At 37.7% G+C, this 72,089-nt stretch overlaps 2 protein-coding genes and 1 long non-coding RNA gene across 4 annotated transcripts; 2 read left to right on the top strand and 1 right to left on the bottom strand.

The window, feature by feature from the left end:
* The first annotated feature begins 5,582 nt into the window (after positions 1-5,582).
* On the top strand, positions 5,583-7,816 carry LOC147549956 (protein VAPYRIN-LIKE-like). Its single transcript, XM_086670030.1, has 2 exons — positions 5,583-6,965; positions 7,271-7,816. Exons 1-2 carry the CDS (start codon positions 6,066-6,068, stop codon positions 7,727-7,729), a joined length of 1,359 nt encoding a protein of 452 aa, XP_086526156.1. The 5' UTR covers positions 5,583-6,065; the 3' UTR covers positions 7,730-7,816.
* Positions 7,817-7,833: 17 nt separating this feature from the next.
* On the bottom strand, positions 7,834-8,955 carry LOC147549955 (uncharacterized). Its single transcript, XR_015237907.1, has 2 exons — positions 8,747-8,955; positions 7,834-8,610 (listed from the first exon to the last, which is right to left on the bottom strand). It is a non-coding gene; the product is annotated as an uncharacterized LOC147549955 (long non-coding RNA).
* A 22,369-nt stretch (positions 8,956-31,324) lies between these two features.
* Positions 31,325-47,602, top strand: LOC147549954 (Rab3 GTPase-activating protein catalytic protein). Of its 2 annotated transcripts, none has more exons than XM_086670028.1 (22): positions 31,325-31,565; positions 32,694-32,737; positions 32,854-32,917; positions 33,310-33,424; positions 34,111-34,178; positions 39,356-39,453; positions 39,724-39,895; positions 40,622-40,841; positions 40,965-41,091; positions 41,746-41,846; positions 41,947-42,039; positions 42,250-42,378; positions 42,519-42,652; positions 42,848-42,931; positions 43,084-43,157; positions 44,725-44,896; positions 45,006-45,077; positions 45,587-45,626; positions 46,035-46,312; positions 46,409-46,586; positions 46,666-46,877; positions 47,207-47,602. In XM_086670028.1, the coding sequence occupies exons 1-22, from the start codon at positions 31,497-31,499 to the stop codon at positions 47,504-47,506; spliced, it is 2,844 nt and encodes a 947-aa protein (XP_086526154.1). In that variant the 5' UTR covers positions 31,325-31,496; the 3' UTR covers positions 47,507-47,602. The 2 variants fall into 2 exon arrangements, with proteins under 2 accessions (XP_086526154.1, XP_086526155.1); XM_086670029.1 differs by having other exon boundaries at positions 31,366-31,565; positions 44,728-44,896.
* The last annotated feature ends 24,487 nt before the right edge of the window (positions 47,603-72,089 follow it).

Genomic DNA, 72,089 nt, shown 5'->3' with positions numbered 1-72,089 from the left:
ATGATTCGAGTGGGAGTAATCAATGGTGGTTCAAGGATGAAATCCAAAAGAACCATTAGGCGAACAAAAATAAACTAAAAGATAAAGATCTTTTAGGAGGCTCTACTACCTTACGAGAATTCACATAAAAACTTACGTGTAAAAGTCACGAATGGTTACGATAGAATTCACAGTAACGCAAACCTGATAAAATACGTAATAATCCCTAAAAGAATTTTGAGTATAAGCCTACCCAGAAATAAGACACCTTTTGATCCCTTGTTCATCGATGGTGGGACTGCCTCCGCAGAGTGCCAACTTTTACCTCGGGACAATACGGGTAGATCTATGAAGAGGTCTACGCGTCTAAACTGGTTTTACTCAACGAGTCAGCAAAAGGGTTTTGGATTTCGAGGCAAAGGATTAAGTTTGACACTCTAGTATGAAGCTAATCAACCAAGAATCATAGGAGTATGATCAGTAAAGATGGGAACGGAGATATAGTCTGAGTCTGAAGGTATGACCTTCCTGATAAAAATATATCCTAAAGGTCTGAAGGTATAACCTTCCGAAAGAGTGTCCTTCGACCAAGATGGCAATGCGTACAATTTGGGTTATAGGATAATGATGACCTTATTTGTAAGATCAATCAATATGGTTCGATTAGGAGTCGTAATGCTTAGCTAGAAGCCGCTTACACTTGTCGGACCATTTCGGTTATCCGCGCGCGGCTAACATAGACCGGATCCTACAACGGGTTACACATAAGAATGGTAACTTGAACAGTAAATATAGACTGATGGGAACTAGTATATAGATGGATATGATCCAGTCTGATAATACTTAAAAGATTGAAAAGAATCGGGCTCGAAAGGGAAGCCTGAAAAAGGCAAAAACCCACTTTTTGGGCCAACAAGGGGTCCCTTAAAGGGAGAGCCCTAACCGGCCATATGTAGGGTGTGGGCCGGCCAAAACAAGCCCATTAAAGGCTGTTGTGGCCGGCCACACTAAGGGGAAACCCTAATTAGGGTTTAGTCCTAATTAGGGATTCCTAGTTAGATTTAAACTCTAACTTATGCTTATCTTTTCTGAAGGGACTTTTAGGATTCCTTATTTGAGTAAAACTCTACTAAGGTAATGCCTATATATAAGGACTAGTTATGACTTATGAGTTCAGAAAAGGTGTGGAAATTTCTCAGAAGAAAATTACTCTCTTCAGATAACTAGTGGAGAGAGAGGATTTTAGAGAAAAAGTTCCCATTCTATCTATCAAGTCCAGAAGAAACAGTTTTTTATCTCAACCTTCAAGAAGGTCCTAGCTGACTGAAAGAAAGTAGTTCGAGTTATACAATTCGGTGTCTCAAGTAGAGGATCTACACTTGAAGTTCTTTATCTTCCGAATACTGGTCGGAATTTAGTTCGTGGAAAGCGATTAAAGGTATTCTTCTTCCTTCTAGTTCATAGTTAGTTCATGTATAGATCCTGGACAACTTAGTGTTAAACATTAGATGTTTGAGATTCCGCTACCAACACTAGTAACATGATTAGGGATGTATCAGATACATGTAATTCCCAACAGATCCTTCATTATTATCATTGTTGTCTAATGATGTAAAAATCTGGTGTGGGGAGAATGCTCCAGCAACACGTTTCTTCTCTCCCCGCGTCACACTATCAAGATAGCTCCTGAATCGTTTTTGGTCGTGTATAAGAAAGATCTGCTTGTAGTTGTCCATGGCGACCAAGACCATTCGAATATGAGGCAGAGTCTCCCATTTCTTCGTACTCCAGAAAACGTTCTGAAATTTCAGTGTATTTTGAAGAGGGATAAGAACTTCTTTTCTTAATCGATCACGAATTATGTAATTGTAATGAGCTTCTTCATGCTCGGCATCATAAATTCGAGGGGAAATTCTTCTTACCACTGTCTCACTAAGCAAAGTAGATCCATCAGATGAATAATCCAAAGATGAACACCATTTTGAAGCGTAACAAATTTTACTCAGTTTACTATAATTTATATCATGAATCAAGAATGTAACAAGTAGTTCAGAGATTTGATCTTGTAAATACCTGGGATACGGATCATTCCAATATTCATCTCTTGATTTCTGTGCTCTTGAATTCGTGATATCTTTGTTTAGAGTTCTTGTTTCCTCTGTAACAATCTCAATTTTGGTCTAAGAAGTCGATGAAAGCGTCTTGTGTGCCCTCTCACAAGAAATCGTCAACATCCTGAAAGCCCTAGGGTTGTTAAGAATGCCCTTGTGTTTCTTCTTGAACTCCTACACAAAGTGATTCACCATTGTGTTGTCAAAATCTTCTCCTCTAAGGTGGGTATCTCCAGCAGTTGTCTGAACTTCAAAAATACCCTTTTCAATGGTGAATAGAGAGATATCAAAAGTACCACCGACAGGTGGAGCATCATCAATCTTCTTCTTATCCGCAACAACTAGCTTGCCTCTTATCTTCTCATCCTTAATTGTGTTTCTCATGTAGTTTGAGTGATTCTCCAAGTCAATCTTGGACTCGACCTCCTTCATGTGTTTTTCATCCTCGGACTTGAATTATCTGCATCTTGCACCATCGTCTCTATATCATTCTTTGACAACCTTCCTTTGTCATTCGTGAGTGTGCAAATAGAGGAATTAATCTTCTCTTTGTTCATTGTTTGAAGAGAATTTGCTGATGGAGAGTTAATAGAGAAAGAGACGATGTGGGAAATAATTGATGAGGAAAAAATTTATGATTCGAAACGAGGATGTCGTCTCCCGGAATTTCATATGAATCATAAAATTTGGTCACACATGGATGTTCCATATCAGGGCTAAGATTTAGGTCCGATGAAGGAAAAATAATTTTTTCTTCCTCTTCCGCCATTGACTGAATTTTTTTCCTTTTTTCCAGAACTTCTCCTTCAATATCATCGATCTTAGTGATTGAATTAACTTCAGAGAACTGTCTTCTCGATTCAATTTTTGTTTCTACACATGACAAATATTCATCGAAAGGAAGAAAAATATACCTGAAGATACTTTTCAATATAACCCAATTATCTATGAATTATTTTCCTTGATCAATGAGTCTCCATTGCATTGCATTGAATTGTTCATAGATTCTTTCAGACATATTTTGCTCGACCAGAAAGACTTTATCTTTGTCCTGAACACCTTGAAATCTGAACGAATCTTCCATATGTTGAATCTAGAAATTTATATGAAATTGACCTTCGAAAAGTGGAAGTTTAGAAACTCTTTGAATTTTTCCTTCATCTTCTCGATTAATATAGAATTGAGATATATCTCGAATAGGATCCCAACATAAACGTGGAAAATTTTTCCAACATCCAAGATGAGATGTATCCATAGATTTTTTTTTCGTGAGGGAAAAAAAAATCTAAAATTTTGATGGCTCTGATACCACTTGATGTAGACACAGCAGAAAGTAAAGGAAATAATAAACTAAAGCGAAGAACGATTAAAATAACTGTAAGAACGACTAAAAAAACTGAAATACTTAAGCTTTGATTTAACTTTGATTCCGTTTTCTCTTCATCAAATAAAGACAGACTGGACCTCCTTTTATAGGAACTTAGACTTTCCTAGATAGACTCAAACTGGATTTTCCTAAATAACAAAAATACTTAAATAATGCAACTTCCTAAACCTAGATTCAATAAGAATCTTATTAAACTTGAACTCTTTCTAAAATAGCATGGCCGAATAGCCTAAGTGGTGGAGCCGGCTGTGAGGCCCATAGGCAGTGTATCCTGCCCGACCGCATCTGCATAAAAAAACCAACAAAACAAACACATGTGATATTTATATCATAGTCTTATTCCTATCCACACCATATTAAATGTTTTAGTCTCTTGATTTTGTAAAAATACTTGTTTGGTCTTTTTTAACAACAAAGAGAGAAGGTTTTATTCAATCACATAGTTTGGGCTCCTAATTTGATTGTATCGAAAGGTCCGATGAATTGGGATTTCCTTATTGGTCCATGTCATTTCGGGGAAAGCGGCTCCTTTATCATAAAGATGATGAGCTTCAAGAGAATGATCCAGAGTTCTTGCAGAGTGGAACCATGCATTACCAAACAGAAGATAGATTTACAAAAGAACAAGGTTTTTTTCGAATAAGCCAATTCATTTGGGGCCCTGCGGATCCATTCTTTTTCTATTCAAAGATCAGCCCTTTGTCTCTTTGTTTTCACGTTGAGAATTATTTGCAGATCAAGAGATGTCAAAGGGGCTTCTTACTTCCCAAACAAATCCTCCTACATCTATATATAAACGCATGTTCATTAAGAATACACAAGAAAAGCACTTTGGCTATTTACTTTTTTACCGTTATTTTGTTTTTCAATTTTTAAAATATTTTTTTTTTACCATTTTTTACATTTCTTTTCCTCATAATTTTTTTATGTTTTTGACTATTTCAATAATTCTTACGTTTTTTTTTCTTATTGTTTTTCAGTATATTCTTGTCTCAACTGTTTCTTAACGTTTTATTTGTTGATTTTATCTTGGTCGCTTTTCAACATAAAAATAATTGTTTTGCGAGGAATTTTTTTTCTCTTATGTCACAAACAACTTTTTGTTTCTACTTGGGTCGCCAATAATGACACTTGTTTGTCTACCAAAATAAAGTTTGCCTTAAACAAAATGTTGTTTCTCTTGAATGAACTGTTGTTTATTGATTGTTTTTTTCGTTTTCTATTTTCATTCTATTCTAAGTAACTAATTTTTTCCATTGGTCCAATTTTTTGTATCGAACAAACAGTTCTTTGGGAGCTTATCTACCGAATATCACAAACATATATAAAAAACATCAAATATCTAATATATAAAAACAGGTCCGTCGCTTATTTTGGATAAGTCTGGTCGTCCATTTTTGTTAGGAGCTTGATAGAGATCACATCCGATGGCTGGTATAAATCATTTGTTATGTAAATAAACTCAAACGGAAAGGGTAATAGTGTTATTAGTTATTATTTTTAAATGCGGTTAGAATGTCCCTAAAATAACTATTGCCTCATTTTCTTCTCATTCTACTTTTCTCTCTCACGATTTCTCCAACAAATCTTCCAACTAAATTAGTCTGTTGTTGGAATCTTTCCACTAAATAAGTTACAATATCTATAGGATTATATTCCTCTCTCTATTCACTGCGTTTATACTTCTCTCTCTATTCACTGCAATTCTCTCTTCTCTAATATTATCGAAGTTTTTAATTTGCAGGAAGAATCTGAGAATGTTATGGTGTTAACCAAGAGGGATCTGTCGCGTTCGTAGGACGCGGCGAAAATCTAGTATATCAAAATAGATGAAAACATCATCAAACATTTATCAACTACATTAACAAAAATAAAAAATATACTCAACCCACCTTGTGGGACTCCCACTTGAACAGAATGTGAGAGAAACTCTTGTTTCTCTCTCCTCTCACATGTCCAGTCACGTGGAGAGAGAAACTCTTGTTTATCTCACATGCGGTTCAAGTGGGAGTTCCATGAGGAGGGTTGTGTAGCCTTGTTAAAAAAAATACTAAAGCTTCATCAAAATCATATCAGATCGGAAAGCTTCATCACAACTCAGAACAAAAAATATCTGATTTTCAAGAACACGTAGCAGTTAACAGAAAACAAAAAAAAAATCATTTGTCCACACAATGACCACCTGAATTAAAAGATGAAAAGACAAAACCTAATAAAAGCAATCGACCAAACAAATATTACGTTACATGATCAAAATCATCAGTTTATCATTTGTTTAGTCACGGGGCTCAACTTTCCAACCCACATACAGACACTTGTTTTAGAAAGATAATCATCAATCTTCATCATCCATTTGTACCCCTCTCATCTCAACCCTAAATAAACAAAACAAACCATTGGTCCTATCCTGCCAAGTAGTCTTCCTTTCTTGAAATAAAGACAAAATCAATTGAAACTTATTCATGATTCTCTCCTGCGATCATACTCTTACCTATCTTCTTCATTCCATCATCTAAGTTCCAACCCACATTCTACTTGCTTCTTTCTCTCTGTTTCCCTTTAGAACTCCATCTATTGAATACATTTTCATGGAGAAATTAGTTGAGTTATCAGACAGAGAAGTTCAAATAGACTTCAAATTGGATTGTAAATGCCGTGGTAATATAAGCATTATATCTTTAATGACTACCACCCCAATTGCTTTCAAAGTACAAACCTCTTCCCCTCACAAATTCCTCGTAAACCCACCGGCCGGCCTCATCGTCCCACCATCATCCTCCACCACCTTCACAGTCATACTCAAACCTCAATCTGACCTACCTTCCTCTTTCCCTCGCTCACATTCCGACCGATTCCTCATCAAAACTGCACTAGCTACGGAGTTTGTTAACTCGGCCGAGTCTACCAGTCCGGACTCAATCAACTCTTGGTTCTCTTCCTCTAAAGGTTCTGGTTTAGTAACTTATGATCTCAAGCTACGAGTAGCTTATGTGGGTTTGTTTCTCCTCCGTCATGCCATTTCCGAAGGCAGAACTAAGGCAGTAAAAAGGATACTTAAAAGACAGAAATCAGTAATAGATGATTTATCGACTCGAGATGCGAAGTCACTATACAGAGTGGCAACCAAGTCAGCCAACTCAGATAAGGTGATTCCATTGTTAGTTGAGGCAGGGTTTAAGACTCAAGAAGTGCGTCTAAAATTGGATAATTTAGATGGTTGTGGAGGTGAACTTAAATGGGTAGAAAATGGGTGGTCAGAAATTCACTTGGCTGCAGCTAAGGGACACCTGAGGTGTGTGAAGGTACTGGTAGAAGCTGGTGCTGATAAGAAAGCAAAGAGCCGAGATGCTCGGACAGCATTGTATCCAGCAGTGAAAAATGTAAACCTTTCGATGGTATCATTGTCAACAGAGATGGGAGCAGATCCTGCGATATCAGCGGCTGAACTTGGTCGTTCAGCTCTTGAGGTGGCTCGAATCGAGGGGAATGTAAGTACAAAAGTTTCTGAACTTCGATGAACATGTAACCCTTGCTATGTGCTCATGCCTTTACATCTGATATCACAGTAGTAGTCAGGTGGAAGGCAGGTAGTATTTGCCATTCGACAGTAGCTTCCTTCACCTGCAAGTCCGCCCACTGATTCTAAGAGGCATGTCGGGTACTGCCCACCTTCAAGCTCCAAATCTCCATGACCTATAACGCGCTATAGTTAAATGACATATTTCAGACTTTCAGGCTTTTGCCCAGCCCTAGTTTCGATTCAACTGAGTTTTAGTTTCATTTGAAAATGCAGAAAGAGATGGTGGAGATCCTGGAACAAAGAGCAAGTATGCTTACAGCAGCAAGAAGAGGAGATATCAAACATCTTCAGCTACTTCTAAGGACCACTGGCATGGGGTCGAGTAACCACAGTGACCAGTATGGTTTAACCAGCCTCCATGTAGCAGCAATCAAAGGAAACAAAGATGTTGTCCGTATTCTGATAGATCATGGAATAGACCTAGATTGCCAAGACGAAGAAGGCCATACACCACTTCATTTGGCTGTTGAAAGTGGGAGTATAGAGACGGTTGTGGCTCTGGTTAGCGCAGGAGCCAATATCAATGCCAAGAGTGAGAGAGGTGTTACCCCTCTTTACATGGCTAGAGCAATGGGTTATGTCGATATTTCGCAATTCCTCCTGCATAAAGGAGCTTACTCTTCTCCTTCACCGCTTTCTTCTTCCACCTCCTTCTGTTCATCAACTATGTAACTATTTTAAGTAATTAACAGTAGTAGTCTGACAATTACTACTGTTAATTACAAACAAGTTAAATGAAGCACTTACACGGACTAAAAACGAAATCAGTGTTGGCTCTCTGAATAGTTTGTGAAGATTCTGAAATTGTAAACAAGTATATTGTTTTGTATTCTACCAAACAATGACCGAAATCCAGTACCAATTAAACTGAATCCATCCTAGGATTCAAGTCCTGGAGACAGGACTTGATTGGAGGAAAAAACTTACTGGAAGTAAATAGAAACTAGAGGGACGTCGATGTCATTGTCTTCATCGTCCTCGCAAGCCACCACGACATCCAAATGGTTCCTGTATGAAGGTACCCTCCACTTTAGCTGCATTCACCAGATCTACCATTTTCTGATCGATCCTATCCCTAGGCCTAGGAAGCATATTGTTATAGAGTAAGGAAGTTCAGCATGAGATACTATATGTGTTTAAGCCCTTGTCATTCATCCATTGTTAAGTAGGACAGTGTGGGGTTGATGGATCATAATGAACAACCCAACTCTGACGGAATTGCAATGAACTGATTCATAATGAACTGTCTGAATTGTCCGAATCTCTGTGCTTTACTACCTTGGGTGGAACTGATTCAGCCATGGAGAATAGAGGTAATGCAAGGTTCGCAAAGGTGTTTCGATAGTCCTCTAACTTGTATTTTCCACCGATCACTTTGTATTTAGGTAGACGAGACCTGTTGCCATTGCGTTGGAGGTTGCAATGGCGGGGATGATTCTCCCGGCAACAAACTTGGGTTTGAGCTTGTCAACTTCTGGGATGCTATACTTCCTTTCCCTCATATTAGTTAAACCTGCAATGAGATCCATATGGTAATTTGTGTCATCAACATCCTGCATATTTAATAAGAGGAGGTTAGCTAATACTAGTTCACTTGAAAATGAAGGAAACTGAAACCAGAGAATAATGAACAGAAAAAGTGAAGGTCCACATGGATATGAGTGTCATCTTTGTGAAAAGAAACAAAACCTTCTCAAATTGTATAGCATTCATTCGAAAACCAGGAGGGAGCTTCCTCCAGCAACTTTACAGTCTCACAATGAGATTATCAATGACAGCAGAATCATCTATTGATGCAGCAGAGAGATTTGTCGCTTTCTCATCTGTCACAATCTTTACCCCTTGCTTGGGCTGGAAATTTATCAAAATAAGATTAAAAGCGAGACTTAGTGAGTATACTGAATGTTCCAATTACGGTAGAGGCTACATCTCTAATAAATAATCGGATACCGTACTTTAATCGAGCCCAAGTGATAATGATACAATCTTGAAATGATTCACATCCTACACTGTCAAGACCCTCAATAACTTGTTTCAAGTAATCTCTCGCCTGAGCATCACCTGCCTTCTAAATGGAAGAGTTATATTCGGTTGGATTAAACAGATAAGCATTTACTTCAGCAGGTGTTTTCTCAAGTAAGCCTTCAAATTTGACATAAATTTAAACAAATCAAAACTAAAAAAGAAATATAAAGAATGAAACATGAATCTTCTAGTACAAAGTCAATATAAGTCTTCTTGTTCCAATTTGGTTTATCCATGGATCAGATCCTAAACCAATTCCTTAATAGAGAAATTCAGATCGGGTGACAAATCATAAAACAATCTTCTGAATCCAGTTCATATGAGAAAAATTAAGCCGAAAATATGTCAAATTGCAATCAAAATGAAAATTCACATTCAAATAATAAAAAATGAAAAAATAATTAAATCAGAGATCAAAAACGAAATAATTTTGGGATTTTGATGAGAAAGGATTCCATAATTTTGATTAGTGCGATCAAATTTGACATTTAACTCGAAGTTTGAAAAGACCCATTAGGGATCAAAATATATAAGTAGGTTCATCGACAAAATAGTTATGTAAAATATTCATTTTGGATCAGTTGGAATCAAGAAGAATAAGAATAAGACACTAAGAAGAAAAACAAAACGAAAGGTATAGAACATAGATAACTAAGTATTCATGAATTTATTTATCGTAAGCTTGAATTAGTGACAATCATAGCAACAAACACATTTGTAGCCCTCGCACCTTGAAATTCCATCTTCATGCTTGTCACTGCAACTTAGGGAACATGCAACAAATTCACAATTATTGTCGTAGTAAAGTACATCTTCGGTGCATGCTTGTGTTTGTTGCGCCACCATTGTTGAAACTACACAACAAAATGAGATCAAATATTAAAACTAGACACAAACTTTATGAACAAAACTAATGTTTTTGTATTGCTCGTCTACACATAATCATCTCATAGGAGGAGGTTTTTGTGGGTCGAAGTTGAGGGAAACATGTCTATGGTCGTCAAGGTGAGATGGCCAGAGAAGTTTATACATATATACATCATAATCCTGTAAAAAATTGGGACTTGTAAAGTAGAGGTTGAGGAACAAACCGGAGAATAAAACAAGAACAAGAAAGAAAATAATTGGTGAAGAAGAATTTGGCCATTCCAATAGCTTAAAAGAACTTGAGGAAAATACTTTTTTAACAAAAACTCGAAGTTATAATTTTTCCTGTATGTTCAAGAATCTAGTTATCGAGCTCTATTTGTAGGGCTTACAACAATCACATTGATCTCCTAATATTCTATAGTAGATATTGTCTTAAAAAGAGAATCAAAGGAGAATCAATTTGAATGTTTAAATTTGATTAAAAGAATATACGTCACAATCACATTAATTTCTTGATACGTTATCACTCAAGTAAATCACATATTTTATTTACTTATTAAAACTAGAAAACAATTATGATTGACTTAGTTGACCGGTGGGAGTCAACTATGTTTGACTTAGTTGACTTTGATATAATAAGTAGACAACTTTATAAGGACTTGAATATTAACAATAGTTAATTTGAGGACCATTAACATAAAATAGTTAAAAGTAGAAAACCTAATGTTCATCATCTTCTTATTCTTCTTTAAACCTTTGTTTCAAATCTATACAGTAGTCGATTTCTTTTTGGATCGAACTTAAGCCTTAGGTTAGGGTTTCATCCTGATATCAACCTTCGATTCACCAGTCGTATTTCTGAAAGAAAATACAACCAGTATTCCGCTCACCAACTGATGGACAACATAAAAGCTTTCTCATCTTATGAAATTCATTGTAAACAGAGTGAAGCAATTGTATTTGGATGTCAACAACAAGTGTTCCCTTTTAAATTAAAGTCGGTCATCGAACCTCCATGGAATCACGGGAAATCGAAGTTGGTCGACGTTGATTCTCCTATGATGGATTAAAGGGCAACAAATGGTTTCAAGAATAAAGATCTACTTGGGTTTGGTGGATGTGGTATAGTTTATAGAAGAATTTAGCCTAAATCTAGAAACCCAATATCAAAAAAAGTAACATTAGCCTCTCAGACCACCACCACCAGCTGTGGGGCCGCCTCATGTTCTATTGAGTTTCTTTTTTATTATATTTAGGATTTTTGTAATGGTAGGGATGTTCTTATCATTGGCTTATGTGTTGGGTGGATTGAAAGAGGAGATGAACATGCATAAAAATGTGCAATTTCAAAGGTTTTCTCTCTCTAAAAATTTGTTGCTCATGAAGAAGCATTAGAAGAAGAAGAAGACTAAAGTCTAGGGATTATGGAATAAAAGAAAGGGGAGTTAAAATGAAGTTCTCATTCTTAGAGGACTTGAGTGAAATATAATAGAGTGTTGTCCCTTTAAAAACAGTTGTCCATATGAAAAATTAATTTCTCTTATTGTCTATACAAAATAGTTGTCTATATAAGAAATTGATTGTCCACGTATTGGCCACCACGCATATATCTGTATAATCTATTATACAAAACACATCAATATGACTAGGACATGACTACGATGACATGGGTGTTGGGTTATGATGGTGTCTACTAATTTTGTTAGAGGAATCTCAGACATCTCATGACTAACATTAGTATGCCCAGGATCTGAAGGGTTATGAGTGTATCTAATACACCTAATTGTCTAGTGTTGTAAGCGGAATCTCAAACATCTATATGTTTAACACTAGTTTCCAGGATCTATACATGAACATATCAATGAACTAGAATGGAAAGAAGATTACCTCTTAATCGTTTTCCCACGAACTAAATCCCGACCAGTATTCGGAAGATAAGAGCTCCAAGTGTAGCTCCTCTACTTGAGACACCGAGTATATAACTTGAACTCCCTCCTTTCAATCAGCTAGGACCTTCTTGAAGGTTAAGATGAAGAACTTCTTCTTGACTAGATAGTTGAGAAAACTCCTTTTCTCCCTCTCCATCTGAGATATATATTCTGAACTTTTTCAGTTGACAGTTTCTCCTCTTGAGAATTGTCTCTAGAATTCTCTTGTGTGAATTCTTGTGTGAATTCCCTTCTTTAGGTTGTCTAATTAGGTATATATAGAAATCCCTAGAAAAGGTATTAGACCCAAACTAGGATTCCTAAAACCTAATTATAAGGTAACTTCCAAAGTTACCCTTTTAGGGTTCTCTTGAGTAGCCGGCCAACATAGCCCTTTATGGGCTTCCTTGGCCGGCCCACTTTGGGCCTAACCGGCCATGTAATGGCCGGCCCCTTTCCTTGGTCGGCCATCACATGGTCGGCCCACCTAAAGCCTTTTCGGGCCTCCCTTTCGGGCCCAGACATGTTTATCTCTCTTCGGACTTCTCCGAACTAATTGGACTTACCAATAATGGATCCAATCCACTTATTTGCCATTCTCTTTCTAGTCAATTCTCTCCATTCAAATCATTACTCTTATGTGTAACCCTTGTAAGATCCGGTCTATGTTAGCTGCGGATTACCGAAGTTATCTGACGATCGTAGTTAGCTTCTAGCTAAGCATTACGACCCCTAATTGGACCGGACTAATGATCTTCCGAGTAAGGTCATTAAGATCCTATTCGCCAAATCCTACGCATTGCAACCTTGGTCGACGGACATTCCTTCGGAAGGATACCATTCCTTCAAACCGAGGGAATATATCCTTCAGGATCATCATGCATAAACTAATAATCAACTGGAGTTAGAGATTACCTTAATCGCTAGTTTTTCCTCGAACCTTTCCAATCGCTTTGAGAATACCAAGAGCCTCAATTGTAGCTCCTCTACTTGGGACACCGAATGGTCTACTTAATCTTCCACCTTGTAAGCTAGTTCGAACTCCAATGGTGATTTTGATTAGAAGAACACTTCTTCTTTACTTGACTAGTTGATAGCTTTTTGCGAATTAGCTCACATTCTCCTCTCTACTTTATGCTGTAGAGTAAGAAAGCTCATAGAGTAATTCCACACCATATTCACTGACCTAAGGGTCATTATACAGAACCCTAATAAGAGTCTCACTCAAATTTGGTCTCCTAAAAGACCATTTTGAATAAGATTAAGGAAATAGTCGAAAATAAAAACTTGTTTCTATTTTCCCAAACCCTTGATGAGGGGACGTCCAAACAAGACCATAACTGGCAGACCTCACCTTCCCTATTAGTGGGACCATCCCTCCAATTTTCAGCCCAATCCGAGCCTAAGAAGTCTCATTTTTGCTTCGGCCCAAAACCCCTCTTTTGGGCCTTTTGCTATCTTTGCACAAACTTCTTTTGGGCCTATGAGACATATTTATGAGACTCTCCCATCATTATATATTGCATTCCAACTAGTCATATCATCCGATTAAATAGCCATTCTTATGTGTAATCCGTTGTAGGATCCGGTCGAAGTTAGCCGCGAATTACTTCGTAATTCGACGACCGTAGTTGGTTTCTAGCTAAACACTACGACCCCTAAATCAACCGGACTTGATGATCTTCTTCATCAATTGTCCTATCCGAAAAATTGCTCGCATTGCATTTTTGGTCGAAGGACATCTCCTTCAGACTCCCACTTGTACTTAGAACAAGTGCAATGCTCGATTCCCGTGTCAATTTGTATTTCATCTGATACGTCACGTCTTTCAGACTTTCTCGATACCAAGTACAACTATAAAAGACAAACGATTAACTTCTAATCCGTTTGAGCGCGACCACGCATTTTAAGTTGCTACCCAACAAGCGGCCTTAAGACACTTTTACCTAATTGAATTAGGATGACACAATCCATTATTGCACTCCCACTCAACTTAATGTCTATCATGTCCTTCCCAATATCCTCCTTTGTAACCTCCTTTTACGGCGCGACGTTTAATGAAACCAAAGTCGGACATTCCTTACATAAGCTGTGTGGAGCACTCATGTTTTAAGGAATATCTCTAATTTTGTCTTATCTTATGAGAAGCGTTTGACGTTCATCACGAGTGATGTACTTCTCATTTGAGGGTTATCCAGTCTTTATTACACACCCACGTAGTCAAATCGAGTACTCCTATTCCTATAGCCCATCAAACTGCGATATCTCATCGATCTCACGTGCTAGTCTTCCTTAGTCGTTGTTGTCCATGCAACGGTGTGGACTAGGGAGATGACAATAAACATTCCAAGTTCACTCAATAGGGTTTCATTCATCTGATCACGCATCTGACAAACTTATTCGGAATCTTTTATTATTCGTGGACTTTCGTTTAAACACTAAACCAAATTTAGACGACGGCGAAATAACTAATTTATTTTCGATAACGAGAGTTTGTAAATTTGAGCCTCTTCCGTAAAACTCCTTTTACCTACTCAATTTACTTGTCAAGGTTTATTCAAAATATACCTTATGCCTTAGACTTGTGTATGATACTCATACTTTGTCTTAGGTGACAGTTTAGTTTGACTACGGATGTAGTCCGATTAAGCTTTGCTAATTATCAATTAATTTGAAGATTGCTTTCTTTAACCTCGATAATTGCTAGTAACCCTTTACTAGTATTAAGGCTTCAATTCTTTCGTAGAACTTGCAACAGTTCCCGGCTTGAAACACTTTCAGCCTCCTTTCCTTCAGTGTCTGAAAGTTTGCAATCATGACTGGTTCAACTTTTGTACTACTTCATCCTATAGCCTTCTAGGATGTTTTAAGTAGTGTTTCGGATTCACCAATCGGAATTTGGATGTTGACATCAGTGTTCTAGATGTCTAAATGTTAATCATGTCCTACATGACCGACTTTGTGTTTTGTACATAAATGTCTTTCTCATGCGTGCTTGCTCATCGGTGTCTACTAGACTATGAGTCTTGCAACGCTCTCTGTCATGAGATTTTTGGTCGAAATTCTCATGGACTTTTCTGAGTCATAGACTTTTCGAATTTGGATTCCAAGAACCTCAGCGTACTAAGTTCCTCAATCATATCATCTTTTCGATCTATGCTTGTAGATTTTTTATGCCCAAAAGGCATTTTATCCATTTTTGTGTGTGGTTCTTTATTGAGCAAGTTCCCAACTATTTTACCAAAAATTCCTGTGTTTTACTTAATCTCTGCATACGGACCTAGAAAGCCTGTTACTCCCACTTACCTTCTTGAAACCTCGTGATTCAAGATTTTCTTCATTCCTCAGGAATCAAACTTCTTTGATTACCTCTCTCAATCGAAGATTCCAACTCTTCCCTGCTTCAATCCACTGGAGGATTCCCGAAGCGAGCCTATGGACCAAACTGGACTAGAAGAATCTCATTCTTTCTTGTCTAGTTTTGGGAAACTCGGAAGTTTCCATCCTTCTCAGTTTTCTTGTTAGAAAACTAATTTACGTCTTCCGTTGACTAAATTATCAAGCTTCATGTCTTGATGAGATATGGATTCCATGTTATTTCGGCTTGATGCCAAAATCTAGAGTCGGTTTCCGTCTCTGCGCAGGTCTTTTATCTCTTCAGTAAGAATTTAATCTTCTGAGTTTGTGAGATAAGCTTTTGACCTTAAGGGCTTTTAGCACAACAATTTAGAATTCTCTTTTGTCATCTTAATTCTACACGAAAGAATTTTTCACAACTTTTAAACTCGTTATCATTTTTCGAAAAATTCAGTTTTCCCATATTATTCAACATAAAACCGTCCCCGATTGAATAACGTGATTCCAAGATCCCAGTTCTTTGGAGTAAAGCATACTAAGGCCCTGCCCTCGACTCTGTCGTTTCAGGTGAGCGAAATACTTCACTGATCATACCCTTATGACTCTTGGTTGATAGATTTCATTAATGAATGACTAATCTATCCTTTTGCCTCGAGTATCTAAAACTCTTTTGCTGATCTCGTTGAGTGGAACCATTTAGACGTGTAGGCCTCTACCATAGGCCAACCTGCATTATCCCGAGGTAGAGATGGCACTCTGCGGAGGTAGACCCACCATCACGAACAAGGGCGAAACGAGTGTCTTAATATGGATAGGCACTTCACTCAAAATTACTTTTGAGGACTTTTACGCTAGTCTAGCATGCGTTATAGTAAACTACTTCGGCTAACTTACATCCACGACATAAAGCGTTAATAAGTAAGTAAATGCATGCGAGAAAGTAAATCAAGCAGACATGGATCCTAGTATGGCCCCTAACCTAGAAGATTAAATCTCCTTTGGTTTTCTTCTTGTTTCATCTTTGGTTCGCCTTGAGCTTCTTCAATGGACCCGTAGACCCTAAACTCTAATTAGAAGGCTCTAACAATTCGCAGATCGTCTAAACTTGAAAGTAAAATTAATTACATATTTGCACCCATCCGTGTTTAAAACAAGAATAAAAGAAACACTTTCTATGGTCATACTAGTTCCCGCATTCACATCACATGCAATCATATAATATTCGAAGGCTAAGAATTACAAATGCATGATAATTAGGGAGATACTTTTGTCGACATCCTATGTCACATTACGAAACTTAAGTCTAAATTCGAAGAATTCGACTAATGGTGCGTTCCGGTTTTATCTTATATGATTTCTATAATCAAGTTTAAGAAAAACTCCGTTTTAGGCTTTTGAAAGCACGGGTCTATTTCAGAAAAATAGGTTTGATTCTTAATGATTTCCAAAATCATTTTTAAGAAAAATCCGTTTCGGGCCTTCGGGTTGCCTGGAACAATTTCGGTAAGAGTTGGGTGGAATCGGGAGAAAATTTTGACTTTCCTCGAAAGACTCCAACTCGGGTCAAGACCCGTAAAATTTCGGCCCGTGAACCTAGGTCAAACTCGGAAAGGCACGAGACAACCCTTGGTGAAGGCCCAAGACCCTAAGGTCAAGGCCTAACAAGATGGTCCGGCCCAAAGAGCTCTAGGATGCACATAGTTCTGGCCCATGCACAAATTGGCTATCGGCCAAGTACTCGGGCCGAGCTTATGCTCGATTTGGCCGAGATTAGGTGCGTCTTGGCCCGGGCCAGACGCATCCTTGCTCTCAGCCTGGGCATAGGACACGTCATTGCACTAGGCCAGGACGTCGGCTTAGGCCCACACGCGTGCTAGACGCGTCTGGCCTAAGGTCGAGCCTTAGGGTTTGTCTCGGACTAAGTTCGAGACCCCTACGCCATCCTAGATGCGTCTGGCCCTAGGTCGCAGCTGCTGGGCCATCTCGGACCTCTTCTGAGATTCCCAAAGCTCCCCAGACACATCCTCATGCGTCTAGAGGAAGCTTACTCACGTCTCGGATCAACTCTGAGACGTGCTCGGACTGTCCGAGCTCCCAGACGCGTCCCAAACGCGTCTGGTGAGGTCGCATGTGTGTCGGTGCTAGACCGAGACACTCTCGGATGCTTGGGGAGCGTCCCAGACGCGCCAGTAACAGTCCCAGATGCGACCGACTTGGACGTGCAATCCGAGTCGGTCTCGGTCAGTAAACCGAGACGCGTCTCCAGGATGCGTCAGACCAGCAGCACCTATGCAACCCAATTTTGAAAACCTTCAATTTTTTTCTTTTGCTTCTCAAGCTGTAAATCCCTTGTTTTAAGAATTTCTAAAAACCCAATTTGTTTGTTTTTGAGAGAATTCAAAAATCTATGAAGAACAACACTTTTGAAAACACTTTTCAATACCTAAATCAATCAAAATTGAATCTTTTGAGACAATTTCAATCATCAATCTTTGATAATCAACTAGGAAACTTTTGAATCCCATTCAAAATAATCAAATTCAATGTCCAAAACTTAGTAAAACTTAGTTACTTGCAAGAGGCTCTGACGCCACTGTTGGGTTATGATGGTGTTTAATAATGTTTTTTTGTGGAATCTCAGACATCTCATGTCTAACATTAGTATGCCTAGGATCATCATGCATAAACTAATAATCAACTAAGAGTTAGAGATTACCTTAATCGCTAATCCATCGAACCTTTGCAATCGCTGATAGAAGAGCAAGAGCCTCAATTGTAGCTCCTATTCTTGGGACACCAGATGGTCCACTTAATATACCACCTTGTAAGCTAGCTAGAACTCCAATTGTGGTTTGATATAGAAGAACACTTCTTCTTTGCTTGACTAGTTGATAGCTTTGGGAATTTGCTCACTTTCTCCTCTCTACATGATGTTGTAGAGTAGGAAAGCTCCAAGAGGAATTCCACACCTTATTCACTGCCCTAAGGGTCATTATAGAGAAACCTAATGAGAGTCCCACTCAAATTTGGTCTCCTAAAAGCAATTTCAATTAGATTAAGAAAATAGTAAAAAATATAAACTAGTTTTTATTCTTTGATTTCCTTGATGTAGGGGCGTCCAAACCAGGCCAAAATTGGCAGATTTGACCTTCCTTGATGTAGAGACGTCCAACCAAATCTCTAAAATAAAATGGACGGTTAGACTTATCCCCTAGATAACCGACTGAGCTGTTTTATTATAATAGAAAAAAGGATTCTTAAAAAAGTATTTTCCTCTAAGGGTCTAGAGAAAAAGTATGATGACAACTGCCTGTCGACTACTATATAGATTTGGAATTACACAAAGTATTTTTAAACCACAAACTACTGTATAGATTTGTGTTAAAATCGTTATTTTATATGATTTTAATCTCATTAGATTTAAAACTACATTTTAAACCACAAACTACTGTATAACAAAATTACCAATATATTATAATTTTTCCTGTATATTCAAGAATCATATACAATAACGATTTTAACACAAAACCATATGATCCGCCCAGATGACTTGGTTGTCATCTTCTAATGCTTCCTAAGGCTTAAGTTCGATCCAGAAATAAATCGACCACTGTATAGATTTGAAACAAAGGTTTAAAGAAGAATAAGAAGATGATGAACATTAGGTTTTCTATTTTTAACTAGTTTATGTTAATGGTCCTCAAATTAACTATTGTTTTTTTTTTTGTTGAATGGAAATTAACTATTGTTGATATTCAAGTCCTTATAGAGTTAGTTGTCTTCTTATTATATCAAAGTCAACTAAGTCAAACATAGTTGACTCCCACCGGTCAACTAAGTCAATCATAATTGTTTTCTAGTTTTAGTAAGTAAATAAAATATGTGATTTACTTGAGTGATAACGTATAAAGAAATTAATGTGATTGTGACATCTATGCTTTTAATCAAATTTAAACATTCAAATTGATTCTCCTTTTAAGACAATATCTACTATAGAATATTAGGAGATCAATGTGATTGTTGTAAGCCCTACAAATAGAGCTCGATAACTAGGTTCTTGAACATACAGGAAAAACTATTACTTCGAGTTCTTGTTAAAAAAGTATTTTCCTCAAGTTCTTTTAAGCTATTGGAATGGCCAAATTCTCCTTCACCAATACTTTCTTTCTTATTATTGTTTTATTCTCCGGTTTGTTCCTCAACCTCTACTTTACAAGTCCCATTTTTTTTCAGGATTATGATGTATATATGTATAAACTTCTCTGGCCATCTCACCTTGACGACCATAGACATGTTTCCCTCAACTTCGACCCACAAAAACCTCTGATGCACCCGGAAAGGTTGCACACCCAAGCGGAGGTATCAAGTAGTAACCGGTAAAACCGGAGTCGATCCAAGGATAGGAAGGTAGTTTGGATATCGAAGGGTCTTATCCCTCGGTCTAGATATTAAGTGCTAACTTAAACTAAAAAAGAAAGGAAGAAAGATGAATAAGGGGTTTTGGTTGAAAGAGTAACAAAAAGAATAAAGCGAGTAAAACTAACTAAACAATAAATGTAAATGGGCAAGAGAGATTCGAGAGAAGAATCGGAGGAACAAGAGTTGGGAGACGGTAAGACTCGATTCGGGCAACAAATAGGCGAGAGAGGTGTCGAAGTCCGGGAATCCATAATAATAAACCTACGACTACGTATGATCCAATCTAATGTGTCGAAGTATAATCGATGTTCGACTCCTAAAGTAGATGTTTCTAAGTACTACGTATATCCGGAGATCATACTTAGTCAAACAAACGCCTAATTCGGTTAATCCCGAGTCAACGAAAGTGTCGCCTAGTCGCCTAACTATGTGAAGTGCATGACAAGACACATGAAATTATGACTTAGACTACTATCGATATCGAATACCTCGTTTCGTCTATTAACTATGTGAAGTGCTTGACAAGACACATGAAAATACGATCAAAACGATAATCGAATCAAATGAACATCAATTCATAATCAAAACATCAAATCATGTCAAACATAATCACAAATTCATCACATTTCATCTCATATAATCGACACACTTGATTTAGCTAACATGGTGAATAAGTAATAAATGAAAAGAAGATGATGAGAAATCCCCCTTTTTCGATGTGGCTCGAGGCTAGGTTCGTCGAGAAAAATGAGTCTCTAAGTATAGTCGATCTCCCCGTAGCAATTTCCTGGATTTCCCTTTAATAGTGAACTTTGGGTGTCCCCGAGTAAAAAATCAGATTTCCCCATAGCACCCATCATCATCTTCTCCATCTCAAGAACATCCACCATTAAAGCTTCACCAAGCTTTCTCTCTCTAAAGATTTTTCACCCAAAATCAAATCAAACTACATGGGAAGATAGATCAAGACATGGGGAGTAAAAGCCCTAAGGTTTTGAATCAAGAAAGTTGCCGGAAAACTCATATAAATCCGATCAAAGAAACTAGGGTTCCGGCCAAAAATCATAAAATCCGGCCAAAGTTGCTCAAATCCGTCCAAAGGGAGCTCTAATCCAACCCACGGCTGCTGTCCCGCGTACCGTCCGAGCAGGTTGCGACCATCCAGGGCTGCTGTCCCGTGAAGAACAGCAGCAGCTCCCGTGAAGAAGCTACCGTTCGAAACTATAAAGGCTGCAGCTGGAGCAGCTGTGCGCGTGAGGAAGCGACCATCCGAGATGCTACCCCGTGCTGGCCGTGCTGCTCACCGAGCTAGTGTCCCGTGCAGCTTGCTGCCGTTCTTCCTTCGTGTTCCAACCGAGCACTTGTGGTGCCGGCACCCTCCTTCTCTCTCTTTCCTCTAACTCAAACCCCCTTGCTTTTGGTGGTGAAGAAGATGATAAACCCTAGAAAACCCAAGCTTTCTCTCTCCTCCCCAATTTGTGTATTCTCTCCAAAATGTTGTATTGTTTGAATGAAGAAGAAGATGAATAGTGATGACCCCCTCCTTTTTTACTCAAACCCTAGGTCAAGACTTGACTTTGACTCAAACTTGAGTCCATAAAGAGAGGGTGCTCATATAATATTTCCTTGTCATTCTTCTTTGGGCTCTTGGGCTTGGTTGTGGGCTTCTCAACTAGAAATCCAAGGAGTGCCTTTATGGAATCCTTGTTTTAAGACCGAACCTTGACTTCTTTCTTTCACAACTTCCCCGTCCGAACTCGGAATTGACTTCCGTTTTCACCGTTGGACTCGTCTTTGACTCCTCTTCTCATTTGATTTGTTTAAAGTCTTTTTCTCTCGTTTTGGGCACATGAAATGATAGTGATAATCCGCTCCCTTTATTCCGAATTAAGTTCTTTATTCCAAATATGGTACCTAAACAAGAAAAACACATAAACTATTACAAAAAACACTCGAAAAGGACTAATTAGTCTATGTTAGGCTCCTTAAATGTGACATTTTCGTGTCACATCAACATCCCCAAACTTAAACTTTGCTAGTCCTCGAGCAAACAAAACAAAATAAAAGCCTAACTCACTTTCGGAGGAATCCCGGTTGCATTTAGCATATGCAACAAGCCGTTAAACCCCTAGGTTACCCCTAGTGGACGAGTGTTGTCTCGTGAGGGTTCCCATAGATGACACCCACAAACATCGAGTTTCAAATACACATGGGTCCAACAACCACATCATATATAAGCATGGTTCATATAGTAAAGGGTTTAAGCATGTCAAAACATAATGAATCAAGTAAACAAGTTCATGCGAAAGCTAAAGACCTCTTCACTAATGATCTTACCCTAAAGTGCAAGTGTTAAACCATAATAAGCAACATCTATGTTCCGAAGTCACAAAGCCTTCATCCCTAGTTTAGTACATTTCGCCTCGACTTTGGCCTCACGGACATACACTCCAAATATGAAATCACTCAAGAATGGTTCGCTCGTATGTGTGAGTGTGATCACTAACATGGACTCAACACATAAAAAGGGGTGAGGACAACATTTTGGAACGAATGATCTTCGAAAAGGAATTAGCCACTAAATAGAGTGGGGAAGCTCACTCGCCCTTCTCACCCACTATATCCTCTAAGAATGCTTTCTAAAGGTTAGCGGATACTAGAAATGGATGATGATGGTGGATTCCCGAGAATGTCGACTACTTCATTATAGAACTTCTCAAGCACTTCCACATTTGTTTCTTGCTTCGAATACTTATTCATGAACATGAACATAAACACATATATACAATCACATCACACACACAAAAAGAGCTAACACATGCTCAAACATACTCATGAACCACTTTATTTCTTCTTTCTTTCTTTTTTTCTTTTCTTTTCTTTTTTCACTTTTTCACTTTTTCACTTTTTCTTTTTTCTTTTTTTCTTTTTCCTTTTTTCTTTTTTCTTTTTTTCTTTTTTCTTTTTTCCTAACACAAAATCACATAAAACAAACATAACTCACACAATACTATATTCTTGCAATCAACTTTTTCCATTTTATACTTGCTTTGACATTCTCCATTCTTTTCTTCTCATGTCTTCATTCTCGGGATATAAGATGATGGATGATGATGGAGTATCCGCCTTCCTCTAGTTGACACTCTTATTGGGTTTCACGGACTACAAGGGCAAGGTTAATTCGCTATCCTAATGTCACTCTTAGTGGCTAAGGAAGTTGAGCACACGAGATCAAATTAGCTCTTTTATAAGTTACGAGGTTGAGTAGCTCTTCATTCTACTCGGAGTTAGCGCGGAAGAGTACACTCAAAGGGCAATTTAGGCTTTGAGCTCTCACATGGGTTAAGTCTCCACTAATGACTACTCTCGGTCTCTTAGAGATGTTTCTTCTTCACTAAGATGTTACTCCCATAGTGTAACACAAACACTCAAAGACTCGACTTTAATGCAAAGACCATTAGCAATCACAAAACTCATCAACTCGACACGTATGCATCAACATTCTTAAAACTATCACTATAATCACATGCAAGTCTACTCAAAACGTTCAAAAATTTTCAAATTTTTGGCTAATTTGAACCCTTTTGTCTTTGAAACCCATGGTCATGCATTGGTTATGGTCATATCCCGCATCCCCAAACTTAAAACTAACATTGTCCTCAATGTTCTAAGCATACACTCACCAAAAGATAAAGAGGCACATCAATTTAAAGAGAAGAGTGGAAAGATATTACCATAACCGAAGGAGATAAAAGATGATACTACCAAGACTCATGTATAACGAGGTTCCAAGTTGATGCCAAGCTCACGCCATCCCCAAACTTGGAACAAACCACGCCTTAGAAGTAAAACATATAAGAAATGCTCCTTAAAATAACCAAAACATAATGAGAATGGAGCACATAAAAAGCAAGACCATATAAAATGACCACTCACGCGGGATCACTCGATTGCATTTAGCTATGCAATTAGCCTTTGATTCTCTTATTTTCACACAAGAGCACGAGTTATGTCTCGCGGAGGCTTTCCAGAGATGCTACCCACAAACATCAAGACCCATCTCAATTGGCCTAACGATCATATAGCAACAGACGGAAGATTTGGGGGTCAACCCAAAGAAAGCTATATACAAAAGCTAAAAGTCTCACAAGAATATTAAACGAAAGAAGTGCAAGTGAGACTAAAAGCGAAAAGAAGCCATCCCCAAACTTAGTGGATGCACGGTCCACTAAGTGCGCATATATGCTAGGGGCGACGACTAAACAGTCGTCAAAAGGATCAACATACAAATGAAGGGTCAGGAAGTCAGTCGAAGGTAAAAAGTCATCCTCAAGCTTAGTGGATAGAACATCCACTAAGTCCTTAGACATGCTAGGGAAGACGTCCGAAGTGTCCCAGAAGGGGTCAACAACCGAGTCTGAGATCATGTGGAAGGTCGAACTAAACTCTAAGGGTAAGGCAATATGTTCGGGGACCAAGTCAAGGTCCGTGGTTTCCTTAGGGAAATAATCCAACAAGCTATCCACTATCTCTCTAACTACTATGTCATCGACGTCCTTAAAGGCATCGGGAGCCTCAAAGTTAGGCATAACACCTTCCATTCTACATAACCCATCCAAATAATCACAAGTGGTAAAAGTTGGAAAGTTCAACATCGTGTGATCCCCAAACTTGCTCGTAGAGCTATCATCCTGAACATTAAAATCTAATGTAGTCGGATCATGGTGAGATGACAATGGTCGAGGGATTGAGCAATAAGGTTCATCGGTCAGTTCAGACTCTAAGGGTCTATCAAGAGCTTCTTCGACATTTAACTTAAGACTAGAGTTAGGTGTATTACCCTCACCATCATTCATAGTCTCCTCTTGAGTTTGGGGTGCGCAAACCCCTTCCTCGTCGACGATAGGCTCTGACTCAAGTCTATCAACAATTTTGAGAAGCCGTTCCGTGATCTCCGTTATATCTCGATTAAATCTAGTTTGGTACTCTAAAATTGCTTGGAGAGTGTCTTCAGACATCTCCTCGTAATAAGGCACATGAGTATTACTAGACGAAGACTCTCGCGGAACACGGATCATGGGACAATACTCGGTCAAATGGTCTAAGCTCGCACAAATAGCACAAACCGGGTTAATGGTCTCCAAGGTCCTTTCTTCACTACCTTCATGTATATACATAGACTCGACTCTTTGAGTGGAATCATCGAGTCGAGAATTGTCATCACTAAGTGAACCGTTCATATATGCTTGTCGATAGTCACGAAGACTTCGACGTGGTCGATCAATACTAATGGAACTACGGTTATCAAATGACAAATCCATACATGAAGGTGTGGTCATCTCAAATTCTTGTCGATAGTCTCGAAGACTCCTACGGGGTTGGTTACCCTCATACTCATAATTCCAAAAACCATGTTCATGACGAGTCTGACCGACTCCATACATCCGTCGATATTCACCCATGGTCATCCTAGGTCGGTCAGACTCAACTCGCCTATTCCTATCACTAGTCGTAACATTCCTATATAAATTTGAGTAGTCCTGATGACTTGTAGATGGTCGACTAGTGTTGGAAAGGGTTCGCATAAGGTCATTCTCATCAAATGACCAACTTGCCATGATCTCACAATGTTCAAGGATACTAACACACAATTGCAAAACGGGAACAAACACTTATAGACTAACAATCACACACAAGTAAAGAAGAAGAGATATAATGTGATACTATCGAGTATTCCTCTCCTTTCGTTCGCCTTTTCCTTGGCTTCTCGATTCCTTCCTTTTCCTTCGCCATTATGTCACTTTTGGCTCTTTTCTCGAAAACGGTACCTAAAAAGAAGATAAAAACTACAAAAATAAATAAAGAAAAAACGTCTAAGAAAGCAACTAACACAAGACTAATGGACAAAACAACAAACGCTATCCTAACTACTAAACCTATCCCCGGCAGCGGCGCCAAAAACTTGATGCACCCGGAAAGGTTGCACACCCAAGCGGAGGTATCAAGTAGTAACCGGTAAAACCGGAGTCGATCCAAGGATAGGAAGGTAGTTTGGATATCGAAGGGTCTTATCCCTCGGTCTAGATATTAAATGCTAACTTAAACTAAAAAATAAAGGAAGAAAGATGAATAAGGGGTTTTGGTTGAAAGAGTAACAAAAAGAATAAAGCGAGTAAAACTAACTAAACAATAAATGTAAATGGGCAAGAGAGATTCGAGAGAAGAGTCGGAGGAACAAGAGTCGGGAGACGGTAAGACTCGATTCGGGCAACAAATAGGCGAGAGAGGTGTCGAAGTCCGGGAATCCATAATAATAAACCTACGACTACGTATGATCCAATCTAATATGTCGAAGTATAATCGATGTTCGACTCCTAAAGTAGATGTTTCTAAGTACTACGTATATCCGGAGATCATACTTAGTCAAACAAACGCCTAATTCGGTTAATCCCGAGTCAACGAAAGTGTCGCCTAGTCGCCTAACTATGTGAAGTGCATGACAAGACACATGAAATTATGACTTAGACTACTATCGATATCGAATACCTCGTTTCGTCTATTAACTATGTGAAGTGCTTGACAAGACACATGAAAATACGATCAAAACGATAATCGAATCAAATGAACATCAATTCATAATCAAAACATCAAATCATGTCAAACATAATCACAAATTCATCACATTTCATCTCATATAATCGACACACTTGATTTAGCTAACATGGTGAATAAGTAATAAATGAAAAGAAGATGATGAGAAATCCCCCTTTTTCGATGTGGCTCGAGGCTAGGTTCGTCGAGAAAAATGAGTCTCTAAGTATAGTCGATCTCCCCGTAGCAATTTCCTGGATTTCCCTTTAATAGTGAACTTTGGGTGTCCCCGAGTAAAAATCAGATTTCCCCATAGCACCCATCATCATCTTCTCCATCTCAAGAACATCCACCATTAAAGCTTCACCAAGCTTTCTCTCTCTAAAGATTTTTCACCCAAAATCAAATCAAACTACATGGGAAGATAGATCAAGACATGGGGAGTAAAAGCCCTAAGGTTTTGAATCAAGAAAGTTGCCGGAAAACTCATATAAATCCGATCAAAGAAACTAGGGTTCCGGCCAAAAATCATAAAATCCGGCCAAAGTTGCTCAAATCCGTCCAAAGGGAGCTCTAATCCAACCCACGGCTGCTGTCCCGCGTACCGTCCGAGCAGGTTGCGACCATCCAGGGCTGCTGTCCCGTGAAGAACAGCAGCAGCTCCCGTGAAGAAGCTACCGTTCGAAACTATAAAGGCTGCAGCTGGAGCAGCTGTGCGCGTGAGGAAGCGACCATCCGAGATGCTACCCCGTGCTGGCCGTGCTGCTCACCGAGCTAGTGTCCCGTGCAGCTTGCTGCCGTTCTTCCTTCGTGTTCCAACCGAGCACTTGTGGTGCCGGCACCCTCCTTCTCTCTCTTTCCTCTAACTCAAACCCCCTTGCTTTTGGTGGTGAAGAAGATGATAAACCCTAGAAAACCCAAGCTTTCTCTCTCCTCCCCAATTTGTGTATTCTCTCCAAAATGTTGTATTGTTTGAATGAAGAAGAAGATGAATAGTGATGACCCCCTCCTTTTTTACTCAAACCCTAGGTCAAGACTTGACTTTGACTCAAACTTGAGTCCATAAAGAGAGGGTGCTCATATAATATTTCCTTGTCATTCTTCTTTGGGCTCTTGGGCTTGGTTGTGGGCTTCTCAACTAGAAATCCAAGGAGTGCCTTTATGGAATCCTTGTTTTAAGACCGAACCTTGACTTCTTTCTTTCACAACTTCCCCGTCCGAACTCGGAATTGACTTCCGTTTTTACCGTTGGACTCGTCTTTGACTCCTCTTCTCATTTGATTTGTTTAAAGTCTTTTTCTCTCGTTTTGGGCACATGAAATGATAGTGATAATCCGCTCCCTTTATTCCGAATTAAGTTCTTTATTCCAAATATGGTACCTAAACAAGAAAAACACATAAACTATTACAAAAAACACTCGAAAAGGACTAATTAGTCTATGTTAGGCTCCTTAAATGTGACATTTTCGTGTCACATCAACCTCCTCCTATGAGATGATTATGTGTAGACGAGCAATATAAAAACATTAGTTTTGTTCATAAAGTTTGTGTCTAGTTTTAATATTTGATCTCATTTTGTTGTGTAGTTTCAACAATGGTGGCGCAACAAACACAAGCATGCACCGAAGATGTACTTTACTACGACAATAATTGTGAATTTGTTGCATGTTTCCTAAGTTGCAGTGACAAGCATGAAGATGGACTTTCAAGGTGTGAGGGCTACAAATGTGTTTGTCGCTATGATTGTCACTAATTCAAATAGAATATTTATATGTTCTGCGCTTAAGATAAATAAATTCATGAATACTTAGTTATCTATGTTCTATACCTTTTGTTTTTGTTTTTCTTCTTAGTGTCTTATTCTTATTCTTCTTGATTCCAACTGATCCAAAATTAATGTTTTACATAACCATTTTGTCGATGAACCTACTTAAATATTTTGATCCCTAATGAGTCTTTTCAAACTTCGACTTAAATGTCAAATTTGATCGCACTAAACAAAATTTCTTAACTATTACCAATCGCATGGTTCTCAACCTTTCTCATCAAAATTAAAGGGCCCCCATCGTTAAAATGAACGATTATATATATATATATATATATATATATATGTCCCTCTAGTTTCTATTCTGGTTGAGAAAATAATTTTGGGCCAAAACGAAATATTCCCCACAAATCATTTTTAATTTTTTTTTTTTTTTGAGAAATCGACTATGATCTACGTTAGTCGTTACAAGGCATTGATGCATCATAAAGATGTGATGAGCACAATAACCGCCTAATTTAAACCATAATGATATAGGCCTAAATCCCGACAATATGAAAGAGGCCTAAACCCCGACAATATGAAGAGCACGATAACCGCCTAATTTAAACCATAATGATAGAGGCCTAAACCCCGATAATATGAAGAGCACGATAACCGCCTAATTTAAACCATAATGATAGAGGCCTAAACCCCGACAATATGAAAGAGGCCTAAACCCCGACAATATGAAAGAGGCCTAAACCCGACAAATTTATTACAATATTTACTTTATATATTGCCTAAATTAGATGGGATAAATCTTGATGGCAAACTGCTTCTATCGAGACTCGATCTCACGACCTCATGGGCTTAAGAGAGGTGTCCAACCATTACACCAAAGGGTGGTGGAGGAAGGACATTTACAAAACAAGAAAATAATTGTTAAAATGAACTAACGATTTTGGAAAAAAAATCAATTTTGAATGTACAAATAATATGAGGTAAAAAAGAAAGTAGCCACAAACTATGGGGCCAAAAGGGAAATAAATCCATCTATTATATTAAAACAGGTCAGTCGGTTATCCAGGGGATAGGTCTGGCCGTTCATTTTATTTTAGAGATTTGGTTCGGAATACATCCGACGGATAATATAAAATCTTTTTATGTAAATACACTAAAAAAAGAAAATCATTCAAAATTGGTTAGAATAACTACCCACATATTTCTCTTCCTATTTTTTTTCTCCCACAGATTATATAAATTACCAACTTTACAGTAGAAAATCGAGGGAGAGATCTAAATAACTAGCCCACTTTCCCATATCTTTCTAATTTCTAAATAACTAACCCACTCTCTCATATCTTCCTAATTTCTCTCTTAACCCTAACTATATACCCAACAATTATGGGAGAAGATCTCTCTTCCACATTCTTGATCGGTTTTTTTTTATGAAAAACTTTCTAAAATAACTACTTCGAAAATATATAAATAGGACTCTTGCGAGACTGATATCTTTTCACTGTAACTCTAAATCAAACTTAAAAGAAACTATACAAAATGAGAAAAAGATAAGAATTACAAACAAACAAAGAAAAAGAAAAATGTGATCTTAGTAAAACTTTGAAAGTGTGATTGATGATGGAACGAAGAGAAAAAATAGCAAAAAACTGACTTAAGTATGCTTAGATAGTAGTTATGAAAACTAAATAGAGAAGGTTGGAGATAATCGTGGAGGAAGTGGGGGAAATAAGGAATGTGGGTGGAGAGAGAGGAAATTGACGTGGGCAGTTGGTTGTGGTGTTGCTTCCAAATTTACCCTTTTAGCATATGCCTAATTACTTACTCACATTGTGTACCGTTGGATTTGATCTAAAATAAACTTAAAACATAAATGGACGGGCAGACTTATACCTCACATAACCGACTGACCTGTTTTAATATATAGGATATAAATTTGTAATCTGATTCAAAAGTCTACGAATATTTGCTTTCAAACATACCAAAGAATGAAAATGTTTAAGAACAAGAAAAACTAGGTAGATTCTAGACAGAAATTTCGTATGGCGGAGTTTCATGGGAGAGGATGCTTTTAAATATTGAAGTTATTTCTCAAATGACCCCTACCTATCTAGCCCCCTAGTTTATCGAAAATACTTAGATGACCCCCTTTTGTCGTTACCTTCACATAACTGTTGAAGTCAGATTTTATAATCCAAAGTTACCTTTCTTTTCATTCTTTCACATCAACTCTCTTTTTCCCTCTCTTTAAAAACTCCAACTTTCAAAAATTTCTTTAGCATCATCTGTTGCAGAGCGATCGTAAACAAACTCATCTGATCCCACAACATCATACATTTTCATTCCCTTCATCAATTCAACATTGAAAAGCTTTTGAGCCAGCTTATTGAAGCCTTATTCCGAACCAGGAGCTAGGTTCTTATCCATATGAACTTTCAACGATATTTTCCAATTAGCATTTTTTTATCTCTTCTATGAAGCAATTCTTTTCCACTCCCAAAATCTCATAATAATCCTTTTTGTTTCCTTATTCTTTAACAAGAGAAATTTGTTCCTCAGTGTAAGTCCTTTGAGAATTTGACAATGAAGATCCATCTGAAGAAACTATATGTTTAAGAGTCGAATTGCTCGTCGCCGACTTAGCTGAAAATGAAGATCCATTCACGTTTGGCATTAAAAGAAGAACATCGATTCACCAGATTATCTCTCTAGACTATATAAAAGATCAACAGAAAGAGTCAGATCCAATCGATGCTCTATGGTAATTAACTTCAAAGCACGACTACAATCCCCAATTTATATTGCTTCTTTTCTGATCACCAGGCATTTTAAAATTTCAGTGAATTTACTTATGATCAAATAAATTTCATATATTTATTAGAATATGATTTGAGAATCCTTGTTTTATGGTTCCATATGTGAAAACTAGGGCGTCATGATCTTTCTTCTCCTTCTGAGTTTGATTCGTCTCATCTAGACCCATATTTTACTTTCTCTCACTAGAATTCTATTGTAATTACTTGTTTCTCTGGTTTTTCTATTTCAAATGTAATTTTTAGAGAGAAACACACAATTGGGAAAGATGAACTGATTAAAAAGATAAAGGGATTGATGGGAGAGAAAGTTTTTAGAGAGCGAGAAGAGAATTGATGTGAATGAATTAAAAAAATACGGTAACTTTGGAATAGAAAATCTGACTTTAACAGTCCTGTGACGGTAACGGCAAAAAAGAGTCATCTGGGATAGTCGATAAACTAGGGGGTTAGGAGGGATTTTTGGGAGATGCAGGTGTCAATGACGGAAGGCCCCAATAACTGAGGCGCCTTTAAGACTTCCTTAGTAGGAGAAATGTTAGCCCAGAGCCCCAGACAAGATCCGGTACTTTTATTGGACCTTCGGTTGCTTCCGCCGAGTCTCAACTCAACAGTCGGAAAAACCATTAAAACTGAGATACTAAATTTATCTGTCTTTCTTCCGATCATTCATGGCTTCTTCGAGTTCCAGCCATATGAAAGACGAAGATGAAGACGAAACCCTCGAAGAAGAAGAAGAGGTACCTCTTTTGAATCTCAAATACTCCTTTATAGTTTTTCTTATACCTCAGATCTAATTTTATGTACATCTCTTGATTCATTTGGATCCCTAAAAATTTACTAATTCTAACCTATTGTGATCCCTTCCGATTAGAATACTGTGAGTATCATTTTCCAATCAAGTGCTAATATTCGATGATAAAGATCGTAACATTTTGAGGAATTCTTGCATCAATTTGTTAGTTTCAGTTGCATTTTCAGTTAGTCCTAGAGATTATTTATTACTCATTGCTCTTTGAAGTCCAAAGTTTCAGTTTTTCTATTAAATGTGCAGTGTGAGTGAAATCTGGTTCTTAAGTTTGATAGTGATGAACAAATGAGCAATTTATGGTGTGTTTGGATGGCGGAATCATGAATCCGCGGATTCATGAGTCCTTGGGATTCATGATTCCACGGATTCATGAATCCAAGTAATATTTTTTGGCTTGTTTGGCAACTAAGAATCCTATGATTTATTATTATTTGAGTATTTTTAAACGTCTTTAGAAAAAATATGATTTTTGAAGAAAACAATGATTTTGAAAAAAAATAATGATTTTGTAGAAGGAAATATTTTTTTGTTGATTTTAAGTTTGAAATTTAGGCTCATTAATCCAAAATCCCAGCAAATCCTAGGGGGTAGGGTGGGAATTTGGTCCAATACAAATTTTGGAATTAGGAATCCTTTGGATTCAAGAGTCCTAGGATTCTTGGTAGCCAAACAGACCAAGGATTCATGATTCCTACCAAATTCCACTTTTGATAGGAATCCTACTTAGGAATCCTGCAACCAAACACACCATTAGTTTATTTTTAGTAAGGACTTGGAATTTGATTTGAATCTATTGCAACCCAGCTTTATATTTGAACTCTAATAGTTCCCGAAGAATTCGTCAATATGTTCGTTATCTATTTACAATACTTGATAAGCTGCCAAAAAGAAGAGTTCCAATATAGAGCTTTAACTTATCGCAATGAATTCTTTCACGATTTTCTCATAACTCATTACTATTGTTGCTGTGCACTTATCGAAAAGGTTATTCTGTTTGATTGATGGGGTTGGGGTTGGGTTTGGGTAGTCTAACCAAGATTCATTTTTTTCTCAACAGTTTGGAAGGTTTGATGATTTCACTCTTGCCTCTTCATGGGAAAGGTATCGTTTATTGACTCATTAATTTTTGTATCGAATTATGGAGTAACTATTTTTTGGCTGATGAAGTGACTTAGCAATTCCTGTAATAATTATACATTTACTTTTTTAACCTCCAGATTCATATCTGAAATAGAGGCTGTTTGTAGACTGTGGCTTGCTGATGGTCCGAAGCACCTACTGGTTAGTTTTCCAATTTTTTCATTCCCTATATCAATTATGGGTTCTGTTTTCATCATGGTTGTTATTTCTTTTGCCTAAAAGTGCGTTGTTATTGTCCTACTGGAGACAATACTTTCCTGTAATTGTATTTTTTCTCACCTCTACTAAGTGTAGGCCTTCATTACTTATAATGAGAGCATCGGTTTACATTTCGCTTTCCATTTTTCAAGATTCTTGTTTTTTCTGATTAGTTCTCTTGTACTAGTATTAATACTGCATTCTGTTCCGTATAAAGAATTTTAGTCTTTGTTATCAACATTTCTATTTTCTGATGAACTACATGTTCTTCGTACTTGGATATTTCCAGTTTCAACCTGGTTAAGCTCCGTCTGACATAGCTTTCTTTGATTCAGGATAAGGGCGCGGTGTGCTTGGGTTCTCAAAAAAACTTATACAAAGTAAAATCCGAGCTAAAATATGGCATGAAAATGTATTGCTTGGACTATTACTTTGAGATCAGCAATGAAGGTACTAATAATGCTATGTAGTTGGTCTCGGTCTAGATCTCGGTCCGGCCGAAGGCCGAGACCTAGACGAGACGGACCGAGATTCTCGGCCGAGACAGCAAATTTAGCTATTTAGCTAATGGCCTACTACTAAGGCATAAAATAAATCCTAATCTACTAAAATTAGGTTCTTGTGTTCTTTACTTCTTTCTTAGTTCTTATTTCTAGTTTTTACGACTTATTCTAACTTAATTGTATAAATAAATCCTAATCTACTAAAATTTTGAAAGTTTCTGAAGAATTTTCGAAGTTTCTATAAGGCATAAAACCTAAAAATTCTGTATAGTATTATTGCTTTTTATATTAGATTCATTTGGGAATACAATAAGTAGTTAATATTTAAGAAAATAATAAATAGTAGTACACAATTAGGTCTAAGAGTTTGTCAAAAAGAAGTTCCAAATATTTAGAAATTACTGTCTCGGTCTCGGGTTGTCTTGGCCGAGTTTCATCGAGAATCTCGATCAAACCCTAACTCGGGGTCTCGGCCGAGTCTCGTCTCGGGAGAGGGCCGAGACCGAGACGAGACGAGAGATTCTCGGGCGTCTCGGCCGAGACCAACCAGATAGTAATAATGTTGATACACTTTTTGCAAACACTCTATACGATAATACAAGGTCTGAATTTTCCATTTGCTTGATTCTGTAGGCAAAACTCCGGACTGGAATGATAATTTGCATCAGTTGCAATTGTCTTTCGGAGTAACAGATTTTCTGGTAAGTGGTTTCAGCTTATCGGTTTGCTAATCTCATTTTACTTTCAGGTTTTCATCATCAGGAAATTACAAAGTTATTTATCAATTATTAGGGAAGCATTACAACTGTTTCCCTGTTTTAGTTTTTCACTGCCTCTAACTTGCATCGTGAATGTTTTATTGCAACTACACCAACTCGGTTTGAGTAGGAATAGGAGAAGTTAGGTCTCTGGGCCACACATTGACACACATTATTATCTTAGTTTTCAGTCCCTTATTCTTACATTTACATAAAAGAGGTAAGCTCAACTGTTATTTTACGGTCCTAACATGATTCTGTGCGAGTGGAGTATAGACAAGTTGTACATACGAACACCACATTTTACCCACTTAGCTGACTTATATTTCCAGCGGGACTATTTGATTGTGATGTTTGGAGTTTGAGTATATGAGCATGTGACAGGGAAAAACTACTAAAACGGAAACTTCATGATATGCAGAGTGCAGACATTTTACGATATACTTAAGAATTTATAGGTTAAACTTAGGAGTTCATTAGTGACATTCTAATGGGTGATTAATCCACTCATGTCACTTAATGAGCCTAAGATCCATTTTTTGATTGGTGGAGAGGAGCTTCTAGCCTCCTGGCTGTATTTCTTTCTGGCGTGGTTGGGAGTTCCTCCACCTGTTGGTCCCCCCCACCCACTATGGTGAGGATAGTTACTCCACGGTTGACAAAATTTTGTCAGTGCAGCTTTAGTTGTGGTTCTTTGAGCTGCGTGAAGTGCGTGCTTGAGGTGTGCGTATCTGTGTTGAGTCCAGACCCTCCCTCTTTGCTTGCTTGAATTGTAGTTCTCGTTAGATTCAAGTCTGACTCCTTTTTTGATAAACTTGTCAGGCTTTCCTGCTCGAACTAGTGTTTAAATCACGTCTTTAAATGTCTACAGCCTTCAGTTGTGACTGTTCTCCCTGTGGAAGGCACCAAGTAGAGGTGTCCTGCGGCCCTTTTGCAACTCTGCTTGGCTTCGGCCGTAGTAGTTGTATTGCATTTCTCTTGATAAGAACCTAAGTAGTACGACTCAGACTCGGACTCGGCTCGGCCAAGATCCGAGTCAGGGGGCGAGTCAGCCGAGTCACTCGGCCGAGTCAGCCAGAGTCGATCTCATTGCTTCCCATAAGTAGTTACTAATGTATGTACTCCATATAATATGATTAATACGGCAATTCAAAATGTAATCATGTTCAAACTTCAAAACTGAAAATTAACAACTACTCTGCAACTTTCTAAAACTATGTTTTGGTAGTTTAAATATTTTATTCAGAAAATCCTTTGGTATATTTTGAATACTTACTACTAATAAATTTTTCTTTTTATGTCTAAAAAATCTTTTGGTATTCTAAAGATTTTAAATACTTACTACTAAATTGCAACTTTCTATAACTATGTTTTGGTATATTTCTAGAAAATCTTTTGCTATTCCAAAGGTCTAAATACTTACTACTAATAAACTTTTTAATTGCAACTTACTACTAATAATCTTTTGAAAGAAACGGAAAATTTTGGTATTTCTAGAATATTTTCAAAAACAGAATTAATATGTGACAAATAAAGGAAAAAAAATTGGCATATACTAGTAACGACCCGAGTCAGATCCGAGTCAGGACTCGGCTCGGTGTATGTCCGAGTCCGAGCCGAGTCCCGAGTCACTCGGCTGACTCGGCCGAGTCGTACTGCATAGATAAGAACTTCCAAAATCTTTTCCCTCCTCACATTCAAGGGGGCGTCCTCTCTTACTGTGGCCTTGATTTCTTGAATCAATCTCTATCGTGCGCCATTGGATGTTTGTCCTCCTCACTTCCTCTTCTCCGGTGGTGGCTTATGTTGTGATCTGCTTGAGGTTTGCTCTTAGTTTATCTTGCGGAGCCATTCCTCTGCTACTATGAAAATTTGTACTTTGGTGATCAACTCTGCCTATGAGGAGATGTGTGCTCCTTACTCCTTTCTCCAGAGCAGCCTGGCTATGCCGTTGTTTAGATGGGGGTTTGCACTATCTTGTTTCTGACCCTTGCCAGTAACTTTTTAATGTCTCGCTTCGGCTTTGGACCAAATTTAGCAGATCTTTAAGCTCTTTTCTGGCATTTTGCTGCTGTAAAAACCCGTGTAGAAAGCTGTGGACAGTTCTTTCCAAAAAAATCTTGCTGCCCTTTTCAGAACCGTGGGAAATACCCGACTCATACTTGGCTCATGCGTGGTTGTAAAAATCATGATAGCTACATAGTCATGGATGAATGCTTCTGGGCCGGCAAACGCACCATAGGTCTTAAGGACGACTGGGCATTTGAAATCCTGTGATCTCTCAGTTTTCATAATTTCTAAGCTGAAGGGTGGTGGAGTAAACTTACCCACTCGTGGAGTATCCTCTGCTATCTTTTTTTCACTTTCGCAAGTTGTTGCACCATTAATGATCCAAAGGAAGGTCCTTCCTCCCCGTGTTCCCATTCCAGAACATGGATCGGTGGAGATCCGCGGTCTTTTCTCTCTATAGCTGAGGCTACTTCCTTATGCTCCTTTTGGAGCCTTTGCATCACTCTGTTTCTCTTCTTGCTTCTTCCTTGCTGTTTAATCCTCTTTTTCTCGGAGTTTCATTATGACCTCTAAATCGTATCATTATTGATGCAAGGAGTAGGATTAGTAGGTGTGGCAAACAAATTCCTTACGAAAGATTGAAGAGGTTCTCTTCTTGCCATCGTCTCGTTCCGCATTCTCAGAAGAGTTGTTTGCATCATGGATAAAGCATTTGCATCTCGTTTCTTTTCTTCCTTTAGGTGAGCAATTTCTGTTGCTAAACCACCTTCTCCAGACATGATAATTTTAGATTTTAGTGATCGAATGTACTGTGATTGAATTTGTGAAAACGAAATAATAAGAATTGTTGACTTCGTGTTCAATGAATGTTTGGGATTGCTGAAGTGACACCCGTTCCTCGAGCGCCAAAGTGATTGCTGAGCCAAATATTGGTTAATTTTGACCAGCCAAGAAGTCAACAGATTGCCAGTAACTGACGTACAAGACCCACACACCCAAAAGCAAACCCTCGCCAAAGGCATCATGAGGGTGGATCTGACAGCGAGCTCTACCACCTGAGCCCAATTCTAATTAGAGAGTTTGTGTGTGTGTGTGTGGGAGTCCTCTAGGCACCTTGAATCCTGTTTTGCCCAGAGAAAAGCATGGAGGTGGATCTGAGTCAACCATGCCCTCTGAGCTCTGCTCTGATCAGAGAAACAAAGTAGAGAGATCGACTGGAGGACTGGAGTAAGCTCGACGCCTCGAAGCTCTGCTATGCCTAAAGAGGACAACAATGACGCGAAAGGCCAGATAAAGCCAAAGATGCGCTTTTCATACACGAACAGTTATGTGTTAGAAGAATTATTAGTGTCAGAAGACACACACAATGACGCGAAAGGCCAGATAAGCCGAAGATCCGTTTTTCATACACGAACAGTTATATGTGTTAGAAGATTTGTCAGTGTCAGAAGACACACACACAACCAATATTATCTTGCAAATGGCCATACACACACGGTCATCATCAAAGTCGGTGCCTTACCGCCACATCATCTCGACCGTGCATCGCCATAACCCCCAAGCATATCAGGTTAGCCCTAAAAGGGGATCATCTTCACTCCCACTCGTTGAACTATTTCCTTAAATTAGAAAAAACACCTCAGTGACTTGTGCGTCAGAGTATCTTCTCGCTTTTTTTGCAGATTCCTTTTCTACCCGAGACCTGTCAGAGAAGAACATCCGATAATGAGATCTGAAGAGTATTTTATCAGGAAGATACGATGGTGTCGAAAGTGATTTTCCGGGAACATTGATCCTATAAGCTCTCTTGAATGTCCTTCAGAACTAATAATGCTCAACTCCGTCAGTTTAAGTAATTCAGTGAGAGCGTAAAAGAATCGTCCCCCTTTAGTACAAACTTAATATGCTTATATAGGTAGAGTTAGCGATGGTAAAACGCTAGCTGAGATTATGAGGTGTGAAGACACCGACTTGATGAGAGTCACGTGTTATGGCCGTTAGAAGGTAATATCTGATCGAGTGTATCTTCTGATACCGTCAGATCTGTTAACAATAATGGTTTGTGTACGAAAAGCGGATCTTTGCATTGTCTGCCCTTTGTGTGATTGTCGTTCTCTTCGGGCAGAGTAGAACTCGAGGTGTGGAGTTGACTTTTACAGACGTCCCTGCTTTGTCTCTCTAATCAGAGCAAGCGTCAACGGTAGAGTTGACTCATATCCACCTCTTTACTTGCCTCGACGGAGAGCAGAGCTCAAGGTGCATAGCTGACTTCTACAGTCCTTCCCAGTTTGCTTCAAGACTCAATAAGGCTCAGAGGCAGAACTGACTCGGATCCACCTCTTTGCTTGTCTTTGAGCCAGTGCATGCTCCAAGCTGCCTAAGAGACTCATGCTGCCTCCCAACACAATCTGTCTGGCTAGAGTTGGGCTCAGGTGGTAAAGCTTTGTCGGATCCACCATTTGATGGCTCTATTGAGGGCTTGCTCGTGTGACCATGGGCACTGACACGTGAAGCGTTGGTCAATCTGTTGACTTCTTGACTGGTCAATGCTAACCAATATTTGGCTCAACAAAAAGTTTTTGAGTCTCCTATATTTTGTTATCATCCATTTGTTTGTTATCATATTCTTCCATTTCTATTCATGCATTTTTTTATGATGTTACTAGTCACTATGTCTATCTTCTATCAATGTTTTAATTTTTAAAATGTTTAAGGTGTATTCCTTGAGGCAGTTACCTGATGCCTCGAGGCATACTTATTTGAACCCGAGAATAAAACATGTGCTTCTGAAGTCGCTTATTATTTTTTAGTTGGGCAACAGAAAAACATTAATATTTTTGTTATTAATACTTGAAAGTTTATATTATGGTAGTAAAATTGGAAAAACTATGTTATGGTTTTACATAATTGATGTCATTTTCCTTATAAACAAATAGTTAACGCCTTTACGCATCAAAATGTACGCCTCAAGGCGCCTCTCCTATGACTATAGTTAGGTGCAAGATGTGTGTTTAGACAATAATTTGATCCAATCTCATGAAATTGTGAGGTGTCATTTATTTTTATTTTTTATTTATGAAAAACTATCATTTCATCTCATGTACCAACAGGTTATTGCACCACTAAGTGCTAGTGGTGTTGTCCTAGATGCACCCGAGGCTACGAAACTTTTAAGTGCAACTGCAATTGCTTTATCGAACTGTGAAAGGTACGCTTTCGATTAAAAATTTGCTACACAATTTCTTACATAAATATTAAAGGGCTTAGGTAATGCAAAGCACTAGAGTGGCATCTTTGACTAAAATCTTATAGGATTTTGGTATTCCTTATCCCCTTTCCTGTTCTCGCTTAACTGGAGTGTCCGTCTATTTCCGTCATAGTTTGCCATAACTGTACACGTGAAACTTAATCCTTTTATATTATCTGACAAAAATTTGTCTATTTTGAATCCTGTCTTTTTGTTTCTTTTGCTTTTCAGTACATGGCCAGCATTTGTTCCTGTACATGATCCTTCCCGGAAGGCTTATATAGGTATTCAGAATATGGGTACAGTTCTTACTAGAAGATTTGAAGCAGATCATATTGGTAGCCAGGTTCCAGTAAAACTTATGCATTTGGAGGGGTTATATGAGTTGTTTGTTTCTAAGTTTGTAAGTTACTCCAACACCTCTTACCTATACCGTTTCTTCATTTCTTGTACAGAAAATCCGCCAGTATATACCCATCGCAGGATCCATCAAATGTGGAGTGGAATCACTTCTAAGATGAGCTCTGCCTTTGTTTTATTTTTTTCATGTAAACTTGATAGTAGCGCGTTTCGTTGTTGTCCCTGATATCTATTACTTCTATGCTGCTGTAAACACGTAGCCTTTGTCATTCGACTGTAGTATCCATCCATCAAGATCTTGTACATCTTAAGATCCATATGCAAGAAAGTAGATTCCACACTGAAAAAACTTGCCGTTCCCATTTGAACATAATCAAAGAGATCCACCTAATCATTAATCATTGGAAAATCGTCTGAGGGGTTGTAAATCAGGATTACGTGGCAGCATGATGTAACCCTCTTAAGTTCCATTCAATCAACCTCAAATCAATAATGATTTGACTTGAGTAACAAAGTTGGGCCTTATTAAAGGAAGGGTTCTTAAAGAAAAATAATCCCTAAAACATCTTCCTGGAACAACCTCTATCAGTATCTTGTTCTTGGAAATTTATGTATATAAAAAAAAAATTCCACGAGTGCTTCTGGCCTATTGGTTGAAAATCATCTCCTTATTAAATTGAACTGATGCAGAAAGCCTAGTTTCTTCCTTAACATTCATAGCAAGTCTATTTTGCTCTTCTCTTACCAGTACTTTTGTTTGACATTGAAGGCCTTCTCTTCAACGGATCTCTCCACAAGTTTTCTCAAAGTCCACTTCACGATGAAGCTGACGTACAGAACACCCCCTGACGATGATGACATTGAGACACAAGGAAGTGATGCGGACATGGAATCTGGAGCAAATCCTGAAAGTATCAGCAGAAGCAAGATCCAATGGGATGATGATTGTCCTTGGACAGAATGGTATTCTGCAGAAGACCCTGTAAAAGGTAAGTTATATTGTGAATATATCCTGTCTTCTGGTAAATATACATTTTGTAGCTTCTTCAAATTGACATCATTATGCAGCAAATTGTGGTTCTGTCAATCAATATCTTTCTACTCGTATTCAGGATTTGAGTTGGTTAGCATCTGGTCAAATAAGATGATTGAGAGCTCCCTTGATATGGCCGAAATAGAAAATGCTTCATCAGATGAGGCTGAGAACTGGCTCCTTTTTCCTATTTTATCTCCTAACCTGTAAGACACCAAGACTTTCCTTTGATAATTGATGTAGTTTCTTTATCTATGAATGGTTGTGGTGGCATCACGTTGTTTAAGTACTTTCTGTTCATGATTTCCTTGGATACAGAGACCTACCTGTGAAGTAGAGTCGAACTACCCACTCTTCAATTCCCAAAAAAAAATGATTCTCACTTCAATTAAACACAAGAACTTCAAAGATCTGGTGAAAATGAGAACTTGGCCTACTCATTAAGTGTAGTTCTTGAAGCAATACTTTTAACTTTTAAATGATAAGAAGCCTTATAACTCGAGAGTCGAGACTAATCTTAAATGTTGGGGTAAACTGGTAAAGTCCCTTGAGCATGGACTTAGGAATCTTAGAGACTCAACCTGCAACAACATGGTGCATGTTTAATGTGATTAAATCATTCTATGGTTTATTGATTTGCTTCCTGCATAACAGGAAGTAACTTTTCCTTGTATTAGCTTTTTCTGTACATGTTGTGTTCTATTTTGTTTTTAAGCACATTTTGAGTATGAAAGTAAGCTACTAAGATGAACTAATGCTACTCTAACACCAATGGTTTGTAACTGCTAGCCTAAAAGAGAGATTTTTCTTCTTTTGATCTCTAGATGTTACCTAAGTTCCATATTTTCTTTTCCCTTTAGGAATGGAGGGGATACTGTAGGATTTGCTTCTCAATTGAGTCTACTGGTAAATGCATTGGATATCTCCTTTGAGGAGCAATTTATCGAAGATTTCATGACAGGTTCAACCTTCAGAGACAACTAGTTATATATAAAAGAGTAGTTTATGCTATACCTGCTTGTTTATATTCCCCTCATCTGTTGTTCCTTCACTTGGCGTAGTTGAAAAGCATCACGGTGCTGATAATAAGTCTCCAATGACTGTACCTCCCCCAACAGTTATAGATCGTGTACTCAAAGATCTCTTTCATGAAGGTACTTAAATATTGCACTTTCCATATTATTAATCTTTGTTACTTAAGTTGGTTAAGCCTTAGGCACACAGGACTTATATCACTTGCTCTTGGGACAAAAAGAATCTCTCTTAGTCAAGTTGGTGATGATGACATTTGCAGATTCATCTCGATAACTTTTCTCATCTATCGTTTGACTTTTGTTCATTAAGTACTCTCTTACCACCTGCAGGGTTGGAAATATCTGAACATGCTAAAAGCGAGCACAAAAATTCTCATGCTATTAAAGGCGCTCCTGTAGAATCACTTTTTGCTCAGTTTTGTTTACATTGCCTTTGGTTTGGCAACTGCACCATACGTGGTATGTATGGACAGCAAGAATTTTCGTTATCTGCTAAACTTCATTATTGAACTTGTATTGTGCAAATGATCCCCCTCCCACTTGTTTTATGCAAAATCACAAAGCACTGACCGAGTTTTGGTTGTTGATTCGTTAACTAGCTGCGGCCACACTCTGGATAGAATTTGTTCGAGAAGTTCGTTGGTGCTGGGAAGAGTCACAGCCTTTGCCCAGGATGTTAAGGAATGGCAGCATTGACCTGTCTACCTGTATAATCCACCAGAAACTGCAGATGGTATTCTTTACTAGATCATTTGCTCGTTACTTCCATTCCCTTTATAGATTAAAGCTTGACACTTTAGGGCATCAGCAACAGCATATTCATTCTTCAATAAATTATTTTTATTCATTCCTTGGCTAATAAGAATGTTGATTAATGTTTTTCTCATAATGTGAGGACACCTAAATGTCGTTAATATTCATTTGTCAGCTTGCAGTGTGCATTGAGAAGATGCAGCGTTTAGAACAAAAGCTTGAAGATAGTACCGAGAGCGAGTATCATACTGATAATGAGGTCCGAACTCCAAACTGTTTCATATCTGTAATATGTAGTAGTCGATTCATAAACTGTATGTGTGGTCAAAAATCAAAACGGCATCTACTGCTAGTTACTTTACATGCTCTACACTACTACAGTGGAGAATAATACAGTACTTGAATATACAGGAAGACGGTCTAGTTGGAGAAGATCTAACTGAAAGCGGGATATCCACGGGGAAGTTTGATGTGAAAAGTGACAGGTGCTAAGCAAGTGAGGACCTTGTTATTTTCTCATATAAAGATCGTAGAACTAACTAACAATTAACTTACTTAAATTGCGATGAGGTGTCATTTTCATTTCATACCTATTTGTAGTGGTACGATTCATTACTGAATTTTCCAACTGATTTGACAGTTGACATAGTTTATCAAAACTTTGGCACTCGTCAGACGAGGAATATCTAGGGGGTTGCTTTAGCAATTTCGGGATGCAGATATTGTTGATTGGTCTTAATAAACTACCGAAGTTATGTCGCTATCGTAAAACTTACATTTTTATTTCATATCTAGTAATAATTAAATATTTTTTGGATAGAGCTAGTATTAGTTAGTAAATTTATGTCTCCAATGATCAGTGGCCCTTCCGACAGTTTTATATAGTGACCAAAATTAGTGGCCTCTGCTGCACCTATTGGTTTTTATATACACAGCTGTCTAAAATGGATCATCCTCACCATTGATTTCTTTTCAAACTTAGACGAAACTAACAGCTATAGAAATGAGCTGCTCTTTTGCGACGATCATCTAATTAGCATTTAGCAAGGAGATAATACTTAAGCCTGTTGAATATATATATATATATATATATATATATTGTAAGAGATAATGAATCAGCATACATGTAGCGGGGATTATGGTATCAATCAAGATATGTTAGTGTCATACGGCTACATTCTACTACACCATCAAAAGGTCAGAATGGATGTGTGAATTTGCAAGTTCCAACAGTACCGAATTCTAGTTTAAATGGGCCATCCTTTATCAGTCTAGGTTGTTGCATTCATGAATAATAGCAAGTCTAAGCAAAAAGGAATGAACCTGCTGAACCGAGCAGTTTATCTGGTAAACCGATGAATAGAAACTAGTATTGTACAGTTTGGTGTCAACAGTGATATCTTACAAAGACATCAAACGTAACATGTCAAATTGTCTATGTCGTATGTACATGCTATTAAATATGGGATATGGACTATTATGCTAAAGTTGTATCGAATTTCAGTTTGCAGATAGTTCTGTCTTAATCAATTTCTAGAGTCTATTTCCTAAACAATGTGCAAAATTTTCCATTCAGATTTTTTTTTTTCAATTAAATTCAAGTGGAGTTGGTTGAACGAATCAACCGAGTTGAGCCACCAAACCGAATTGTGCTTAACTGAGTCGAGTAGTGGACTCAACCTGTTTTTGTTCATTTTGAATGCGACGTTCTAAAGCTATAAGATGTTTATTTATTTCTACTATTTTGATTGAGATCTTGTGTGTGGTCTCTATGTAAGTTATTATATGATTAAAATATCCTAACACTAAATCCATGGTTAAAGTTAGACTGCATTTCTTCCCTCTCATATCTGTCTTCACTCAGCAAGTAGTAAACCCTGAAAGGCTGATGATGTATAAAATTTACATTATTAGCACTCTAAATATATCTTCCATTCTTGTTATTGCTTTGATCTCCAATGATGAAACATCTTAGACCTTTCTACATATCAACCCAAAGCATGTTTATTTATTTGGTAACTTATCTGGTATGTACCTCCTCTATTCTTGCAGCAGTCAATCGAGTGTAGAATGTTCTGGAATGACTGTGAAAGAATCCCTCTCTGATCGTAACACATCCATGGATGCAGAGCCACCAACCCGGATAAGGAGAGGGTCAGCTGGTGAGGTGGGGTCAATGATGCTGCTAAATTCACACCAGAAGATGCATGCTCCCTATACACAGGTTTACATAGCTGCTCGCTGATAATTATGCTTTCTTAATGAGCAGTGTCAACCTTTTCATGTCAACACCTTGATTTATTACTAGTATCTTAATCTCTTGGAAATTGTAGGATCCACCAATTATGACAGAAGATATGCACGAGGAACGGCTCCGTGCAGCTGAAGCCCTTGGGAGTGCATTTGTAAGCATAATATTCTTACTATGTGGTTCTGAATTAATTTCTACTGAGTTGATCATCATGTACAGAGTAAACAAACGAACCACTAGTAGATTGTCTTTTCTTGTGTAGTCTATTGTAGTTCATATTACATTTGGTATGTTTTTGTCTACAGGAAACTTCGTTTCTCTAAAAATTTGACTAGTAATCTAAATGCCCAGTCTCTCTTTTATATTCTCAATTTTTACCAAATCTTTTATCGGGAAATTAAGCTGAAGACCCAATCTCTTGTTGGTCTTGTTTAAAAAGACATCTCAATGTTTTTTTTGGCTTAGGATCCTTATGCAAACCTTGCATGCTTCGTGGCGAACTTGTGCAAACCTTACACAAGGAGCTGAAGCCTAAAAACTATTGATCAATTTTGACAAAAGAAAATTTCGGAGTATTTGTCATTTTCTCCATCAAAATTGCTCTATGCATCAAACTTTTTCGTTTTCGATTTGAGCGACACTCGTTTTTTTTTGTGCTTACAGAACTTCTCTGCACAGTTAGAGAGGGACATATTATCTTCAGGTAATAAAATTTCAAACATGCTCTTACTTTCCATTTCTTTACATTCTCGACAAAAAAAACGTTTCTGGTTTGGATAACCCGAAATACACATCTTCCGAAATGGGGAATCTCACTGAGCCCTGTTTTCTTTCCAATATAATGTGGCGACATATAGTTTTAAGGGTTTGAGATGTCTTATTTTATACATAAGTGTGAACACCGAAATAGAGTATTTACTTAGAATGAGAATTATATTGCCTTAGAAGAGTCGTGGTTTCATTCTTTATGATGGGGCACACGATGAGCAATGTATATTATCTCTCTAGATGTCTTTCTGTTTCTGACCTCAATTTCTCTCTGGTGAGAAAATTGCTTAGTTAGCTACAATATAGATGTATTATTTACTTGTTAATTTATTTTTTGGAATAGATATGTCAGCATTCAAAGCAGCCAACCCAGATGCTGTTTTTGAAGATTTTATTCGATGGCACTCTCCAGGAGATTGGGAGACTGATCAAATTAAAGATGGTGGTAGTTCTGAAGATCAAAAAATGAAGGGGATTAACAATAAATGGCCTCCTAGAGGAAAGCTCTCAGAACGAATGTCTGAACGCGGGAATTCATGGCGGCAACTTTGGAACGATGCACCTGAGTTGCCAGCTTCTGAGCAAAAACCTCTTCTTGATCCAAATCGAGAAGGAGAAAAGGTAATATGCTCGACAATGACCACCACTTCAAAAGGAACACAACTTTTAAGATAATGACAGTATTACGGAGTTTCTGACTACCACCTTTCTCTCTAGATCCTTCATTACTTGGAAACTTTGCCACCCCATCAGCTTCTCGAGCAAATGGTCTGTACTGCTTTCAGAGCATCAGCCGATACTCTAAACCAGACTTCATTCGGTGATTTGAAACAGATGACAACCAAAATTGGTCAACTCTACCTGACAATAGCGCAAACCTTGAAGCCATTGCAAGGTTCAACTGCTCATTCTTTCTCTTCATATCAATCAATTCTTTTGTTTTCTCATAATTGGTTGTTTAACTTACATTGCAGCAAACCATTTACCTAACAAGGAAGAAACAATTAACGACCTGAAAAGACTTTGTGTCATCTTTGAACGAGTGGAGAAACTATTAATCCTTGCAGCTTCTTTACATCGTAAACTATCCACTGCTCCACGACTCTTGGGAGCAATTTTTACAGATTACTTCAACTTTTATCTTCCCACAATGGGCACAAGTTCAATCGACAACGACGATCAGAGGGTAAATGACTATACATCTTTTTAATTAGTACAACATGATAAATTATGCTTACTACAAGTATCTCTCGGAAGGTGACTTTCAAGTATTCCTTGATACTGGGTCAGGTTCCTTTTTGTTGCTTATGTTTCTCTTTTTCTTGTTCTATTTCTCTTCTTGGGATGTTTAAGTTCTTGAGTAAGTACCCTTTATAGATTTAGACCAGATTTCCTGGGAATAAGGTTTCTACTGCTACCTTTGATGATATCAGACTTCAAGGAACTGAACTAAAAACTTTCTTTTATTAAGACACATATACTGTTAGTTTCTGATGTTTTACCTTCTCTCTTTAGGAATTTGATATGAAGCAGCGAGTGGGCAAGCACGAGAGAAAAGTGATCATGAATATGTTCCCAACACCGACTGCGAATCAATCATGGAGGAAGGTACTAAGCATGGGTAATCTTCTAAATGGTCATGAACCAATCTTAAGGGAGATAATCTTTTCAAGAAGAGATACGGAGATTAGGAATCACTATGGTACAAACAACAACTCTAGTACCTCAAGTCAAGATATCGAAACACATCGTATGTACATTTGTGGAACATCTAACGATCTTCGTGTAGCACTCTCTGTCACATCGTCTGATTGATCTCAAATTCATTTTGGTAACTAACTCGCTATTAATTATTATATTTTTTTGTAAGATACAAACCAATTGATCTAAATCTCTTTTTTTTGGCTCGAATTTTGATAAGAACCTTAGTAAGGGTTCGAATTATCTGATACCCTAAACTCAGACCGTTGAGACCTCTTCAGTATGCTATCTTGGGTGGTACATATAATATAGACTAGATATATGTGTGGTCAAACAATTTATATCTATAGTTGAGCACAAAATCTTATAGATATTTACTAAACTTGCTCAACTAGTTGAGCACAAAATTGGAAACGAAAATGGTGCTATGTCCGACCAATATCCCAGCCGAGGTACTTGGGCGAACATGATCTAGTGAGAGAAAGTGTATGCAATATCCCTGCCGGGGTACTTCGACGGGCATGATCTAGTGAGGGAAACTTTCTCTTACTAGATCATGCCCGTCGAAGTATCTCGGCTGGGATTCGGCCAGGATATTGGTCGGACATAGCATCACCCCTCTATGTAAATACCGTCAATACAAGTTTTTTTTTTTTTTTTTGTTGAGAATCCGTCAATACAAGTTGAAAATATGATATGCCAATTTTGAAATACTCATAGCCAAACTACCCACATACTCTATACAAGTTGAAAATATAATTTTAGAATTTCTTAAGAGGCACATGTTAGGAAGACCAAAGTACGCAAACATGAAATGATAGGAAACCCTAAAGTCATTTAAGCTTTCCAGTCTAATTAGTGGCTCACATTTTACTTTAATTATTATTTGATAATAGAGTCTTGTAATCTTAAGTTTTGGGTTACTTTTGAGTCACCATCCAATTGAAATTGACCCTACATCTATATAAACATTTTCAAACACCAAAACAAATTTAATGGCGGGTGGGGAGTAATAACAAAAAGAAAAAAAAGACTTACACATCAATGCTTTCTTTCATTCATCTCAAATCTTAATTTAAGATTATTTTATACATTAACTTTTGACATAGATATGTATTAATAATTCGATAAACACGTTAAGTTAATACTGGCTTAAGGTTATATTTGTGGCCCATAAATCTATTTATTTCAGTTTCATTTATATGCAATTAGTCAAAACAATGATATAAATAGCAAATATGTGGACTAATTTTAGTTTCAAATTATATTCCAAGTAATGGATACTTTGCCCGGTACGAAAAAAAAGGAGGTATAAGTATCTGTAATCCTTTCCAGATGATTTTGCCTTTCTCGGCAACTCTTGCTTGCGTCTCACCGAGCCTGATACCATTTGGCGAAATTCCTCAAAACTCAATATCTCATACGGTATTTTCATCCTGCCTCTGCCAAAGCTCATCGTTGATGGATATGGAAAGACATTTGAAAAAAATATTTACCATTGTTTACATCCTCTTCTTTGCTGGGAGATTCGTAAAGGTAATCGCATTAGAAATAATGTTTGGGACGTTCCCTTGCTCTCACTCAGCTTTCGATTTCTGCAATCCCAATCAAGACATTGACAAAGAGAAAAAAACAATTTCAATTGGGTTTTAAAAGTTCAGGTAAACATATGGTTTCTTCCACATATGATTTCGCGAGGGAAACGGATTTTCGGACTTCGTCTAGCACAATGAATTGGAAATTTATATGGATTTATTAACATTATACCTCATATTGCTTTATTTTCGGTTAAGAATCAAATTGGTAAATATATAGGTCATAATTCGTATTGTGACACTTGTAACCAAATTAAAACTATTGAACATTGTGCTTTCGGTCACAAAATTTGGTTTTACTTTAATATAAATCCCAGTTATATAGACTTGTTATCTAGTTGAACCTCCTGAATCCTAAACTGTAACGACAAATCCCCTCAGTATGATAAAGAAATGAAATTTCAGTATGCTACCATCCTCTAGTTTATTTGGAAAGTTTGTTGGAACAGATGTTTTGAGAAAACTATTAATCACACTTAAGATGTTATAAATCACATTTTAGTTTTTTCCAAAAATAATACAGTACGAACAATGAAAATACGTCTATATACCAAAGTCAAGCGATATCTCACTGGAGCCCAATATTTCATTTCATAAAATTGAATACTAATCATCTTCTAAAGCTTTAAATGAAGACAAAGACATTAGACTGATTCTCCATTACCATAACTCTCAATTTATTGCATGCAACCAAGTAATTTTCTCTAGAGCTGGAAGCCTTGAACTAGTGAATAAAGTGAAACAAAGGCTATTCTTAGAAGAATCAAGAATGCAACAGGATCACAACCAAAACATCAATCACATCATCATCATCAAAAGAGACAACCAAAATTTGATGTTGTATTTTCAAGGTCACAAAAGACAGATCCATTAGCAATCCAAAACAGTTGTTGAAAGCATCTCCATGTTTAAATCTTCCTTTTGTCCTCCGTTTTCAGTATATTGGTAGAAAATGTAATTACGGAGAGTGGAAGTGGAATTCGATTCCTGATACCCTCTTGCATTTCTACTGTAATTATACTCTTTTGTGTTAGTTTTATGCAGTTTACTTTTCGACAAAAAAAAAACAAGGGCTCAATATATTTTTTTTTTCCAAATATGAATCAAATGTAACGTTCTCTTTAAATACATAACATATAAATGGTGAAAGATTTGCAAACATGATACTCATAAATAGGGAGACAAGGAATGACAGTGTGAGCATCAAATCTATTTTAGGGATGAGTCGGGTCACCGTATCCCCTTTGGATTTGGGTTTCAACTTTAAACCCCAAAAAGAAGAGCTTTTCATCGACAACAAGCTTTCCTTATATTTATTCTTGGAATCTTTCACAAAGCATTTTTTCTTTTTTATAATTTGACTTCCATATGTTATAGTCATTACAAGGCGTTGATACATCAAGGATGTGATAAGCCTACCAAATCAAACAAGAACACGTCTAAAGCCCATCTACATTATTTATGTCTTAATAATTCTAAGTTCAATAATCCAGAAATTTCACCTTCTCTGAGAATCGAACCCGGAACCTCCAGGGACCTTTGGAGTATATGTCAACACTTTAACCACTTGGGCAACCAAGTGGTAGACTTCACAAAGCATTATTATGTGTATGTGATCATATTTTCCCTTGGCTTGAAATCACTACCCAAATTGTTCATTGAGGTCTCATATTTTATGTTCTTTCTATCTAGTTTATCTAAATACCATGGCGTCCACTAGTCAAACAAGAACTTATTAGATTGAAATAAATTAGAGAAGACCATAAGTCAAAAATCACCCTTTGTTGACCATAGTTGAGGACTTCTCTTAGTAACTATGCAACCAAAAATCCAATCACATTAGAGAGAAACCAAATGGAGGGTCCGGATCTCTTGGACTTCAAACAGAGAGAGAACGTCCACCCTTTAATGTGGACTGTTGATTTTGATTTCTCTCCAAAGTGGTCTTTGACTTTCGGCATACCAGAGTATTTGACAAAATATTGGTTCGCCAAAAAAAAAATTTCCAAATTGTGACGTAAGTTAAGATAATTTTGTACTGAAAATCATTTTCTTGTTAATGCTTCTTTTGTTATTTAAACTTTAGCTGAAAGGAAATATCAGATGAGTGCATGCAAGATGCAAACGTCCCCTACTTCATGATATACTAAAAATATATTCTAGACTAGCTAACAAGTAGGGGGCATATTATCTTTATTTTATCAGCAAGTTACAATATTATTTTGAAATGAATTATTGTTTATATCCACAAATGTGACTCTATGATCATTTATATACTCTTAATCTTATTTAATCCAATTAATCAAGAGTAAAGTTATTATCATCGAGAAGAGTGACGAAGTAGTACTATCTATTAATTGTTTAAATAGTCACGAAGAATGCTAGAAAAAACTACAAGCTGTCAAAGCTATTCCAGTCCTACACAAAATCAACGATCTTCATTTTCTGGTCAATGTTTTCTCTCTCTTGATAGATCATACAAAAATGGAGAGGGGACATCAGTTGTGGAGGTTATGAGAAGCTATACCAACTCATTTATAGCTGCTGAAACGGAGTACTGTATTGCAGGAAATGCGCTTGAGGCAGAAGAAAAAGCGGTTTTAATGGGACTGAAGTTAGCTAAAAACCATTCACACAGAAGAGTCATAATAGAAGGAGATTTGAGCTCAATTATAACAACTTGTCAATCGAAGAATACTAGTATTCCTTGGCAAATTCGAAATATAATCAATGATATACATGATGAAGCACAACTGTTTGATGAGGTGAAATTTTATATCATCCCTAGAGAGCACAATGAGATTGCTCCTCTCATTATCTAGTAAAATAGGCTTTCATGCTTAAACTTTGTAAACAGTGGGAGGAATTCAATCCCCCACAATGCATTGTAAGAGAGTTAGAATTGGAGTTAATCTCAAATGTAGCTGAATATTTGAATGAATAAATATGGCTAACGCCAATTTTATCTAAAAAAAAGGTACTCCTTCTGTCTCAAAATAAAAGTCCATTATTCCTTTTTGGATTGTCTCAAATGAAAGTCTCATATCATATATAACTTATAATATCCACTATTTTGGCAAATATATCCCTTCTTAATTCTATCAATATCATGTGCATTTATTAAGAAAGATGATGCTTGTACTACTTTTGTCCAATATTGGGTTGAATGACAATAAATGCTAACGGTCTTATTTAATAAGGACAATATGGAAACACACAAAACGAAAACAAATCGGGTGAGTTTCGATAATGGACTATCAATATGAGACGGAGGGAGTAGATTTTTTCGCTCTCTTTGGCGTCTACCAAATGGTAATCAACAATCTTTCACAAGGGATTTTATTACACCATATCATCTCACTGCTAAATGAATTGGGCGGTATGTCAACTTTTCTAGATAAGCAAATGGAAAGCGGTGGACGATGAATGAGAAGGGGAAATTTGTCGTGAAGTCCATATATGGGGTGTTAAATTTGAATTGTGTTAATGATGAAACTTCCCTCCTAAAGAAGTATAGAGAAAAGAGTGCCAATTAAAAAAAAAATCTTCATCAGGTATTCCTACTGAACTTTATTCCTACATGGGATTTGCTTATGGAGGGAGATTTTCAACAACCTAACAAATGCATTCCCTGTCAGAACGATGTGTTTTGAGGATTCATTATCTGGTTTCGAAACAGACTCCAATACATCCATGGCCCATGGGTCCACCCACCTCGCCACTTACTAAATTTGAGTTGTTCAACAATAGTTCGGGCTCTAGACACTATCATGAGTGATGTGACACTATCGCAATCCTTGACCCTTAGCAAAGAACCTTCCTCGACTCTGACACCACCTTGTAACACTCAAATTTTCACGTCGACCGTCATGAAAATCTAAACTTAAAGTACTTCTCCGCAGAACAGTAAACACAATCGATGTACTCCCCAAAAGACACAAATATGATCAAATATGAAGATTAATAATGTTTCGTTAGTTGACTTATTGTTACTTATAAACTGCATATTTGATGATATTGGTCTCTTTTGATGAGTACATCAGTTGTGTTTATTACTCAGAGAAATGCTTTAAGTTTAGGTTTCAATGGCGGCCGACGTAGAAATCTAAATTTGGGACGTTACAGTTATAAAAATATTGTTATGGTAGACGTTTTGGAACGAGCACAATGGAAGTAATTTATTATGGAGATTAAATCTTTGGTATATGCATGGGCCGTTCCTACTTTTTATTGTTGGGAATGTTTGTTTTTCAGTTTTATTATTGTCATTGAAGTTGCTTCTTACTCACATGCAAACCTTTTATAATCTTTTAGGCCATGTTTGGCGCGCGGGAATGGAATGTGATTCCTGGCATATTCCTAATTAGGTGTTTGGTTCGTATAGGAATAAGAATGTAAATATTTATAAAAGTGCACTTTTACTCTTACTTAAAACTACATAAAATACACATCAACTCTTTTTTTTAGCATAGAATATACACATCAACTTTGTTATATATTAAAATCAGTATTATTTTTTCAAATTCGTAGATATGAAATAATAACACGATACATCAAAGGGTTAGAATTTAAAGATAATAAATAAATATCTTAATAAAAATTTATCTAAAATAAAAATTTGTTCGTAAACCTAAATAGAAATTTATCTAAAATTAATTTTGTTCATAAACATAAATAGTACTTATTAATACCAAATCCTACAAAAAAATAAAATTGGCAATTCAATATTTTGTTAAGGATATATTTGTCAATAAATATTAATATATGTGATTCCGGGAGAATGGGAATCACAAACCCACCTTCCCCTGGATTTGCTATTATCTCTTTTTAAGGGAATCACATTTCCGGACCCACACCATTCCCGCAAGTCAAACAATGATCTGGAATGTGATTCCCGGGAATCACATTCCATTCCCACGCCATTTCCGCGCGCCAAACATGGCCTTAGAGTTTTTTCAGGGTATTTATCAAAAATGCTTCTTCCAAAAAATTTGCAGTTGATTGGATCAACCAACATAACCAAATCAGCTGAAGTGCGGATCTCCTCCTATAACGATGAACACTCAACTATTTCTCCCCTCTATTTGTACTCCCAAAATTCTATTCCTTCTTCCGTTTTCTCCATCCTCTAACCATCCGACTGATGTAGGAAAATCTTAGAACATATTTTCTCTTCATCTATGCTACGTTGTTTTTGTCGCCAATCAATCCGAGGACTGGGAGAGAAAACACATGGAAGGAGGAATAGAATTTCTCTGCATACTCACCAATGATCTCTTGACTTTTAATTTCACATGAGTCCGTAAGTTAGTATCTTACCTTTGCACCAAAGTGGTTTTGATCCCACTTTAATTGATATCATATACATTTAAAAACCTCTCTAAGATCATTACACTAAACTTTATGGATTTCAAAGATCCAACTTGTCATGAAAATTATTACTTATTCATCCTATTGCCATTGAAATGTTGCATCATTCTAATAGTGAAAGGACTTTGCACTACCAACTGAGGAGTGAGTACCATCCAAGGCTAAGTCACTAAGGGCAGTAGGTGTAATGAACATGTAATTATTTGGCAACAGAATATAGATGTTTTATTTATTCTTTTATGGTTGTGGATTACATACATATGAGATAATAATAGGCTCACACTTTCACTAAATGAGATTAGTGCAATGTAAAGAAGTAGATTTTTAAGTTTTGGGTAATATCTAGCTATGTCTATTGTCTGAATTTTTCTTATCTTTCTTCCAATAGAAAGATGCTTAACCAACTAGTGTCAGAGTTGTTTTTTTTTTTACTGGATCTAAATTGTTAAAAACAAATAAAATTAAAACGGGAAGTTAGAAATAGCTTTCTTGATTCCAATTAATAACTTAATTATTTACACAAAAAAATTTGTGAAATTTGGTCAATATTCTATAAATTTTTTTTGTTTTGGTGGAAAATGATTAGTCAATTTTGTTTAGTCTTCGGTTTCCTAGGTACTTTTTTAATTTGTAACACGTTGCGACAGTTTTGCAGCACCTTGCAACAATTTTGCGAAAGAATTTTTGTTTTAGTCTGCCGACGACTTCTTTCCGACGACCTTCACTTTTTTTTTTAACTTCTTCCTTCTTCAACCACCTCCATTGCCACATTCCCACCTTTCTTTCTCTGTCATTTTTCTCTTTTTCCCTCCCTCCCTCTCTCTTTTTTCTCCCTCCCTGTAACCCTCTCTATTTCGGGAAGGAAACTTCGTCTGGATCTGGGGAAGTCCCAGATTCAGAGCACCTCTCTTTGTCTGGGGTTTTAGAACTAAAATCCAGACACAAAGAATCAAAATTTTTCATCAAATCGTTCGATTTCATTATTCATCCATTTGTGGATTACTAAAACCCCAAGTTTTCGATTGTTTACTAAATTGAGCTTATTGATCTAGTTTTTCGAGGTAATCGTGTAAAGATAAACAATTTGTTTCAAATTAGATAGAGATCTGTTTAAGTGAATTTGAAATTTCTGAACATACTCATTAGAAAATAAATTCTTATTGATTTGATTTAGGTGAAAATGGAGGGTAAAGGAAGTTATGTACAACCTCGTTATATTCCATGAAGTCATTCAGATTCAAAAGCAGTGATCGTTCCGCAGAAAGTTGATCTTGTTCCGTCTCCCGGACATGTGCAATGGACCAAGGAATGAAATGTTGAAATGTTTCGGTCTTCCACTGAAACTTTTCAGGGTTTTCAATTTAGGTATATAAAAACGCACATACATAAATTTCGTGTAAAATTTCGCTCGAAATCAATTGAAATTTCGAACAATTTCGTCTAATTTTCGAAGTTGGATGGAATGGACACTTACCTTCATTTGTATCTTCATTTTTCTGGTTTACATATTCATCTTTCTTCAATGTTTCTTCTCAGATCTTCAATAAATCTTTAATTTCTTCTTAACAAGTAAATTATCTCTCATTACAAGTGAGAATTATAAAAAAAAAAAAAAATTGGGGATTTTAGTGTTGATCTTGTTAGAAAACCTAGAGAGAATCGGCTGAAAAGCTGTCAGAAGGAGACGATTTGTATTTTAGGGGTTTTCAGGGTTAAATGGAAATTTATAAAGGCGCCCCTCTTAGTGTTAAGGACGCCTCCTTCCCTCACAAGGGAGGTGTCTTTAAGACTTACAGGGTGTGCCCTTAACATTCCTTTTGGTGTCTCATTTAATTTCCATATTTCTAATATTTACCCCCTACTATAACAGTTTGAAGTTGTATTTTTTTAAAAGAAACCCCCTGGTATTACTGTTTTATTATAGTTTAACCCTCAAGTTAACAAATTTTGTCACAAATCCGTCAATTTTTTTTCAAGTTTACCCCTTACTTCATGTTAGAGTCAAGACTACAGTCTTTTATGCTTAGTTATGGTTGAAAGTCTTGTTATGCACAACTGCATCACATTTATATCATTTCAGTAGATTTGTGAAATTTTCACACTGACAAAACATTTCCACTGAACGTTTTCACTTTTGGGCCGACCGAAATTTTCACCGAAACCGAAGTTTTGTTCCTTGCAATGGACTTCTAGAATTCGTTCTTGTTGCATATATGCAAAGTTGTTTGTCATTTTATACCTTAATGCATTATCAAACTCTCTTATCTTTTTCGATTTGGATATGAGATTACTTGGGGTTTTAGTAATCCCAGACGAAGAGGTGTGACCCCTTCGTCGGAACAACGGGGATTAGAGCGAAAAAGGGAAAATGGAAGGGAGAGAGAGAGAAAAAAAAAGATAGAGAGAAGTAGAAGGTGGCAATGGAGATGGTGGAAGAAAGATCTAAAAAAATAAGGTCAATGATATAAATCGTTCGCCGACGGCTTTCCTCTGGCGACCTTCCCAAATTAAGGAAGGTGAGGTAGAAGAAAGAGAAAGATGAACCGGAGATGATTTTTTTTGTTGAAAGATACAATATATTAATTCACAAGTGTATAGTTACAGTACATAAAAGACAGATAATTAGGAATATACTTCCAGAATTTAGATCTATTGTTCCTTCTAGTCCTAAAACTAAAACCCCTCAAACCCCTGTTGACTTCCGATCAATTAGCCTACTTAATACTACCTATAAGATTATCACAAAAATCATGGCTACCTGTCTCAAAGTCATTCTTTCCGAGCTTATCTCCCCCTTTTAGGCTGCGTATGTGCCTGGTAGGCAGATTACGGATAACATCTTAATTGTCAGGAACTAATCCATTCCTTTAAGAAGATAAGGAGTCGAAGAGCTACTTCGGACTCAAACTTGACATGTCCAAAGCTTTGACCGAATTGAATGAAGCTATTTGGAAAAATCATATTGCTCATGGGTTTCTCTACCCATTGGATCAATCTGATCAAAGCTTGTCTACACTCCAGCACTATGGTTGTTCTCATCAATGGTCGCCCTGGACCAGCCTTCGAGGTTAGTCGTGGTATCAGGCAAGGTGACCCCCTCTCTCCGTTCCTGTTCGTATTGCCATGGAGGGTCTCAGTCGTATGCTGGAAAATAACAACAACCAACTTCAGTTTGTCGGTTTCCCAATCCCCAACTGCAACCTCACCATTAGGCATTTGTTATTTGCAGATGACTGCATCATTTTTGGACAAAACTCTCTGAAAAGTGTACATAATCTCAAACAAATACTGACTGAGTTCAGTGCAGCCTCTAGTCAAATGATCAACTATGCTAAATCCAATATTTTCTTCTCCAAGAATTCACACCCTAAGTTCAAGAGGATGATGATTCGCAATCTTAAGGTTCATCAATCATCGTCTAGAGATAAATACCTTTGAACCAATCTTTTCATCGATAGCAACAAAAAACAAGCCTTCAACTCCCTTCTCAACCAAATTAAAAACAAACTTTCCAAGTGGCAAACTTATCTTCTTTCTCAAGCTGGCTGCTCTATAGTTATCTCAACTATCGCAGCGGCCGTTCCCCGATACTAGATGCAGTGTTTTGCCATTTCCAAAGGCATTTGTAACAGCATCAAGTCCATCCAAAGGACTTTCTGGTGGGAAAAATCCAAAACCTTTCACACAATCAATTGACCCGCCATTCGCAAGCCACGCAAATTAGGTGGGCTAGGGGTTTCGTCTTCCTCTTCTGGATAACCAAGCTTTCATAAACAAACTTAACTCGGGACTTATCAACAACCCCCACTCTATTTGGGCCAAGGTGTTCAAAGCCAAATATTTCCCAAAATCTTCTAAACCCTCTCCCCCAAGGCTAACCACTCATGGCCTTGGAAAACCATCAGCAAACATTTTGATCAGGTAAATGGTTTAGTCTTTGGGATATCAACAAAGGCACACAAGTCAACATTTGGCAAGATTTCTGGATCCCAGACCATCCCCACCCCTAACAAATCAGAGAAACTCTAGGCTCGAATGGGTTGCCGAGCTAATCACCGATCATCACTGGAATACCAATTTGATTAACAATTGTTTTGATAGTGAGATAAGCAATGTGATTTTAAGCATTAACTTGCAGGTCGATAAGGAGGACACAACTAAATTGACTCTCATTAAATCAGGTAAATTCTCAATTAAATCCATGTATAATTATCTGAGAACAGGAAACAATAGTCCTATGCACGACCACACTGATTGGTTTTTCATTTGGAATCTGAACACTCTACCCCGTATAAAACTATTTCTATGGAAATGTCATACGCATAGCCTACCAGTAAAGGCCAAAATTGGTCGGTATATTGGTAATGTATACAGTTGTATATACTGTGATGATTATGAAACTCTAGACCATGTGATGTTACATTGCGACTATACAAGAGTGATATGGGTTCCCTTTCAGGTCAGATTAGAACAAATTACTACGGTAAAACTGTGGATTCAGCAATGGAAACAATTAGTGAAGAAATTGCGACCTTATATGCTAAAATCCTATGATTTATCTGGAAAGCTAGGTGCGAAAATTGTTTCAAATCTACAAAACAATCGTCAACACAGATGATCAACCTAATCAACAATACGTCTACCACACCTCTTAAAATTGAAACAACAATAGCTAATAAATGCAGGGAAAAACCAAGGCAACAAAAATGGAGACCTCCATCGACACCATTTCTCAAAATCAATGTGGATGCTTCGGTTATGCAGTTAACAGAACCAGCAGGAATAAGTTGTATTATTCATGACGAAGAAGCAAACTTTATCATAGCCATGGCAGATACAGTCAGAGGACAAAATGCTGAAGAATGTGAAAGTTTAGCTATACACTACAACATCTTATGGGCAATGCAACTGCAGATCCAATATGCCCACATAGAAAGCGACAATCAAAACATCGTCAATTACATCAATGAACAAGGTGACGACTTACATTGGCAATCCAAACAGATCATCTCAAAATCTCTAGATTTCAAGAACAAGTTTACTAATATCATGTCACTTATGCTCCCAGGGAAGTCAACGCCAAAGCAGATGCTCTAGCCAAATGGGGAAGGAAAAATTGTCAGAAAAAAGAATGGAATGTAATACCAGCTTTTCTTTCCGCTTTATGCTAGTAGTCGTTGCATGAATCTTGTTTGATTTTGGTTCTAATATATCTCATCAAAAAAAAATTCATTGGATGTTGTCAAAAAATTTCTTGAGATTCTTGATTTGCCAGATGTGATTCATTGATTGCCATTGGATGAAGTGTCGCGGGTTTTTCATATGTTGAATGAGATTTAGATTGTCACTTTTAATTATGATCGTCTTGTATGAGTGTTCCTCTGCCCATTTGATTCCATGAAGCATGGCTAAAGCTTCACTTTCCTCACTGATTCTCGCACGAGCTGTTTGAACTTGACTTCTATGAACTTCGGTTGGTGATTGTGAATGATAAAATTGATACCTATATTGTTGTTTATATCTGTGAAAGAAGCATCAACATTAATTTTAATGAAGGGTGATATCGGTGTTTCCCGTTTTCCTACAGTTGTATTCTGATTTTGTTTGGTTTCTGTATTAATTTTAGGGAATGACAAGATTTGTTTTATAACTGTACCAGTATTGTTAATACCGTGCTGAAAGCAGTGATCACATCTTGCTTTCCATATGTGCCAAATAATTGTAGCAAAGTGTATAAGTATTACTATTTTGCGTAGGGTTTTGCCAAGAAAAAATCCAATCTGATATAGATTGAATATTGGTTGAGACAATGTTAAAGTGAAACCATATATTTCTCGCAAAATGACAGTGAAGAAAAGCATGTTCTATAGATTCAATGTTACCACAGATAGGGCAGACTATTTGGTTTCCTATGTATTTACCTATTTGTTTCCTACCGGCAGAGCTCCAAAGCAACATTTCCAAATAAACAGATGAATCCGAGGAAGAGTTGGACAAATATATATATACATCTATTATATAAAACAGAAGGGAAGACGATGACTGGGACAAACATCCTTTTTTAATAAAGGATATTGTCTAGAAGATCAAAAATTAAAATATAGTCCTTCGTAGAAATAAAATTACTTTTTTAAAAAACAATAATCATTTCCTTCTTAGAAATGAAATAACTAATTTTAAAAAAAAAATAATAATAATTTCAAGAGTTAAAAAAGAAATTAAAATCTCTCTCTCAATAAAATAATAACTATATATATGTATAATATATATATATATTATATGTATATTATACATATAATATATATATATATATATTATAATATACATATAATATATATATATGTATATATATATATATATATATATATATATATATATATATATATATATAATTAGAAAAGTGCACCGGGAGTATAATTGGAAGCTAGGTCATGATTGAGTTTTTTTTTTTTTTTTTTGATGAAATAGGTCATGATTGAGTTGGAGACTAAAAAGGAATAAGCCTCTAATAAACTACCTTTTCCTGAGGGAAGAATAGCCTCTGCTACACTAGGGCCACCTTCATTCACTTGTCATATAGTCACTTCAAGTTTGTCATTTCTCTCAAATCTTTTGTAGTAATTGGAGCTTTCATCTATAGGACTTTGAGGAACCTTATTTACAGTTCATTACTTCTAGAGGAGAAAAATTATAGAACCCATTTGTAAAAGTTTGATTTGACTGACCCAGGATGTGGTATGTCTTAAAGTTCATATGGAAGATGACAGAGGCAGAGTAATGAAATATTTTTTTATTTTATTTTTGTTGAGACATGAAATTTATTTTTATTTTATTTCTGTTGAGAGGTAATGAAATTTATTTGGGATTGCAAGTTTGCGTTTGAAAGTTCTAGGGTATCTTAACCTGATTCATCTATAGCAAACAAATGCTTGAAACCTCTCATCAAAAAAAAAAAAATGCTTGAAACCATAAGGGTTAATTCCGTTTTGGCCCCCGATTTGTGACCAACTGACCGTTTTGGCCCCGAATTGTGTCCGGCAGTTCGTTTTGGCCCCAAAAAATTCCTAAATGGCCCCAAATTTTTTCAACCTCCCAATTTTACCCCCATGGCATTTCGGTAATTATCTTTTTTTTTCTTTTTCTTTGTCCACCTCATCTAACAATCACCACATCACTCTGTCCACCTCACCCTTCTTCTCCGGCGAAAGCTTGCCGGCCGGAATAAAAAATTCCGGCCGGCCAAAAAAAAAAAAAAAAAAATTTCTTCATCTTCTTCATTTCTCTCTCTTCTTCATCTCCTTCTTTCTCTCTCTTCTTCTTCTTTATCTCTCTTCTTCCTCTTTCTCTCTAACCCCTCTCTCTTCTTTCTCTATAGCTCCGGCGAAGGGGCGGAGCCCCTTCGCCGGAGAACCAGACCTTGAAGGTCTGGTTGTAGAACCAGACTCGGTATGGTTGGAAACCAGACTCGGTATGGTTGGAAACCAGACTCGGTATGGTTGGAAACCAGACTCGGTATGGTTGGAAACCAGACTCGGTATGGTTGGAAACCAGACCGAGATCTGGTTTCTACAACCAGTCCCGGTCTGGTTGGAAACCAGATCGGGATAAGGATCCCGATCTGGTTTCCAACCAGACCGAGATCCCGATCTGGTTTCCAACCAGACCGAGATCCCGATCTGGTTTCCAACCAAACCTTCAAGGTCTGGTTTCTACAACCAGACCTTCAAGGTCTGGTTTCTACAACCAGACCTTCAAGGTCTGGTTTCTACAACCAGACCTTCAAGGTCTGGTTTCTACAACCAGACCTTCAAGGTCTGGTTCTCCGGCGAAGGGGCTCCGCCCCTTCGCCGGAGCTATAGAGAAAGAAGAGAGAGGGGTTAGAGAGAAAGAAGAAGAGAGATAAAGAAGAAGAAGAGAGAGAAAGAAGGAGATGAAGAAGAGAGAGAAAGAAGGAGATGAAGAAGAGAGAGAAATGAAGAAGATGAAGAAAATTTTTTTTTTTTTTTTTTTGGTAAAGGTGGCCGGCCGGAATTTTTTATTCCGGCCGGCAACCTTTCGCCGGAGAAGAAGGGTGAGGTGGACAGAGTGATGTGGTGATTGTTAGATGAGGTGGACAAAGAAAAAGAAAAAAAGATAATTACAGAAATGCCATGGGGGTAAAATTGGGAGGTTGAAAAAATTTGGGGCCATTTAGGAATTTTTTGGGGCCAAAACGAACTGCCGGACACAATTCGGGGCCAAAATGGCCAGTTAGTCACAAATCGGGGGTCAAAACGGAATTAACCCAAACCATAATGACACCACCAACTTGCTACCTCATGAGACCCAACTAAATGACTAATGATGGATCTGTAGACTCTAATTCTTGTCCGCTAGAGGGAAACTACATGTGCCTAATTTGAGAACCAACAAAAACAGATGGTAACTAATAGTAAAAACTAGCTACTAATGTTAGAGAAAAACTAGCTACTAATGTTAGAGAAAAACAATGATGCTACTAAAAGTATTCCACTGCAACATTTGATCTCACAAAATCTTAAGTGCATACCATTTTTAGGATATTTTAAAGAAATTTTATTTTATGTATTATTGAATTTGGATCCCATAGATTATATGAAACTAGTTAAATACAAATATCTCAAGAAAAAATTACACTTCTAGTTTTTCTAGAGTAGTGACCTCTGAAAAATTTGTAATTGTCAAACTCATTATGTTTAGTATCTAAACCAATAGAAAACAAAATTTCATATATCTTTAAAACAACAAATTATTTCTTTACAAAAACAATATCATCCAACATAAGTAAACGAAACAACTTTAGAGTTTTGAATTGGAGATAAAAAAATATTGAAGATCTCCATTTTCACCACGTAAGAATGAAAATCTCAACTGAAACTCGAGACATATGACTAATATAAACTTATTTTTGCTTAGTTTGGCATTGGAGATGCTCTTAGACCTCCTACTTACCTGATGATGTCGGAAAGTGGTTTCCCAAAAATCTCCCTAAAAATCGTTTTTGTATCTTCAAATTATGGTCCTCCTTGTCGTCAGTTAGGGTAAGGATCAAATCCCTTTTCAAGGGAAAAATGTGTTGTTTATATAAGTTGGTATGGAAGTTATGAACCACTAGGTTGAAGGTCACGTGGCAGAGCCGTTAATATAATCTTTCTGATCATAGCAGATATGGTTGTAACTTGAGGCAAGACAACTGGATATTTAGCGCTATCTGGTAATCCACATGACCAACATTTCCCTCCGGTAGAAGAGAGTTCAAGGTGATGAACGTACTTCTGCAGAGCTTCCTTTTCAACGCTCAGGTTGTAGAGCTGACTTGGATCCACCATCCTGTTGATCTTTAAGACATGACATAACTCAAAGTGGCTAGGAGACTCATGTTGAATCCAGTGTCAGGGCTCGGGCGGCAGGGTACTTTCGAGTCCACCTCTCTGTTGGTTTTGTCAAGGTGTCACTCGTGTGCATTCAGGGATTCAACATGCCCCACCCAAGTCAATCAGTGGACCTTATTGTCTTTTCAAGGCTGACCAATATTTGGTTCATCACAAGTCCCCCCATTCTTTAGCATAATGAGAGATGCTAAGGAGCAGAATAACTTAATATTTTCGTTCACCGGTCGTGGTTATTCATGTGCAGAATTTACAATTATCAATAATTCAAATTTGTATAGAGGTAAGGCATACCTTGGGTAAAGCATGAGGCGTACCTCTGCTAGTTTGCATCTAAGATAAGCTTTGTCAAGGACTTGAGTGTCTCTCGGCTTACTTAGAGGACCTCCTTTTGTCGACAAGTTGTCTTCCTAATACTTACTTACAAATTACATCGAACTTGATTGCCATTTTCTTTTTGAGGAAATTGAAAGTGTTTTTATTCATATAACACATATCTGCTCCACCGATCATGTAGCTTACATTTTTGTATTTTTATTTACGTAATATCTCTTTTGTGATGTCTATATGTAAGAAGCGGTTTAGGATAGGTTCGATAGCTTCCGCGATTTTTAGTTCTAACAATTGGTATCAGAGCCTTGTTGAGATTGAACGAAGAGAAGATGGGATCGAGAAGTGGTACGGTCAAAGCAGGGAAATATGAGATAGAGAAGTTCAATGGGAAAAACGATTTTTCTTATTGGCGGATGCAGATGAAGACTCTGTTAATCTCGCAGAAATTACATAAGACGTTGACGGGAAAGAAACCAGGAGATATGTCATATGAGGATTGGGAAGAGTTAGATCTCGAAGCACGGGCTACCATTATGTTGTGTCTTGAGAGGGACGTGGAGTTCCTAGTAGACGAAGAAACAACGGCGGCGAGTGTGTGGTTAAAGCTAGAAGCAGTTTCATGACGAAAACTTTAACGAATCGGGTCTACTTAAAATCTAAATTATTCACATGTAGAATGGAAGAGGGTTCTTCTATTCAGGAATATGTGAATAGGTTTGACAGGATTATCTCAGATTTGAAAGATATTGATGTTAAGGTTGAGGATGGGGACCAAGCCCTCATATTGTTACTTTCATTGCCAAAATCCTATGAAAACCTTGTTCAAACTTTGATGCTTGTTGGTGATAGTCTAAGCATGGAAGAGACGAGAAATTCGCTATTAGCGGATGACCTTCGTAAGGTTGCTACTAGCAGTATGGCGTCGGGTGGAGTAGACAAGGATCAAGCACAAGGGTTGTTTGTAACGAGGGGGAGGAGTAATGCAAGGGGAAAGGGAAAGGGCGGGAAATCTATATCCAAATCTAGAGGCTCTTTCAAGAAAACGTGCTTTAGTTGTGGTGAGCTTGGCCACTTTAAAGCAGCTTGTCCAAAGAGAAAGTTGAAGCAAAAGAACGAAGGCTACAAGGGGAAACAAGAGATGCAAGAGGCGGGATATGTGTCAGAAGACCCTGACGAATGTTTCTCGGTGACAGAGGTGTCTGAGAAGATCTCCGATAAGTGGATGCTTGATTCAGGGGCGTCACACCATATGTGTCCAAATAGGGAGTGGTTTACTACCTATAGGAGTATAGATGGTGGTACGGTTATACTGGGTGATGATAGTATATGTAAAACTGTGGGACTCTGAACAATACGTATCAAGATGCACGATGGAGTGGTGAGAACATTGACGGACGTAAGACACATACCCGATTTGCGGAAAAATCTAATTTCCCTTGGTGTGTTGGAGCGGAACGGCTGTAAGATAATTATAGAGAATGGCTCCATAAAAGTCGTTAAGGGTTCTTTGGTGGTAATGAGAGGTACTCGTTACGGTAATTTATACAAACTTTTGGGGACAACAATTACGGGAGATGTAGCAGTAGGAATCAGTGGAAGGGATCCAACGGCTAGTACGAGGCTTTGGCATATGCGCCTTGGGCATATGTCAGAAGAGGGTCTATCTTTGATTTGCGGGAAAGGCTTATTGAAGGACATGAAGAAGCCTTGCATGGAGTTTTGTGAGCATTGTGTGTTCAGGAAGGCACACAGGGTGACGTTCGCTACAAGCAAGCACAGGAGCAAAGAGGTATTAGACTACGTACATACCGATGTCTGGGGACCGGCAAAGTTACCTTCCAAGGGTGGTTCCAGGTATTTTGTTACATTCGTTGATGATCATTCGAGATTTGTCTGGCTTTATTTTCTGAAGCATAAGAATGAGGTATTCAACACATTCCTGGTGTGGAAAGCAATGGTTGAGAATAAAACTGGTCGAAAGCTGAAGACGTTAAGATCGGATAATGGGACCGAGTACACGGATGGGGCATTCAAGGAGTTTTGTAATCAGGAAAGCATTGTGAGGCACTGGACAGTAGGAAACACACCTCAGCAGAATGAAGTCGCAGAGAGATTGAACCGTACACTACTTGAGAAGGCTAGATGTATGCGCTCCAATTCGGGATTAGGCGTAGAATGGTGGGCAGAATCTGTTGCTATAGCTTGTTATATTGTGAACAGGTCTCCACATTCTTCTTTAGATGGCGGCATACCTTACGAGGTGTGGTCAGGTTAACATGCAGATTACGGGAGACTTAGGGTTTTCGGTTGTACGGCCTATTACCATGTTAAAGGTAACAAACTTGACAATAGAGCAAAGAAGGCAATTTTCTTAGGATATGCTACAGGAGTCAAGGGTTATCGGCTATGGTGTACGGAAGACAAGAAGTTTGTAATCAGCAGAGATGTGGTGTTTGATGAGTCGTCTATTGTAGCTATGGTGAAAGCTACGGTGCCTAGCTGTGGTGATGTTGGGTCTACTAAAGCTCAAGTAGTGGAAGTAGAAGCCGAAGACCAACAGATTTCTAGGAATCATGATCAGGTGGAGCATCAGGATAGTACTCAGGATGAGGAAATTGATGAACCCGATCATGAGGAGGTTCAAGGGGAAGGTACACAAGTTTTACAACAACAACAGCAGGATGTTTCGGTACACACTAGGCCAAAACGGTTATATAATCCGGTACAGAGGTTAGGGTCAGACAAACCTCTTAGGCATTATGGGGGGGCAAATCTGGTTGAATATGCACTCTCAGTGGAAGACGACGAGCCGGTCACCTTCAAACAAGCTATTACCGCGGAGGAAAGAGAGAGTTGGTTGGTTGCTATGCAAGAAGAGATGGAGTCTCTTCACAAGAACAAGACATGGGAGGTTGTCCCATTGCCCGAAGGTAAGTTTGTTATTGGTTGTAAATGGGTGTACAAAAAGAAAGAAGATTCTCTGAGATCAAGGGTACAAGGTATAAGGCAAGACTAATAGCCAAGGATTATGCACATAAAGAAGGGGTCGACTACAATGAGATTTTCTCACCGGTCGTGAAACATACTTCTATTCGGGTGCTATTGAGTATTGTTGCTCACAGTGATCTTGAGCTGGAACAACTCGATGTTAAAACCGCCTTCTTGCACGGAGATTTGGAAGAAGAAATTTATATGGCTCAACCTGAGGGATACAAGGTTGAGGGTAAAGAAAATCAAGTATGTCGTTTGAGGAAGTCTCTTTACGGATTGAAACAATCCCCTCGCCAATGGTACAAACGATTTGATTTTTTCATGCTAAAGCATGGTTTTCGCAGAAGTGACTATGATTGTTGTGTATACATCAAAAAGCTTCGCGAAGGTGACTTTATTTATCTCCTTTTGTATATGGATGACATGCTTATTGCTTCTCGAAGCATGGTGGAGATAAATAAGTTGAAATCTCGACTCAGTCAAGAGTTTGAGATGAAAGACATGGGCGCTGCAAAGAAGATACTGGGAATGGAGATTCAGAGAGAGCGGTCAAGTAAGAAACTGTACTTGAATCAGAAAGGTTACATCGAACGAGTAGTTTCTCGATTTGGGATGCAGAATGCGAAGGCGGTGTCAACACCTTTGGCACCACACTTCAGACTCTCGGGAAAACAATCTCCCACTACTACGGTGGAGAAGGATCATATGGATCGTGTACCGTATGCTAGTACAGTTGGCAGTTTGATGTACGCTATGGTGTGTACTCGTCCAGATATTTCACAGGCGGTCAGTGTGGTTAGCAGGTTTATGGCAAACCCGGGGAAGACACATTGGGAAGCTGTGAAGTGGGTCTTGAGGTACTCGAAGGGTACTGTTGATACGGGTTTGTGCTTTGGTGGAGACACATGTCAGGTAAGCGGTTATGTTGACTCGGATTATGCTGGCGATCTAGATAGAAGACGATCTACTACTGGTTATGTATTTAGGGTACATGGTGCTCCAGTTAGTTGGCGATCGATGTTACAATCTACAGTTGCGTTATCTACTACCGAGGCGGAGTATATGTCTATGGCCGAGGGTGTGAAGGAAGCATTGTGGTTGTGGGGTCTTCTGGATGATCTAGGGAATAACCAGGAGTGCGTGGATATATGGTGTGATAGTCAAAGTGCAATCCACTTGGCGAAGAATCAGGTTCATCATGCTCGTACTGAGCATATCGATGTCAAGTATCACTTTGTACGAGATGTCATAGAGAAAGGTGGTGTTTCTCTCATGAAGGTACACACAGATGAGAATCCCGCAGACATGTTGACTAAAGTGGTGACGTGTAGCAAGTTTCAGCATTGTCTGAAATTGCTGCAAATCGGTTCGTGTTAAGTTGCCCGAAAGGGCGTAATGGCGACAAAGTAATCTTTATGTGAAGGGTTGGTAGAACTACGGTAGGCTTGATCCTATAAAAGGGTACGTAGGCAGCCATGGTCATATGGCGCAGTCGGATGAAGTTACAAGAAGCAGATATATCTTACTAAGAGTATCCTGGTGTTCGTCCAAAATTTGAAGTATATCAAATTGTGTACGAGGTGGAGAATTGTAAGAAGCGGTTTAGGATAGGTTCGATAGCTTCCGCGATTTTTAGTTCTAACACTATAAGTAGTAGTAAATCGTATGAATGAAATACTAGGATCTTCATTTCTCTCGTGTCAAAATTATTATTTCGAATTTAAGCTCTCTAAGAATGAGATAACTGCGACTCGACACATAAACTAAATGGAGATTTTATTGTGTTTTGCAGCGAAGATGCTCTTAGTCATATAGGACTCGATCACTCAACCAAGTTTTCTCGTGCATTAACTATTGACATTAATATGTAGTGGTAGAGGTGATAATCGAGCGGGCATGTCCACCCATGGGTAGTTATGGATCGGACACAGGTGGTCTAACAGATTTTCTCTTTGGCCATTAGAGTATTCAGGAGGACTGGCACGATTTTTTTTTGTTAATCTCTCGTGCTCAAAACCTGCCCATACCAACTAAATGAGTCCAAATTATTGAGCATCAGGCTTCGGGTATAGAGTTTTGAAATTTAAGTGAATTATAAATGTAAAAATGTATAAAATAAACTAATAGAAATTGCTTTACACTTTCTTCTCATTAGCTTTCATATTATTCTTGATTTAACTCTTCATTCATCATCTTTTATAAATCTCTCGTAAAATTTAACAAAATGATTCCTGAAGTACAGAGCTTGAGTGTCAAAAATTGGATGGTTACGAAGTTTGGGTCATTCTTTTCTACTAAATATAATTCATCGTTGCCATGGCTATCTCTTATTGAATTAAGTTATAACATGAAACTTAGCTTAATTATATAACAAAAGACATTGATACAAGTCTACTAAAAAGATAGATATGTGGGCTAGTGATGCATCCGAAAAGGTTGCACACCCAAGCGGTGGTATCAAGTAGTAATCCGGCAAAGCCGGGATCGATCCAAGGATAGGAAGGTTGTTTGGATGTCGAAGGGTCTTATCCCCCGGTCTAGAAATCAAATGCTAACTTAGACTAAAAAGGAAACAAAGACAAATGGGGGGCTTTATAATGAAATAAGCAACAAAGAAGAAAGCAAGTAAAACAAACTAATTATCAATGTAAACGGGCGATAGAGATTCGAGAGAAGAGTCGAAGGAACAAGAGTCGGGGAACAACAAGTAAGAGAGGTGTCGAAGTCCGAGAATCCGATGTGGTGGACTTACAACTATGTACGGTCCAATCGAATGGATTGATGTAAATCTAGTCCCGATTCCTAAGGTGGATGTTTATAAGCACTACGTATGTCCGGAGATAATACTTAGTCAAACAAACTTCCTAAACGATTAAAACCGAATCATCGAAAATGCCGTCTAGCCGCCTAACTATTTGAAGTGTATGACAAGACACATGAAATTTGTATCTAGACTATGATCGATATCGATCACTTTGCCTAATCGATTAACTATGCGAAGTACTTGATAAGACACATGAAAAACGATTGAAACAAGTAATCGAAATAAGAGAACATCAATTTATTATCAAACACATTAAATTATCACAAACACAATCACAAATTCATCGCATTTCATCTCATAATCGACACACTAAAGTTAGCTAAACATGGTGATTGAATAAGAAATGGAAAGAAAATGATGAGAGAATCCCCCTTTTTCGATGTGGTGCGAGGCTAAGATCGTCGGAAAATGTTGGTCTTTAAGGTGCAGCCGATCTCCCCTTAGCAAAAATCAGGGTTCCCCATAGTAATCAGCATCATCTTCTCCATTTATCACCCAAACTCCATTAAAGCTAAACCCTAGCTTTCTCTCTCTAGAAATCTTCAACCAAAATCAAATCGAACACAATGAAAAACAGGGTATGAATGAGGGGATCAAAACCCCTAAGTTTTCCGGCCAAGAAGATGGCCGGAAAAACTAGAATAATCCGGCCAAAGAAAGTGATTAAATCCGGCCAAAGCTTGCCTTTCCCGAGCCGGCGCATCCTGTCCCGTGCTCATCCCTTGCTGGTCCGAGCTGTTCCATGCGTTTGAAGATCCCGAGCAGCAGCTCTTGTGAACCCGAGCTGCTGCAAACAGCAGCTCTTGTGAACCCGAGCTGCTGCAAACAGCAGCCTTGCTGCTTGTGCCCCTTGCTGTTCCTACCGTCCCAGCAAGTTCCCAAGCATCCCAAGCCACGCAGCTGCTTCCCGAGTGGTCCTATGCCCGTCCCGTGCTGATATTTCATGAATCCCGAGCAACTCTTCTTCAAAGCACGAGCAGCTGTTGTTCCCCCCTTATGACTAAACCACTGGGTACTGCTCCTTTTGAACGTCTTAGAGTCAAGCTCACAGTTATGTCATCCCAGTTTCGCTTAAGGGGGCGTATTGAAGCACCAAAACAGAAACAATGTGACGAGTTATCATCACAACGTGCAGTTTCCCAAAATCTTTAATATTATGTTTATTTTTACCTCAATAGTTATCTGATCATGTAACCCGTGTATAATAGTTATCTCATTGTAACTACTTTAATTATAAATATAAGTTATCCTTCTAATAAAACATCAAGGAGAATTTTACAGCTACCATCGTTTCTTTTACCTCCAACACTCATATCCATCCACTAAAATCTAATTAGTGGAGCAGATATTAATCAGGAAATTGGGCTGGAGACCCAATTTTTTGTTTTTTTTTGTCAAAAAGACAAGTTATCTTTTTTTCCTTCTAGGCACCATGAAAAGTTTGGAAATAGGCTTGAAGGACAATTCTAAAAATCCCTTAATTTTGTATACCTGAATTGACCTTTGTATAAAGGAAAATTTTAGAAACACCCTCAGATTTTCCAAAAACCCTCACATTTTATATAATCTTACTTCTTAGTTACTTATTTTGTTAGGGTTTGATTTTGCGAAGCTTTGCAAACTAGTTTGCAAACTGATTTGCAAACTGGTTTGCACTACTTTGCAAATTGGTTTGCAATCTGGTTTGCCTTGCAGAGCTTTGCAAACTGATTTGCAAACTGGTTTGCAAACTGGTTTGCACTAGTTTGCAATCTGGTTTGCCTTGCAAACTAGTTTGCACTGCTTTGCAAATTGGTTTGCAAACTGGTTTGCAAACTAGTTTGCAATAAGGTCAGTTTTGTCTTTTCCCTATATTAGATAATTTACAAAAATGCCACAGGGAGCTGAAGCCCATAAAAAATTGTCCAATCCTTTTTAACCAAAGGCCAAAGTTTTTAGGGAGTTTTGGCCAAATTTCCCGATATTAATTATTAAAGGAATCAGCCATCCAAGGACTTCACTGGACCCAGGTGAACTATCGAATATTAGCCCTTCTAGTTGTTCGTCTACCCCTACGTACGGGGTTGATCGGGATTCGACAATCGATGATACAACCACTGAAATATAGACATATTTGGAAGAAAAAATGAAATTAAAGATTACGACAGTACACAAATATAGAGAGAGTTGACCCTCAA

This window comes from Eschscholzia californica, unplaced genomic scaffold (genome assembly GCF_041429995.1).
Source record: "Eschscholzia californica isolate CP2 unplaced genomic scaffold, dmEscCali1.0.p SCAF_3, whole genome shotgun sequence".
Classification (NCBI taxonomy): Eukaryota; Viridiplantae; Streptophyta; class Magnoliopsida; order Ranunculales; family Papaveraceae; genus Eschscholzia; species Eschscholzia californica.
Note: the sequence above shows the minus strand (reverse complement) of the source record. Positions and strands in the feature narration are given on the sequence as shown.

Excerpts from the sequence above, each read along its gene's own strand:
- LOC147549956 (XM_086670030.1), top strand. The coding sequence starts at position 6,066 with ATGGAGAAATTAGTTGAGTTATCAGACAGAGAAGTTCAAATAGACTTC. Across the intron at positions 6,966-7,270 it reads TGGCTCGAATCGAGGGGAAT|AAAGAGATGGTGGAGATCCT; the intron begins GTAAGTACAAAA and ends TTGAAAATGCAG.
- LOC147549954 (XM_086670028.1), top strand. The coding sequence starts at position 31,497 with ATGGCTTCTTCGAGTTCCAGCCATATGAAAGACGAAGATGAAGACGAA. Across the intron at positions 31,566-32,693 it reads CCCTCGAAGAAGAAGAAGAG|TTTGGAAGGTTTGATGATTT; the intron begins GTACCTCTTTTG and ends TTTTCTCAACAG. Across the intron at positions 42,040-42,249 it reads CAAAGATCTCTTTCATGAAG|GGTTGGAAATATCTGAACAT; the intron begins GTACTTAAATAT and ends TACCACCTGCAG.